At 44.7% G+C, this 72089-nt stretch overlaps 1 protein-coding gene, 1 non-coding gene and 4 pseudogenes across 2 annotated transcripts; 3 read left to right on the top strand and 3 right to left on the bottom strand.

The window, feature by feature from the left end:
- Positions 1 to 6327: 6327 nt before the first annotated feature.
- Positions 6328 to 7497, bottom strand: LOC121047239 (annotated as a pseudogene).
- Positions 7498 to 15090: 7593 nt separating this feature from the next.
- Trnak-uuu lies at positions 15091 to 15165 on the bottom strand. The gene has a single exon. It is a non-coding gene; the product is annotated as a tRNA-Lys (tRNA).
- Positions 15166 to 25505: 10340 nt separating this feature from the next.
- On the bottom strand, positions 25506 to 32239 carry LOC120843009 (annotated as a pseudogene).
- A 20177-nt stretch (positions 32240 to 52416) lies between these two features.
- Positions 52417 to 53206, top strand: LOC115314397 (annotated as a pseudogene).
- An 11298-nt stretch (positions 53207 to 64504) lies between these two features.
- Positions 64505 to 65725, top strand: LOC115325669. Its single transcript, XM_029986382.2, has one exon. It carries the CDS (start codon positions 64559 to 64561, stop codon positions 65723 to 65725), a length of 1167 nt encoding a protein of 388 aa, XP_029842242.2. The 5' UTR covers positions 64505 to 64558.
- A 3656-nt stretch (positions 65726 to 69381) lies between these two features.
- LOC120843008 lies at positions 69382 to 70976 on the top strand (annotated as a pseudogene).
- The last annotated feature ends 1113 nt before the right edge of the window (positions 70977 to 72089 follow it).

Here is a 72089-nt window from a genome sequence, read left to right as displayed (position 1 = left end):
AGCGACGGAAAAAACGGCGCATATTAGAAAGGGCTAGTGCGATGAGGCGCTGACGAACGGCGAGCGTAGAAAGGTCCCGGATGTACGCGGCGGCGCCGCGGTCGTATACCGGCTCGAGGTCCGAGCGTTCCGAAGGCTCTCGGCGCGGCCTTCGCTGGCGATTTTGCCATTTGGCGGTATGGCAGCGCGAAGGGGCTCCTGTTCTGAACTGATATTTACCTCGTGTTTGCTGCTGTTTGTGGCCAATGAAGTGTTATGCCGAATTAGTCTTTAATCGCGCAGCAAATGCAATGCGAGCCGCCCTGGCTGCCTGCTTCATACAGCCTATCCAACACGTGCTGTAGTGGCGCCCTCTCGAGTCGTCGACACGGAGTGCGGCAGCCGTGAACGCTCGATGAGCTCACTATTCCTCCTCTAGTTCACGGCCGCTCAAGCCAGGACCTACTACGTCATGAAGGAGATTATTTTTTGCTTGTTTTTGTAATCCTTATTTGCCTACAACTTTTAAACTAAAGCGAAATTTGAGAAAAGAAAAGTTTCATTAAGTTTCTACGTTCAGTGCGCTCAGGATCGGTGCAAATTAAAAATCAGTCAAAAAGTTGTTGCAGGGCTCCTTTAACAGCCCCTCCGGGGCCAGGGAAACCTCGAATGGCCGGTGGTACTATCGCTGGCCTGAAGAGGTGGGCTTGGAGTAGGCCTTGAGAAGATGCTGCAAGCACTAAGCAAACTCCCAAACCTCACAACGGAGGCATCAGCGGAAACGTCCCCCACAACACCACGCCACACCGCAGTCAAACGCTCGGAATCCGCCAGAGACCCGCCAGACTGGATTACGGATTACCAAAATTTGCCAAAACAATGCAATTTAAAACCTTAGGACAATTTCGGGTATCGAGACCCGCTGTCGCCAAAGCAAAACTCATTTTTCCAAAGAGGTCACTATGAACAAAATACAAAAAGACAAAACTTCGCAATTTGTGAGGTCATTTTGGGGTTTTAACGAAGTGTCCCCACTTTGATCCTCATTCCCGTGGATGACGAAAACCTCTGAGATCATATCCCTACTGTTTTTGGTGATATCAGAAAAATCTGCTCAACCCATCGGCATTGCCGTTCAATTTACCTTTCTTGTACATGACGCTGAAGTTATATTGCTAGAGAGTGAGACTCCATCGGAGCAAGCGGCCATTTTTGGGCGACATTTGGCGAAGCCACGTAAGGGGACAATGATCGGTCTCGAAGGTGAACTTCGCCCCATACTGGTAGCACGACAACTTCTGTGCCGCCCACACCAAACAAGCGCACTCCTTTTCAGAGGCGCAGTAAGCCTCCTCTCTCACGGTTAGTTTACGACTAGCGTACAAAATTGGATGTTCTTCCTGGTCATCTCCCAGCTGACTTAACACCACCCCCAGCCCTCTGTCACTAGCGTCACATTGCACTATGAACTCTTTGTCGTAATCTGGTGCACGAAGCACGGGACCGGAAATCAGCGCCCCCTTTAAACTTTGAAACGCGCTTTCCTTCGCCGCGTCCCAAACTACGTTACCCGGCTCTCCCTTTCGGAGTGCATCAGTCAAGGGGCTTGCTACCTGGGAATAGTTGGGTATGTAGCGCTGGTAATACCCGACGAGTCCCAGGAACGAGCGAATGTCAGTCTTTGTCCGGGGTGTCGGAAAGTCGGCAATCGGAGCAATCTTGAGCTCCGAAGGCCGCCTCGTTCCCTGGCCAACAACATGACCCAGGTAACTCACATGGGAACAACCAAGATTGCACTTTTTGGCCTTCATGGTTAGCCCCGCGTTACGCAACCTAGTGAACACGCTTCTTAGGTGGACGATATGCTCCTCCCACGTGTCGGAAAATATTGAGGAGTTTCAGCGAATATAGGGGGCGCTCCGATCGATCCAACATGGCGGTCAAGAGGGGGATAGATTTGCGACGCCCGTAGACCGGTAGCGTATAAATAAAACAAAGCGTGTCGTTCTCTGTTTGTTGCCGTGTGCGAGACGATCATCGTTTCAACCAAGACCTACCGTGATGCTACAGATGAAGTCTTCAAGCCAGTTGAAGGCAAGAAATCTTGCCAGAGTCAAGATATGTGTGCAAGTGTTCGACGTGAGCTCTCACTTCTGGTGCAGCTGTCATCAAGTTGAACCGAATGTACGCGGGTCCAAAGAAAGGTACTTACATATCAACAATGTTCGCGCGTTGAAACTATGACGCGTACTTTATCTCAGACTAAACTTATCGGTCTGCGGCTACAAACATTTTCGTTGACGTTGCTTAGATGATGTAACCATTCAGGCCTCGCATTAAAAGGTGTCGCGAACTCTTCGGTTGTTCTAGTTAATTGTGCTAAAAAGCGGTTGGATAGAAAGTATGACAACTACAGCATACAAGGGACGATTGAGGTCTTTATCCTGCGTTCTGTGTATCGAAACATCGGTATCCTTGGTGTTATCTTGCGATCAGCTGGTCGCCGATCGTCCCGTTTTTACGCGTAATGTAAACACGCCCCGGAAGCGCCAATCTCATTTCTATGTGCTTGTGCACCCCTACAAGCCTCGTTTTGGCTCTTGTGGAAAGCTTTAGTGTAATAGCAATAGTCTCATCGGTCATTCTAGTTGTATGTGCCACGGTGATATCTGCTGACAAAAAAGTCTGTATTAAATGCGAAAAGGAGAACAAAGGTAAAGCTTCTAAAACAAGACCAAACTAAGCTGATATTTGAGTGTGCTCAAGAATGAATGCCAAAGGTGCTTATGCTAAGTGGTAGATGTATGCAGTTGATTTTCTGTTTGCCTCTGCATTGTAAATGGGAAGATATGTATCAGCAGAAGACACATGTCTTTTTGAAAATGTCTTTTATTAGGGCAAAAATAGGTTTTCATACAGAACCGAAGAGTCGCAACACCATTTAATGCGAGGCCTAAATGGTTACATCATCTAAGCAACGTCAACGAAAATGTTTGTAGCCGCCGACCGATAAATTTAGGTTTAGATAACTATGCGTCATAGTTTCAGCCTCAAACACGCAACATTGTTGATATGCACCTTTCTTGATGACAACTGCATTGTGAGACAGCCCACGTTGTCGAACACTTGCACACATATCTTGACTATGGTATAACAAGATTTCTTGCTTGAAGTGAAGATCATCTCGCTACGACTAGCTACGACCACCCACCGTAGCGATGCAGGCGTCGAAGGGGCACAACGCAGTCAGTCGCCGTCGCCCGACGCTGCTCGTTTGGCATTCACGGCTTTTTGCCCAGGTGCTTCGTTCGTACTTGGCACCGAGTGTTAATTTCTGTGCTTGTGTGTGATCTGTAGCGAGATATGGGCCTCAAAAGCAGTTCTTCAGGCTCAATAGCGTTCACCGAAGAACCTCTGAAGAAAATGCCACCCAGGAAAAAAAGCACGAAGACACAACGCACCAGATTGGCGGACTATGCACTGGGCGCGGAAATCGGGCCCTGCGGATTATACACCAAATGCAAACTATCTAAACAAAACAGAAACATTTTTAGGCTCAAATTGGCTTCTGCGGACTATACGCCTGGACACTGGTGCCTGTTATTATGCATTGTATATTCACTGCTGTTTGTTGTGGCTTGAGACTGCCTTCCTGTAATGATGCAGAGGGGTCCACTGAACCTTGAAATAAAGATATTTAAGCACATCTAGATGCAATGCCCCTTGAAGCCAGATGGTCAGGGAAAAGGTGTGCCATTATCTAATTTGCCAACAGCACACCAATGGTCACAATCAAAACTCACCGAGTCAATGGGCAGTTTTTCACCACAATATTTATTGCCGTGTGATCACCAATTTGGTCCATTAAAAATCTTGAGGCTGTAGCCTATAGCACATCTATTCTGGATCTGCAAAGCTTATGCTGTAGACATGCATTATCACATGAGCATGTTTCTTATCAATCTTAAACGTGAAACGCTAGTTATGCAACGAAATTCCCATATCATCACATTTTTAGCAAATTGAATGGTCCCACCTGTCACACTGTTAGCTTTGGAAGTAAACCAATTCACAATACCACCTGTGGCATACATCGTGCCAAGCATTAGTGCCGCATGTAGCACAAAAATGTCCTAACTAGGGAAGCAAACTTGATCGTGTTGATTAAAGCACTTAAGTACGGGAGAAATTACCAATCAGAAGGTCACCCGAAAGGGAAGTTTTCTCGCTGAACGAATATGACTTTTTATTGGGCGTTCCGCAATGTAAGGCCGAAGACATTCACTCCGTGATCGGTACAGAAGAATTTGCTTAGCAGTCAAAAAGCAGACAAAAACAAAGGTGGATTAGAAACGCGATAGATTCGCCTTTGCACGGAGTACTTACACTCAAAATCGTGTCAACATAAGGCGACTATGGCCCACCTTGCTAGCAGCAATCTTAAAATTTATCCGTGTAGTCGTCACAGCCGTGCACCAACCGAAAGCGTTGCTGCAAGCCCTTCCGCCGTCAACTTTGAATCGCTGTTGAGTCTGAAGAACTGCTCTATGAGGTCCATATCCAGCCACTGAGCACATACACAAGCACAGGAAATAATACTCGGTTCCAAGTACAAGCGAAGAACCCGGAGCGGAAAGCCCTGAATGCCGAACGATCTGCGTCGGGCGACGGGGGCTGACTGCGTAGTTGCGCTCCTTCGACGCCTGCATCGCTGCGGCGGGTGGTCGTAGCTGGTCGTAGCAGATCGTGTCACCTCTTGCTCGTACCGAAACACTAGAGCCGCGTAATATTCTTGCTGCCGAAATTTATAAGCCTACGTTCGCGGCCAACGCATATACACAAACCCACCGCCCTGACCGCCCAGCGAACCTATCCCCCTCGTTCTCTTTCGGCGACCGGCCGCCAGGGCGGTGACACCGTCGCTGAAACTCCTCAATCGCGACATCATCTAAATAAGGAAGCGCAAAACCGTCCATACCTTTCAGGACTTTGTCCATCAATTTCGAGAAGCTGAATGGCGCGTTCTTGAGCCCGAAGCTCAGTACGAGAGGCCGGAAAGTCCCCACCGGAGAAATGAACGCGGCGTACCGGCTCGCACTTTCCGACATAGGAACCTGCCAATAACCGCGTACGAGATCGAGTGTCGAAATGTACCTCGCGGCGCTTACCCTTTCTAACCTCTCCTCAATGTTAGGAATAGGATATAGCTGGTCCTTTGTGATTGCGTTTAGCTTCCTGTAATCCACACACGGCCGGGGGTCTTTACCGGGAGCCTCGACGAGAATCAAGGGCGACGCGTAGTCGCTTTCGGCGGGCTCGATTACCCCAAGATCCAGCATGTGCTTTATCTCAGCCTCGATGATCTCCTTCTGACGAGGCGACACCCTGTACGCCTTGGACCTGACTGGCTCGGTTGAAATGAGCTCTATCTCATGAGTCATGAGGTCTGTCCTTCCCGGTCGATCACTGAAAGTGTCGCTAAACTCGTTTAAGAGTACTTTTAGATCATCTACCTGCGCTTGGTCAAGAAGCTCTGCGTTCACGCAACGTGCCATGATTTCATCCACACTGCTTTCAGCGCCTGGGCTGATTCCGTTCCATTCTGGAATTTCGGTAGGTAGCTCCTCGGGCATGTTTAACGTTAGGTTAACGACACCCTGTCTTTCAACGAACGGTTTCATCAGGTTGCAGTGATAGATTTTCACTTGTTTTCAATGTCCGGGCATTTTCAGCGCATAGTTAGTTTGCGACAGCTTGTCAATGACCTCTACGGGCCCCTCCCAGTGAACTTCAAGTTTGTTCTTTCGCGCCGTTCTAAGAATCATTACACGATCACCAACCTCAAAGGTTCGGAGTCGTGCGTTCCTGTCATAGTACACTTTAGCGGTTTCTTGAGCCGCTTTCATGTTTTTGTCCACTAGTTCACGCGTAACACTTAGCCGTTCCAGCAACTCCAACACATAGTCTACAACCGTTTGGTTTTCTCCCATCCCTTCCCACATTTCTCTCAGCATTCGAAGCGGAGAGCGAAGGGCTCTCCCGTAGACCAACTCGGCCGGCGTGAAACCAGTGGCTTCATGAGGCACAGTTCTCAGAGCGAACATAGTTGCTGGGAGACAGCTTTCCCAGTCCTCTTTGTGTTCGTGACACAACGCGCGTAACACTCTTGAGCACAGAGTGCCATTTCTCCACGCTGTTGGACTGAGGGTGATACACGGAACTGTGTATCAGCCTCACCCCACACCTCTGCAAAAACGTGGTCGTTAATGCGCTTGTGAAAACTGTGCCCTGGTCAGCCTGAATTTCCGCGGGAAATCCTATCCGCGCGAAAGCCGTCAACAAAGCGTCGACTATCTCCGACGAGCTGAGTTCCTTCAGAGGAATCGCTTCTGGAAATTTGGTTGCCGGGCAGATCATGGTGAGCAGGTACTTATAGCCTGACTTAGTTCTGGGCAATGGGCCAACTGTGTCGATCACAAGTCGACGAAATGGCTCCGAGATCAGCGGGACGAGTTTTAATGGAGCTTTCCATTTCTCTCCCGGTTTCCCGACTCGCTGGCATGCATCACACGACTCTACGTAGCGCTCTACGTCTTTGAAGCACCCCGGCCAGTAATACTCTCCCAGCCACCTTTCTTTCGTTTTGTTCACACCTAGATGACCTGACCAGCAATTTCCGTGGCAAAGACTCAGAAGGTCATCACGGTACTTTGTCGGAACAATCAACTGATCCAAGACCCTACCTTTGCGGTCCTTGTAGTGCCGATACAACAATCCGTCTTTTTCATGCACCGTTACATTGGCCCTAGCAATACCCTCCTTGGCTGTATCGTGCAATCTTGACAGGCTAGGGTCGCTCTTCTGCTCGGCTGTCAGAGACCCTCTGTCCACCCGCAACAGACGATCAAAATTACGTGAGGTCGGAGCTAAGAGAGACCCCTCAACGACCCCGTCTTCCTCCGCCTCCTGCGCCGACGGGTTGGGGCCTCGTACGCTTTCTGGTGCTACGAGGTCGGGCTGTTCTACAACCTGGTCCCCCTCATCCCGTTTCTCTGCCTCCAACTCTGGGAGTGCTTGCTCCCCGTTAGCTGCTTCTGGCTCTGGCTTACTGGACAACAAAGGGGCAAGCTGACGCGATTTGGACCTCGTCAACGCCTGAACCAGTCCTTCTCCCAGCTGTTGACCCCTTTCGCGCAGCAAGAAATCTGACCGGATAGAGAACAAATAGGGATACTCCGACGGGACTGTTTGCGAGACAGCCGCCTCTGTCACTAGTTCTCCGAACGGGCCAGTTATCTTTACTCTCGCCATAGGCAGACAGACACTGTGCTCTTCGAGCACCTGCTTGATCCAAGCTACCTCTCCAGTAAAGTCGGATGCAGTTACATACGACGGATGAACAACGTCCATCGTCGCTGCACTGTCCCTAAGCACCCTGCACGGCTTTCCGTTTACCTGGAGCTCGTGAAGATAGGGACGAAGAAGCTTCAGGTTCTCGTCGCTACCGTTCACGTACGAGAACACAACCCGCGGTTTGTTACATCTGGCCGCTATGTGCCCCGGCTCCTGACAGTTGTAGCACAGGAGCGGCTTCCTTGACTCGAACTGCTTTCTTTGGTTTTTCTGCGCCTCGTCTCCGTTCGAGTGATCTGCTTTCTTTTCGGGGACCTTTTTTTTCTGTTTCGGGCTTCTCGGACTTTTTATCTCGCGAGCCGTTTCCCTGTTGGTGTTGGAAGGGCTTACGTACAGCGCGATCGCTCCGGCCTGGTTCGCTTTCCTCTCCGCTCAGCTTTCTACGCGTCGCGTATACTCTTCGGCTAGCTCAGCGGCCCTTTCGACAGAGTCGACTCCCACCCTATCCTGCACCCAGAGCTTGACGGACTGCGGAATGCTACGAAAGAACTGTTCGAGGCACACACACTCGACTACCTTGTCGCGGCTTTCGTACACTTCCTCGCTCTTCAACCATTCTATCAAGTTGGTTTTAAGCGCGTACGCGAATTCCGAGTAGCCCTCGCTGCTCTTTTTGGATGCGTTTCTAAACCTTTGACGAAACGCCTCGGCAGAAAGGCGATACCGCTTCAAAAGGCTCGACTTCACCTTGTCGTAGTCGTCCGCGTCTATAGTACTAAGGCGCGCGACAACCTCTGCAGCCTCACAGGGCAACAAAGTCAAAAGCCGTTGCGGCCACGTTTCTGGGGCGAAGCTCAACTTCTTACATGTCCTCTCAAAGTTAACTAAGAATAGGCCCACGTCTTCCCCAACTTTAAACGGCTGCAGGAGCTTCTTCATTTGATACGACTCGGCCTCACTTGCTCGTACAGGAGCCCCAACTCTACTGTTCTGCGAGTTTAATTGCGGTTGTTCAATTTCGAGCTCTAGCCTTTTTAGCGCTCGTTCCTCTGCCGCTGCAGCCTGCGCTCGTTCCTCTTTCGCTGCAGCTTGCGCTCGTTCCTCTCTCGATGCAGTCTGCTCCTGCTCTCGTTTCTCTCTCGCCGCAGCTTCACTTTTAGCGTTCTGAAGTAATTCCCACGCAATTTTAATTTCCTCTGCTTCCGCGCTCTCTGAAATTGCTTTACTGATCTCAGATTTCTTCATCTTCTGCTCCACCTCCACACCCAATTCTTCACATAAACCGAGTAAATCTGTTCTCAGTAACCTCATTAGATCCATGATCGCTGCTTTTTAGCTTTGGCTTTGTTCTAAAACTTGTCGCGAGGTTGTACAAAAACCTAGCGCACGAGTCCAAACTAAGGATTCCCAGCAGTTCAAAATTAATTACCCATAATCTGAAACCTGGCGAATCTCAAAGCAAAGTCCAAACGCTCACCCACAGATGTAGCACGATGTCGCATGGTCCGATCCCAACCGCTGCCAACCAGTTGTTCGAGGCGGGGTTTAGGCCGCACGTCCGGAGGCTTCCTGTCTCGTAACGACGTTCATTCCCCGAAGTGAAGAACCCAGGGGTTCAGTGGAGGTGGGAGACTTGGTAACGTAACGAACGGTTTAATTACATGGTTGAGATACAGTCGTCAAATTCGAGAGAACAACGGAGCAGCCTCGCGCTCCGCCTTATATAGGGTCCGTTTCTCCCTCACTCCCCGCCAGGGCAGCCAGTGCGATGCAGCAACCCGTCGTCCAGTGTGACGTAGCAAAAGTTCTCAGCAGTTAGGCCATGCCTCTCTCCCTTTCCCGAGCGCACCAACCACCACGCACACACACACACGTCCCGCTAACGTCCCGGGCGCGTTGAGACTTGTTGCCGCAGGCCCCGTCACGCAGGCGACAGTCCCGGACTCGTCGGGACTCGTTTCGCGCAGGCCCCGACAAGCGGGCGACGGTCCCGACAAGCGGGCGACGGTCCCGGACTCGTCTTGACTTGTTTCCGCAGCGTTGAAACTCGCAAGAAGGTCGCCGAAGGTTCCATTCTTAACATCGGGCAACACATCCACAATGTCCGTAGTTGGTCGATTTATCTCCCAGACACCAAAAAGCATTATACAAAAAGAAACCTGTGAGCATATTTCAATTTGGTTAGGCTGTTGACAATATGATTCGATCCATGTATCTCGACATCGCATTAGTCCGTTTCCAAGTATGATTAATTGTAGCGGTGATTACGAGCTCTAGTAGTCAGTTTAGCGTCTCAAGTGACAACGCGTCACTGCGTCCCTCTCAAAGGTCACATGAGACTAACACGACATTAGACTGACTTGTGACTTGGATTGGATTGACTCGTAGCGTCGTATGTTGTCCATCGGAAAATAAAACCAACGTTGGATAAAACGGATCATATATGAACAGGAGACGGTCAGGAATCTCATGACCCAACTGATGGCGGCCTTAAAGGGGCGGTGCAACGATATTCAATTGGAATGTTTTTCACTTTACACGAGCTTACTGGCACTAGTGGGGCTCAAGGATACTCGAACGCAACGCCACTGACCAAGAAACTCCTTTGTTGCACTGTGATTTCGAGGACAAAACCGAGCGTTTTCATTCAATCTCTCCTTCGCAAAACCTGATGACGTAGCTGGGCGGTAGCAGTACCGCCCAGTGACGATATTTGAGTGCGGCTCATAGATTGGACCCGAACATTGCGTCGGCACTCGATTTGGGCTCGTGATAATTACTAGCTCGAGAAGCATTCGGGTAGTGTCCTGTGTCCAATCGCTGCAATGACGAAAACAGCCGAACCATAACAATGTCTGGAACTCAGCTCGTGTCCTGTGCTTTGCCAACCCCAGCGCGCGGCTATGATCAACATTGGCGGCATATAATCGGCTCCAGATCACGTGGCTGCTTGTTCTGGCTTCGAGTTGAGGGGGTGAACTCTGCTTGTTTTTCTTTATTTTTTTTTCTGCGACTTCGATTGCGTGTGGTGAAAAACGAATGGGTATTTCTCAGGTCATTAACGTCAGGGATCCGCTCTAAGCGGTATTTCCGCAAAATACAAAACTCGTTGCATCGCCCCTTTAACGAGGGTGAAACATTAGCAAGTTGCGTCTAAAAAAAAAGAAAAAAGGACGAAGAAGTGGAAAGCTAGGTAGCGTCATTGGACCAGCATTGATTCTTCGCGCAAGTGATGCCTCTGATGTTTGTAAAGCCACCGCACACCTGTTTACACCATGCAACTGTAGGCTGAACTCACCCAACACCATGGTGTTTGGTGATTTCGGAAGATAATAAAAAGTGGGTAAATGGTAGACATCTTTAATCCACTTGATGTTGTTCGTGTCATCGCCCATTTTATAGTATAAACAAATTTTTAAAAACAAATCAGATAAAAATATTTGGACAGAAAAAGTTGTAGATGATGAAGGGCTAGGTTGTGTCTTGCATTTACGTGTACCACCGGTGTCGTCGTGTTTGATAGCAAATAATTTAAGTAATAACAATAGACAATCTGAGAACAGAGTACCAGAAAGGTGTGTATAAACAAAAATAGCGTTGTCGCCAGAAAGCATGCGCCGAGCCAACTTCGTTTTGGACAGGCGCAAGCTGACTACGCTATTTCTTCGCACACGCACAAATATGGACACGTCATTCTAAAACTATTAATGAGAAGTGCATAATGTTTTAGACAAAATGTCTAGGTAAAGGTCAGTTGTCCGAAATAATATTGTTAATTACTGTCCTTATATTTTATATAGACAAATAAAAAAAAAACTTAAACATAGCAGTTTGAACGATTATCTGCAAACTTCCAAATATTCGCACGCAAACACCTGATGAATACCAAAAAACAAAATTTTCTGACAGGGGTTAAAAACATTTTCATTTTTAAAATTTCCGTCAATTATGTTACATTCTACGATCCTTTAAACCCATGCAACATATATAATTGAAGAAGGCGGTACACCTGCTCCATGGAGCTCCCTGTTTGAGCCTGAATAGAGCCTTCCGCTGTGTTGTGCATACAGGACCCAATGACCTAGCTTTCCACTTCTTTGTTCCTTTCTCTTTTTTCATATTTAGAAGGACAGCATACTGATGTCTAGAGATATGAATTTAATCATTTTGTCAACTAACTACCCATATTAAAATGCTACTCTGGGAAAGTAGCGCAGTGCAGCTCAATCGACTAAGCACGACACCCTAAGGACCGAATGAGCCGCAAAATTCAATTTTTATAATCAATATAAACAACATTATAAAAAAAAGTTTCTTTATTATTTATTCTAATGCTACATGGTGTTTGGAAGATAATGCGACCAACTACGTCCAGAGTGGATGCGGGGCTCGAGAACCTCTACTCGTCGAGACGAAAAGCCTCCAACGGTACTTGACTGCAACGTAGACCTAGAAAAACGATTATTTTCTTAATTTAGAACAATATAATACATCTTATTGCGTATTATGGATTATCCGTTCCTAAAAATTCAACAAATAAAAATGTAAAAAGTAGGATTTCTTTTTTTTTTTGGTTGCGGCAGCGCGCCACTAGTTTTGTCTGCATTGTTCCGCATTTCAATGCAGGCTTCACAAAGCATTGCTCGACGGTGGAAACGATCTTTGAAACATTCGTGTTGGCTGAACTGTCGAAAGGACGATCTATGCTTGGCATGTTGAGCACATAGCGCTCGAGGTGTAGCAAACAATCGAAAACTTTACAGAGTGACTTCTGACACAAAAAAAAAAGTATTTGAAATAAAGATTTACTTTAAGGTGTGTTGAGATAACGGCGGTCACAAGCGTCTCTTGCCTTTTTCTTTTCAAATATATTGTTGTGCGAGGTAGCAAAACAAGCACATACAACAAATAAACCATACTTTTGAAAAAAAAAAAACCTTTTTGTTTTTGTTAAAATATTGCGTCTGAGAGGACGTGGAACTACGATTTTCGGAATTGCTTGTTAGGCGCAACTTTGAGGTCCACAGGAATAAAAAGAATATTTTTAAAATTAAACATTTTTGTCTATCACTCGAACTGGTATAAGTTTACATTAAAAAAAAATAAAATGACACACTTGGCCTCTTGCGCGACTCTTCCATATTAAAGCATTTTTCAGCGTTTTTTAAACGCATTTGGAATAAGGTTTTAGGCTGAAACTTTTCTACAGAGTATTTCATGCTCTGTTCACTTTGAATAAAAAAGTTGGCGCTCAACTATTGTAAAGGTTCTTGCATTGAGCCCGGAAATTTGTGTGCGTCACTGATCTCTATTATAGGGGGCTGGATGGCGCATAGCCGCTCTCCGAGCAGGGCGCAAGTGACGCCACCGGAAGTCTGATACTTGTCCCGGAAGTCGGGCGTCTGCTGGGCTTCCTAGTGCATTCAGTCAATGTTTTAGTCCGTACTTTCCGGTGTCTTTGAGTGGTTTTTAATAATCATGCTCCGGATTAAATCCCGAAAATGAGGTATTTAGACTTGAGACTTGCTCAACTAGAATCTCAAAATATTTACATTTAATGGCTTTCCGTGATACTTCTGGGGTCCGCATGCGCTCTTACTGCGCAACAAGCAGGCTCTCTTGAGGTGACAAACGAAAATCCAGTGCCTTCGAAGCTTTTCAAACCAGCACTCGGAAGGGTTACAAAGCCTGCCAAGCGCTCACTTACGGGACAAGCCGCTTACTTCCGGTGGCTTCATACCTGTTTGTTCAATGCGCCATCCAGCCCCCTCTAGTGGAGATCAGTGGTGTGCGTCAATAAAAACATATCTATCCTCAATTTTTTTCCAAATTTTTCTAGATGAACCCTCGGAAACGAATAATTCAAAATCCGCAAATACATCCTGTATAATATTGAATTTTATATAAAAAGTGAGTGCTTTGAAAGCCGTCTTTTGCTGTCAATTGCCGTTGGGGGCTTCTTGTCTTAACGACTAGTGTGACTCATAGAGTTATTATAATGTACGCTAGAGGTTCAACTGGCGCTAGTGTCTATGCGACTTCCGTGACGCAAATTGAAGCAGACAGCAACCAGTCTACTTTTGCGGTGCTCCTGTGCATTCCTATGGTAAAACGCGCGTGCATTTTGTCTCTTTGCCGGAAAATAACATGGAACATTTTGGTTATTTCGGTCGTACCTAAAAGTATGTGTCTTAATTAACATTGTAAAAGTGTAATTGCTTTAGTTAGCGCATTTTTCTTCATGAGTGAGCGATGCTTAACTTCGCTGCATTTCAGTCCCAAACGTGTGTTCCGCAGCAGGTGTGTAAAAACAAGCGACGATTCAAAGCAAAATTACGATCGAAACGAATATAGAGTGTGTTCAAGGCTCGCCAGCATTCTGGTGACGCTTGTATATTGATAATATGCCAGTTCTGTCATTATATGAAAATGATCCCGTCGTGTTTGAGCGGATAAAAACCTTCAACGTAGAGAATAAAGTCCCTGGGATATGAAAGGTGTCTCTTCACATTGTTTTCTCTGCCGGGCAACTTTTATCGCGCACTTGTTCTCACAGATGTCCGGCGCGCGGGTGATATTTTGAACGTAGAACACGCAGCTTCGCTCAGGACAGAAAGAATAAAGCGGTACTCATTTATTTAAAATCGGAATAGATTACGTGGACTTCAATTTACTTTGATCGTACATGCACTGCGAGTTACTGATCCGGTGTTGCTGCGTAGTTCTTGCCGCCGCTCTTGATTTTCCAGATGTCCTTCGTTCGTTTTTTCATGTGCAGGGTGTCACAAAAGAAAATTTACACGGTCTTTTTTACCGCAAAAATAAACTAGGCGTCGCCGAACGCTCATTCTCCGCCAAAAGGTAGAGCTAGAGGTCACAACCAGATGCCAAAGTTTGAGCCCGATCCGATAACTTAATCAAAAGTTATAAGTGATTTTCTGAAAATTTCAATGGGAAAATGGCGGCCGACGGAGTTTTCAAACACATGGGGCTCTATGGAACCAGAAACCGAAAAAGGGAAAAAATGGGCCCCATTTTCCCATTGAAATTTTCAGAAAATCATTTATTACTTTTGATTAAATCATCGAATCGGGCTGAAACTTTGGCATCTGGTTGTGACCTTTTGCTCTACCTTCGGGCAGAGAATGAGCGTTCGGGGATGCCTAGTTTATTTTTGCGGTAAAAAAGACAGTGTAAATTTTCTTTTGTGACACCCTGTATAACCCCCATACTGGAAATCGCCGACGCCGCGTTCGCGCTCAGTGTCCGACAGTGCACATAAATACACGTACGAAGCCGTTTTAGCACCGTTTTTAGTGCGATGAATTCGAGAGAAAATCGCCGTAACTGACCAATTCTTTCGTCGGCCTGACTGAGAAATGTTCCAAACTACCTAGTACGTACGAATTATTTGGGATATTTGCTCTTATGATCGAGCGCAGGAAGAAAATGCACTCACTTTTTCCCATAGGAATGCATTACCGGAAGTCAATTTTGGACTGGTTGCTGTCTGCTTCAATTTGCGTCAGCACACTAGCGCCACTTGAACCTCCAGCGTACATTATAATAACTCTATGGTGTGACTCGAGCACCGTATCCATAGTGACCAAATAGTCAGTCGCATTATCCCAGACATCATAAAGCTTTACACAAAGCAATCTGACGAAAATAATCCCTGGAGAAGGAGCACAAGAGGGACAAAGGACAAACATAAATCTCCAAACACAGGTAGGTGACTGGTGAGCGACCAAAAAAATTCGCCTGGTCCGGGTATCGAACCCGGGACCTCTCCATTAAATGTGGAGCGCTCTACCAACTGAGCTAACCACTGGTTAGACGTCAGTAGAGCAAACGGTTTTTATCAGCTGCCACTAGTCTAACACCAACAAGGGTGAAGCTTGCAAATTTAAAGTTATAATTATAATGCAATTAAATGCAAAGGCGCAAGCGAGCTGGACAAGAGTGACGAAAATAATCCCTGGAGAAGGGGAACTAGAGGGACAAAGGACAAACATAAATCTCCAAATTCAACCTGTAATGGAGAGGTCCCGGGTTCGATACCCGGACCTGGCGGATTTTTTCGGTCGCTCACTAGTCATCTAGCTGTGTTTGGAGATTCATGTTTGTCCTTTGTCCTTCTTGTTCCCCTTCTCCAGGAATTATTTTCGTCACTCTTGTCCAGCTCGCTTGCACCTTTGAATTTAATTGCATTATAATTAAAACAATCTGTTTTTTTTTTAATTAGTGATGTTGATGCTGCCCATGAAAACCGAACTTTGCGGCGCATTCGGTTCTTAGGGTGTTGCGCTTGGTTGATTGCGTTTCACTGCGCTCCTTTCCCCATGTTGTATTTAGATGTGGGTAGCGGAGGTTACGAGCTACGTCAGCCAATGTAGCGTCTCAAGTGAAAACGCGTCACTGAGCCCCTCTCAAACGTCACGTGACACAAACTCGACATTGGATTGACTTGTGACTTGGATTGGATTGACTCGTAGAGTCGTCTGTGGTTCGTGGTAATTTAAAACGGAGCATATTAACAGGAGTTGTCAGGAATCGTATGCCCCAACCGATGACGGGCGGGGCGAGAGTGGAACAAGAGCAGATTGCACCTAAGAAAACGAAAAAATAACGAAGTGGAAAGCTACTTACATGAGTAATCTTGATACTATTGCATTTTGTATTAAATTTAGAAGAAAATGAACGACATACTTACCTAGAAAAGAGTCAAAGTACAGGCTAGCTGGTGGAAGTCAACCATTTCGTCGTTTACCCTGAGACTGGGTTTTTTTTTAAAGAGCAGAAGAAACAGAAAAACAGACAGGTCTCAAACTCAGCTACACGTTTATATACTTACCTGCCTTCATTTAAGATAACTTTGTAAATTCTCTTCGAACGCAAAAGTGCCGAATTAACCGATTTCAACCATTTCCACGCGAAAAAAAAAAGAAATATATATATATATATATATAAACTTATAATAAAACATTAGTTTTGAATTACTCAATATTACGGCACAGCTTAAAAGAAGCTGAGCCGCGCCGTCCTGCCGTTACGTCGCCATCGACGCCTGTTATCGATTGCTAAACCTTTGTTTAGGCACAGGCTCACCCCACGAAACGTTTAGTGTTCTCCGGGGTTTCTTGGCCTCATCAATTGTCATTCCTAACAATATCTTGAAACTTGATAACCTCCGAGGAATGAGGTATTATGTTTTGTGAGGTCTTATGACACCGCACCTTTTTTATTGCTCTGTGGAGGCTCACGTGTCGTCCTCGAATAACGAAAATAACAGGTGGCTAAAAAGATTATAACATCCTCCAGAATCTATGTTGGAATTTTGTTTATGGGATGGAGTTTTGTCAGGTATAAAAGGAGCGGCTGCTTAGACCATCAGTACTTTAATAGTTCAGAGCACAGCCCCAATCTCGAGAACTTGAAGCTGGTTCGCATAAGAAGGCTTGGGGTGAGAAAATTTTGCCCTTAAATATTTACACCGTTTTTAATAATTGTATGTATATTTCTACAGCCGGAAGTTAGTCTGCCTCAATGGGCGTCTGGTGTCTCATCTGCAGATGAGCAATTTAGCCACTGCAGTGCACACGCTAGCCTTAGGTCTTTAACGTGTATCACGCAGTGTGTAAACGACTGCACGTCGGTGCGATGCTCATCCAGATCGAAACGGGCAGGGGGTGGGACTAAAACCAGGATCCCCGAGCTCTGCAGCGCGAGCTTTCGCTCCATGTGATTCGGTGTGTGCGCGCTAGCCCACTTGGCCACCGATTCTTCTCAGTTTTTAACAGGTCTATTCAAAAGTCTCTGATAGATCTTTGTGGCAAAATTTGGTTTTTGTCCATTAATTTAGGGACTTTAAAGAGCTCGAAGCCAAGGTAGAGTCAAAGTTGACTTTCTTTGGCCAATGACTGGACTTCACAGCTGGTTGTTTGATTCATGGTGGCATCTCTGGCTCAACAAGTATGATATCTTTAACCATGAAGCGAGAAAAAAAAAAACAACATAGCAATGACAAAAAAAAGAAAACAAAAATAAAACACTCTGGCACTAGCTCATGCCTTGAAGCAAAACCGTATTAGGTTCAAGTTAGGCCCCTAGGATTGCCAAGCTTGTGTCAATTTAGGCGTTTCTCTGGCATTGCACCTGGGTTGTTGAATCTGGAAGTACCTGCATCAATAATGACACAGTATACTCCACACTCATTTAGAAAATATGCGTGCATTAAGAATCTGTGAAACAATTGGAAACATTACCATAACGATCACTACGTATTAAAGCGAGCTGCAATGTTCGATTAGAATCCCAGTTCTATAAAAACAGATAAACGTGAAAAACGAAAATATTTTTATTTAAATCGGTTATTTTTACTTGGCATCATAAACAAAAAACATTTTACTTGGATGCAAATCAAATTATGTAAAATTGCAAGCATAAATATTTGCTGATGACAGAAAGGCAGATAAAAATATCCACAACAAAGCAACTTCAAACTAGGACTCATAAACATGTTAAGTGGTAACTGTTAGATCAGATAATTCACATCATAAAAATAAATTAAAAAAATGCCTACATCATCTATGGAATTGTTTAACTTCTCAAACTCGACAGCTTTTATGCGTTGAAAATTTTGGAATGTACACATGTAATGAGGAACAAACAAATGCTGTTGCGCGAACTTGGTGGGCCTTCTTGTATAATGGCAACTGCTCTTTTATATTACTATTAGCGAAATCGGGATTTTAGGAGAGGATAGCAAAATAATGTGAAGTCAAAAGCAGCGCTGTGTCCTGTCGGTTACATTTTTCTACATCGTCGTCTTCGCACTGTTTTTGTTTTTATTATGTCAAATACCTCTTGCTAACTTTGTAAGGCAGACTTGCTAAAAGGCAACTCTGTGTTTGCAATTGTTTTTACAAGCAGAAGATTGGAGTAAACGTACACCACGTCGTTCATCCCCAAAGAAAATGCAGCTCAAAGTGTTCATTGCTGCCTTTGCCTTGCAGAGTTTTCATTCTGGTAACACCTAATCCTCTACAATTTGTTAGTGTCCGTGCCAGGTACCTCGAGCGTTATTTGGCAGATCACAAGTGCATCGCGGAAGAACGCACTTCCCCACACAACACGTGTAGTAAAGTGGGCAAGAACACACAGCACGCTACCAGAAATTTGCATGTTTAGACAGCGAAGCCAATGGTGTTCGCTTGTTTGACACAGGTAATTCAGTGCCGCAGGGGGCGTTCTATTCTCAAGGCCTAGCAGAAACATTGCCATCACTTTCGTAGCAATTTTTGACACACCAATAAAATTATAATTGTTTCGATAATTCTGATAAGGGAACACACTGCAATTCCTGCATCATACCTGCGTTGTAATTTATGTTAGGGTACGGAAGTTCTGGGTGATTTTCATGCGTTGCCAACGCGACGCACTCGCGTGCATTCTATGTGTATAAGAATGAGCAAGGTAACTTTAAATGTATTCAGGAGAGCAGTGCGTGAGTAGTGCGCTTTAATTAGAAGTTCCCATGGTTTTTGCTTCTTCCGAGGGCGTGTGTAGCGGCGCCTCATGTTTTTAGCCATCTTGGATTGCTAGGAGTCCGTTGCAGTAAATGAAGTAATCACGAGGAGAGGAGGTTTATCGCGCCCAATGCACTATCTGTTGGTTTTTGTGCAAAGTAGTGACGTCGTACGCTCGCTGCGCTATCTGTCGATGCGTTATGATCCACCCGTGACATCGTGAGATCACGTGGAGAGCTTTAGGCTTCGTTAATGAGGAGCCAGCTGCAGATACCAACGCTCGCCTGCCACCGCAAGCTCCTGCGAGTCTACTCAATAGGCAACTCTGGTCATTAGTTTTGAATTTGGGAGTACGACTGTTTTCAGTTGTCAGTGTCCCTGAATTACAAGTCATACTTTTTTTCTCGATACTGTTTGTAGCTTTTTAAATACCATGGCTCAAAGTTTGGTTTTGGGTCTCAAGGGCAAAAACGAAACAATCTGATAGAGAGGGATGGCAACACTGATGATCAGCTGTACGGCCGCAACGTGACATCACCGTGGTGCTGCGATACGCGGAACAACGTGTGGAATCATCCACAGCATCATCGTGACCTGGCGTCACGGGGACTCGTCGCTCAGTGTTACTTCATGATTTAAGACAACCTTGAGACAAGGGAAACAAGAAAAAACACGACGAAGTCATGTTTGTCCTTGTTTCTCCTGCCTCAGGGTTGTCTTAAATCGTGAACGTAAACCAACTCGTCTGCGCCTTATCACTCATTTCAGTGTTGCTTGACCGAAAGTTAACCCGCTTGCCACCCGCTAAAGAGAAGCTGGTCGCATCTTAAAAATCGGTTTAGGAGAGTAGTCGTCTTCTCTTTTATGTGATATTTCGGCTGCGAACATGTTTCGTGCCATTAGAATACCTGTTCCCGTCTAACCCGATTCAAGGTTAAAACTGACGTGTGGTTTTCGATTCGCCGACCTCTAACCAAAGATTTGAAGTGTATTCGAACCGAGTTGTCCTTTAGATTTGCTGCTCGCGCTCCCTTTTACCTCCCCCTCTTTTCGCTGAGCGAAGGCGTTGGGATGCAGCACACATAGTGGGACTTCAGCAGAGCCACTTCGTGAATCTCGCTTGTTAAGATTAAGTACATCCAAATATGATCACATTGAATAAATTATGAAGTATGCCTGTTTGGTTTTATGCTTGTGCGTTTCGTATTATCCTTGTGCAAAAAAAAGAAGCTAGAACCTTGAGATTACCATTAGCATTTTGTTTTTTCAGGCGTGTTATCTCAAGGTGATTCCACTGATCTCCAGACGATCCCCAAGACAGGGGGCTGCCTTTCCTTCATGAAGGAAGTTGGAGAACCTGTGTGCCAATCTCGTGGAGCAGGAGTGAGTTCCTATCTTCAGTGAACTGACTGAAATATATGTGCGAATCATAGGTGTCTTGATTCAAACGAAGAATCGCTGCCACAATGCACGGGGTAACCCATGTTGTCTTGAAATATTTAAAGTTGTCTCATTAATTCTGATAATCACGGAGAAAAAAGTGTGTCGTGTGTGCATTACGCGTGCTTTATGATTTGTTATGCTGGTTTACAGAAATCTTTGGGTGAGTTCTGATGCGTGTGCGCTGGGCACACGCTACCGATAAACCTCGAAAGTTAACTCCTGAGCTTGTTTTGACATAATCGCGGAAAACCAATAAACTCCGGATCGAAGTACTCCATAAAAAAACATGTTTATTGGGAAGAAACTTTTTGTCTACAGCTTTACTCTCTGCTGTCCCAGCACACAGCTCCCACTGAACTGTCCGCATGGCTTTTTCTTCCTTCGGGTTCACACATCTTGTTTCTTTTTTCTTATCGGTACGGGGGCTGTTTCTTTAAGTATTTGAGTCACGTGTGAGTTCCCTGAAGGTTGCGAGTTCCACGCCCGTGTCCCGTCTTTTTGACATGAGCACCAATAAACCCCATTTTTTTTTCCAACACCAAACAAATCAATACCGAAAAAGAAAACAAAAAAACGGATTTCGCTGAAGCAATAAACACCGAAAACACTGAACGTTCCCGTGACGTCGTCAGATCAAGTGGGGAGCTAACTGCACGTGCCGACCGTCACCTGCTACCTCAGGCTCTCGTGAGCATACATGATCCTGCTGTCTGCACTCCCTTTGAACTCTTCGTGGCGCCGAAGAAAGGTGTCGGGCTGCATATCGCACGGTCCGATATTCAATTCTCGCAGAGCCGTTTCGTGAATCTCGTTTGTCATAAACAATTACGCCCAATTATGATTGCGTTCACTAAATTATGATTAGGTAGGCCTCTTCGTTGTGTGCTTATGCATTGCCTGCTCTGGGCTGTGTATGCTTTTGGTGCCTTAGCTTGTGTGCAACGCGTCTTCGTCAGATTCGGGGGTGACGCTTTTCGTATGAGCTCATTTTGTGTGAAAACTCGCTCGCGGATCATCCAGAATGTAAGGAAAGTTTACAATGCTGCGGGGGGGGGGGGGGGGGGGGGGAGGGGAAGGTGGTAAAGCCGGAAGGCGTTGGTAATATCAGCGTACGTCTAGTGTAGCTAATACATACATTAATAACGCCGTACTCATTTTTGCTAGAAGTTGCATTTTGAAGTATTTGAACCACCTCTAATGCTTAACAATCGTCCTTTTTTATTCTTACATAAATTCATGTTAAAGAAAAGCTTGTTTCAGCGGCAACTCAGAAAACAAATTATTTTTTAATTAACGCGGGTAATTTTTGTGTTCCAGCATTTTTATAACCCTCGTCATAATCACATTATCAGACTATAACGTTTTATTATTAACGACAATAAAAGTTCGACGGATGACAAGACAAAGTCGACAAGAACTGCTCGACTGGACTTAAACCTTTTATCGAAAGACCTTCCAAATTGTGAATGAAACGTCGAATTAAAGTGTTAAAGTATATTGAGTTATAAAGTCGAGGTACTCTGTCATATTGTTATCATCCACAGGTTGACAAAATCTTAGTAGTAAAGCACAGGTGCATAAGCTTTAACCGTGATAATTCATTCGCCACTAAAGCCTTACCATATATTTTAGGGCTTTGGCCATTGGGCCCCTAATGACTGCGCTGTTCAATGCGAGCAATCTGATGTGAGGGTTCAACTACCCAGACATATGCACTGTCGAAGAGGAAGTTTTGTAAGTAACTACCCTTTCCTTCTTGTTGGTCAACTCAGTCACGCGCTGTTTTTGATATTAATCAAACAGCTTTCAGTTTCGTTTTCTCTTGCCTGGATATAATGATACCTTGAGTTCATAACATATTGCAGTACACTAGATTCTTGGTTGAAAAAGGCAGCCGCAGTCCGGTAATTCATATAAAATAAGACTTTCCTCTCAGTATTTTTGTGAAAGGTCGTTGTGAAGAGAAAACATATAAAATTGCTCGAGACTTTGCCACGACAAAAAAAGAAACATATAGATTAAAAGTTCGGTTGGATGGACTTTGGGAGAGCAAGTTCGACATTTTGCGATGCGTGGGCTTCGAAAGTTTAGAATTTTCAAAACCACTCTTAGGTATGACTACCACCAAGGTGAAGAGAAGTATGCTCTTACGATTCGGATCGTTTCAGCAGCGTCATAAACTTCGTAAATGTTCCTATAGTTCACAATCTTTGTCAATAATTTTGGGTTCAAGACAACGCCTTTTAAAGGCTTGCCCTGAAAGGGGTTTGGAGGAGCGGGGCGCCATAGGAGGGCAAAGAGTGTTCAGAATCCGCGGTGCACCGTCCACCACCGAGCCCAACAAGGGGTTAGGTAACGCACCATAACAAGAAGGGCTTGGCTGGAGACGTTACACTAACAGTGCTGCCGGGAAACTATAACCAAGTGTGGGACAAGACAGAGGTCCATCGCCACCCTAGGTTAGCCACTGCCGCCAAAGAAGGTGAAAAAAGAAGGAAGAGAAGGAGAAGAAAGATAAAGAAAGGAGAGGTGAAGAAAGGCGACTGGCTGAACCACTCTTGTCGGACCAAGCCAGGACACCCGTTTACGAGAAGTAGGGGCCGAAGTGGCATATTGCCTCGCCCGGGGGGCCCCGAAGGGTCCAAACGTACCCCAAGCTCAGCTCAACCGCCAGGATTCCCTTTTCCCCGGACACAGGTTAAGGCGTGGGTGGGCGAACCCACATTGCTCGGGGTTAGCAGTGGCGTCACTCACGAAGCACCTACCAAAGTAGGTGCTTCCAGGGTGCGGGTATGGCGGCCTACCTGGTTGGGGTCCGTGGTGACGCTACTCACCAAGCAGCTAGCACCAAAGGTGCAGGTGCCCCCGGCGGGGCTCGGGGTTCGTATGGACGCCACTCTCCAAACACCTGCTTTCACAGGTGCCCCCGGCGGAGTCGATCTAAACCGAAACCATGCCACCCCGCTCCGTCGCCAACTGTTCCAAAAATTGCATGCAAAATGTAACTGTCCAGCATAGAACAAAAAAAAAGCAATCCAGCGGTGCGTGTTTGCCAGGCCGGCAGGCGAGGTACAAGAAAAAAAAAGAACCTGAGCGCAACGATGCAAGACATCGTGAGCCAGGGTCAGAAAATTTCTTGGACCGCTTTGTGCAACGACTGAACTCGAGACAAACAAGCCCTGCGTGTGGGTTCAGCGTGCAGACATTGCCTTCTTTGCTTTAGATCACTTCTTTTTACCAACTTTCTTTCGCGGCAGATTTTTCACGGACCCGGGTCCCTCTCAAAAGAAAGCCCACCGAGAGGAACCCAGGTGATCAATACTTCAGCACAGCAGTCTTTCAGTTAAAGAGAAATTTTCGTAGAATTGTATGATTTAAACAGGAACAGGAATGTTGATGACTTTGCGGTGGTCCTTACGTTTCAATTCGAAAAGCTCCATTTCTGCATCGGCGTGGGGACGGCAACACCCGACGACATTCGACCACGGTGACTGGTAGGCAGGGACCAAATATAGTTTTTCCACGTCCGTTGCTTTCAAGAGCGAGTGTTTCAGCTCACAAAGTAACTTCCGCCGCGCAAAAACGTGGTTTCGTTTCCCCGCCCTCTCCTCAGGCATTCCAGCGCGACGCGTTTGCAGCCTCGGAAAGTAGGCGAATCGCGCGCATTTCAGCACGCTCGGACACTGGAAATGGCGCCGGCCAGAACCTCGACTTGCGCCCGTGCGAAGACAGCACTCAGCGCGAGCTCGTAAATTGACTACTGCAACGGCGAGCGTGCTCTCGCAATACTCGATGTTCTTGCAGCCACGTGTTCGCACTTTTTTTCACGCGGTCGCGTCTTCTGCGAGAGATATTCGAGCTAAATAAGTAAATAGGGGCAACAAAGAACGCCAAAGTTTTAAAGTTCAGTCAGAAATATCGGCCCACCAACGTCGCTAATTTACGTAAAAAAATCTCGCTTATTAGAGTTGCAGTATAAGCGAGCATCAGCGCAATCAAAATATAAATATAATTACTTGCATTACGCGGACGATTTGAAATCGGTGAACCGGCGCTCTCGGCCTTCTGGAAACATAGGCTGCAACGGCTGAAACAGGCGCGCCCATGCCGCCGACCTGTACGTTCATTATCAAACAGGCTCCGGAGAGCCGTTTTATTAAACCGGTACAGTTTGCAGGTGTCCGGTCACCCGACTGTGCAACATAGTCACTGGTTTGAGCAAACATGCGACAACTTTGTCCGAACAAGTGGCCCATCTGTCCAGACGAGTGATTCGTTTGCCAAAGTAGTGACTTGCTTGCCCAAATGGGTGATTGTTATGGCTCATGCGGGGGACCCCTTTGAGCCATGCGGGCGACCGCTTTGACAAACAAGTGACCGGTAGGCTAAACTGTTACCGGTATGAACACGTTTACTTTCATATAGGTGCGAAATGTTTTTTTCAGTACACAGTAAACTTTTTTACACCCTTAAGGGTGTTTGTGAGTGTCTATAACTCACACCCCTACACCCCCACAAAAAGGTGTGTTGGACTCTCGAGCACCTTTTTGATGGGTTTTCTTGTCACCATTACACCCTTGCACCCCCAGAAACGTGAGTAAGGGTGTAAGGGTGTAACATGCACATCACAGGCACCACACATGCATGCACTGAGAAAAAAAGTCAGATTAACTTGGCTGTATACAGCCAAGTTAGTCTGGCTTTTTTCTCAGTGCATGTGCGCTGTTCATGATGTGCATGGGCTGTATACAGCCAAGTTAATCTGACTACATGTTCATACTTTTAGATACATTCCTTAACATCCAATGTCTGGCCGTATGATGTTTATGTTACTTGTAATGTTTACAGTGTCACAATTAAAACATGTTTGTGCTGCTGAAAACCTTCGAAAGCACTTCATGTATTCTTGCTTAACTAAGTGGTTGCCTCATGCATGCATCCACTAAGGAATAAAGACAAAAAAAGTGTATATGAAAGTTGAATACTCTTTTAATTTGAGCGTCTTGCATATACAACCTTTCAGTATGCTAAAACTCCCAGCGTCGAGTGTTTGTAGCTTACCACGCGTAGCTTCCTCGGCGTATACAAGCACGAGCTCATTCAATGTCCATGCTCCCTATAGAGCGTGGTGTTCGCACTCGCGCAAGAGGGACAATTAATGAATAATTAATAGTTAATTAGTTATATGTCATGAAGTACCGCACTAATTAGTAAGTATCGCATATTTTCTGACGTCTGCCACCAAGAGTAATGCTGTCCCGAGGAAATTACACTTTTACCTTGATTACACTAATTTTAGGAATTTTTGTCAGTCTTTGCTGAAACACCCGCTATATGTATCGCTCACCCAATCTTTAAAGAAAGATCTGCTCAAATTAAAATGAAACATCCTGAAACAGAGTTAGGCAGTTAACGACGACTTGTTTTTCGCAATAAAGCGTTGGGCGATGCTCCTCGGCCTTGAAATCGGAACCCCTTAAAATAGGTGTTCCCAAACACAAGAAATATTAAACGATTTTCTGTTGTACCTTAAACATCCACTGGGCTTTCATGATTGCTGTGGTCCCTTTCACTGCATCTGTGACGCGCAACAGTCGACTTTTCTCGATGTAGAGGAAGAGTGCTTCGGCCTCTGAAACTCGGGCCCGCAAATACGATGCAAGGGGTAAGTGGCTTTTCTGCCTCCTAAAAAAGAAATGAAACACAGAATTTTAGATATACAGTTCGCAGTCGCATGGTGTAGACCTGTATATCTATTTAAAAAGGCAGAATTTTCTGGCTGACTCAAGTTCGTTTGTGATGTGAACACAAGTTGGCCACATAAAGGAGCTTTGACTAGTACTCAATACTTAAATATCGGCTGTTATTTCTGTTGAGATGAGTGAATGCTTTTTGTTTTCTTTCATAGGTATGTCTGTTGAAAAATAATTGCAGTTGTAGTATGATGAAGTATCTATGCTGAAATCCCAATTATGAAAATATATTCGCATTTTAAAATATTATTTTGGCTCACTGTAAAGGACTGTTAGACATCTGATTTCCTGTTAGAAATATTTCATTATAAGCCTGTAGGTTTTTTTTTTGCTGCAAAAACTTTGTGAGATATTCTTGAGGATGGTAAAAATGGCCTTTGCATGGGGTGCCGCTAGACCTAACAATGTCAAAAAGGATTTTCAGTAGTTACACCACAATCAAGCAACATTAGAGTCTGTTCATTTTCTTTTTTTTCCTTTTTTATGTGACCATGGGAAACTGGAAACTGCATGGGGGCCTTACACATACTTACAATTTCGTTCTAATGACCGAAGTATATTACCCCTTATATATCATTTTGTGCAACACATACAATGTTCTAAAATGACGGCTTTTAAGTAAAAGCTTACCGAAGGCAAAAACATCATGTGAGTTGCACTAGGTTGCTTAAGTACTCTTGCCAGGAGTTCCACAGCACGTACGGCCTGAACGTCTGCAACAGAAACGCATAATAAAACTAAGCCATATGTCATTCGTGCTAAATTGGAAACAAATACATTGCACGTCCAAAACACGATAATAAAGGAGAGCAAGGTTTTAAAAAGCCCATGGCATGCAAGTGAAACCGACGCATTCATCAATATTGTAAGAGTGCATTTTTTAATGAATGACCTTAAAAATAAGATTTCTTTTCCTCAAACCTTCCGAAAGACGATTGCAGGCGTGGCATCCAGCTGGTGCCCCATGAGTGCAAGCGCATCCAGGGTGTGAGCGAAGGTAACTTAGACAGGCATCTAATTGCAAAACCTGCTCACATGTGCAGACATGGTGGTGACTAAGTGCCTTGCTTGCAACTATTTATGGGGAATCAGTTTCTTCGCTTTGACTAATGTAAATAAGGCTGAGAAAGGTACAAAATCTTACGTCTGCTCTAAAAGATAAACAAATGTGTTGGACGAAGACAGGCACTGCTGTCCTTCAGAAATGACAATCTGTAAAACATTGAGCAAGCGTCCATTTAATATTCGGTGATTTTCTTGAAAAACGGGAGGATATGCATTTGTTAGTACATGACATGGCGGTCTTCAACCACTTTGCAGCGACGTGTTTGGAGAAGCTGATAACACAAAGGAGCGTCTCATGTACTTAGCTTCGAAACATTTCAGATGTAGCTGGTGGGCGCTTATTGTGAAATGAATGCATGCTTGGTGCTCCATGGTACGTTTAAGATTCAAGAACTTAACAAGCTGACTTTGATATTATACATTTTTGTAAGCAAAATATATCTTCCAGGTACGCTTCGTCCAAACACTTATATGCTGCATAAATTATTGTGCCCAAATATGGAATATTTTTAAATTAAGGGAACTCTTCTTTCTGTCCTCGGAGCTTTCTCTTTTTTTTTTAAACTGAAGTACACACATTTACACTTAGCTTGCACCATTCGAGAAATGCATGTGCAGCAGCACCTGTGATGTAGCTCAATGCACATTACTCGCATACTGTTACAAAACCTTGCTTGGTCTTACTTACTTTGAAGGAGCACTGAAATTAAATGGATACATAGAAACCAGAACAAGCATGTGAAATGACTATAACAGAAGAGGTACCTTCATTCCAAACTTTCTCTTCGAATAAATTTAAGCCCTGAATCCAGGAAAGCATTTCCCGTGACAGAAATATCCTGCACTATTCACAAATCTTTAAACACCTGCCTGCTCTTTGCACACAACACTCCTATTTTATGAAAATAAAAAAAAAATGCTTCGCACTTCCATCTGTGTCTAAGGGAACGATTAGTCCGCAATGCACATAAAAAAGTTATATTAAATACAACCATTCGTACCGTAGCACTGCTGTGTTTTGTTTGACTATTCAGATTAAATTGATGGCACACTATTTAATTTAAACAATTAATATGTAAATTAAGCTGCATCCATTTAATTTGCACAGTAATTTACACTATACAAGCTAACAGTAAAATAGGCAACATTTTAAAAGAAGTGCACAATAAAAACTGATGAGAAAAACGGTGTGTTGAAAATAGTATCCCAACAGATGGTGCGTTCTACAAAAACACACATCGATTAACCTTAATAGCAAAGATATCCAATAGAGAAGGCACATCATGTCAACACTAATCTGAATATCTGCGCATTTTTAAACATACACGGTAACATACCATCCTTCTGTTGGTATATGTTATGCTCAAAGCGGTATAGTACTGCTTTGAGCAGATCATAGGTATGCCCTTTATTCCTATACACGAATCATCACTTACGTTTCTTGCGTCTTGCACCGGTTCCTGGCGGGTCAACTTCAAGTAAAGGCTTCAGGTCTTTTTTTGTAGCCTCTTGGTCTCCTCTTAGAGCAAGTTTCACAATCTTATTAAACGCCGCCTCGACCGCTTGATTCCCATCTTCCTTCAGAAGTTGCTTGAAATCCTCAAGGAACTGAAACATTATGAGCGTTTGAATAAAACACATGCATCTGTAAGGACAGTGAAATTCTTAATGTTTTTTTCACCTCGTTATTAAATGTCTTTTATTAGCCCACTAACACATTTGAAGCATTCTGTTGTGTAGCACAACTACCATAGAGTTCTTTACTTCGTGCCCTCAATTTGTTTTACAAATGTGATGACAGACATAATCATGACCGCTAACCTATGAGTATAAAAATTGGAATTTGAAAATTAGACTGAAGACATGCATGTACCTTCAAATTACGCAAATTATTGGCTTCGTGAATATTTCGGCAATATGGAACTTGCGGACGTTAAAGGGATACTACAACGAAATTTCGGCGCTTATTTTATGGTCTATATGTGTTCATAGGAGCAGTATCACATCAAACACACCAATATCTCGTTAAAAAAGTCACGAAAAGGAATTTTAAAACGAATGAAACGATTTGCATAGAGTCCCTGGTGGATGTCGCTAACGCATCGTTTGTAATGCCCGTCCAGGAACCTTCACAGCTAGTAACGGTGAGTGTCTCGCCTCCGGCCACGACGAGAGAAGAGGTGAAGGAAGAACTCACGTCTTTCCGGGAATTCCTTTTGTGTGTTCCAGATGTACCTTTTGTCCCCTACAAGATTACAGAAGATTAACCCGTCACTCAAAATTCGTACAAAAGCAGCCGCTTCGGTGGCGGGGATGACTAGGCCATCCCCTCGACGTCAGCCTCGCCGCAGCTTTGATCGTCCCAAGACGACCTACGTCACGATTCCATCGGACGTCACGTGCTCGAAGCTGAGCCTTCTCCGAGCGTTTGCTAGAGTGGGGCATTTATAACAAAAAATACAGCCACCGGGCTCAAAATACAATTGTGCAATTGTCATTTACGGATATTAAGGATCGTATTCAACCTATTTTTGAACACGACGGATATATTTCAGATTTCGTTGAAGTATCTCTTTAAAGGTTGCACTGTACTACTGAAGTAGATTGTTAATAGATATAGTGCAGCTCCGAAATGTAAAACAATGATCAACCTTGGTTCAGGCTAGTTACTTTCGGTATTATTAAAGACAGAAACGTCATAATTAAAATGGTGTTTGACTGAACAAATTATGCAAAACATTAATTCTGAGGAGTAATTTCGTAGTATGTCAGAAACCGTTAAGCGACAGCTTGTGCCAATATTAACCTAAAAGAAATTTGCTGAAGCACTTTGTGCCCCTGATTTAAAGTTTTCACAAATGTTTTATGAACAAAGACATAGGACACAAACTAGCTGGTGACGGATGAACATATTTTAGGACAAAACTGAGAGACTGGGGAAAAAAGAAGGACGACACAACACAGCCCTTGAGTATTGTCATCCTTGTTTTTTTTTCAGTTTTGGGGTTAAATTATCTTATGTATGTTAAATTGTTTCAGTGAAAAAAAAATGTCTATGGTTTTCAGAGAACACGTTCGTAAAATTGCAGCTTACAAAAAGAGCAGCTTTGTCTAAGCTGGTTCTTCTAAGTACAGCCCTTCTACAAATTGCGTACAAAAGAAACTACTCACCCATTCAATGTCCCTGAGATAGGGATACTTGTCTATAGCTCCAGCAATTTTTAACTTGCACAAGCTTGACCCTTGCGGAATGCGACAACTCAAGCCAGCAGCACATTTGCTGTCTGTCGGGGTTCGGTTTGGTCCACTTCGTGACTAACAAGGCCTCATGCTATGTGAGACTGTATTCGTCTTCTCCGCTGAGAGCCAAGCCTTGGGATTGCATATGGATTAAACAAGGACGATTATTGTAATTTTATTAAAAAAACACATGTGCGTTACACTGAGCTTTGAATCACCGACCAGTGTTGCGCCAACTTTGCCCCGCTATAACTCCATTGATGCGGCGTCGACTGCCGCCCTTGCTTGTTTCCCACCGCTGCCGAACCTTGGTCGGTTTGCGCCCACACGGTCAGTCTCCAGCTTCCGTCTCTCATTTTTGAACTTTTGGCGGATCAGCATGACCCATGAATTCTGGAGTATTAAGATTTATTTATTTATTTATTTAAAATATCTGAAAGGCCTGTCCGGCATTAAATCATCCATACACTTTTCAATGCAGGTAATACTGTAATAAAAAAAAAACTCAAAAAGTGCCAAATAACAAATGATTTTTCATTCGAATTGTGAAGTTTACTTTCATCAACATTAACAATAGCCCAGTGCAGCGGCTATAGCACCTTCTTCTGATTTTTTTTTTAATTCCAATAACATTTGCATATAATGAATAATAAAAATTTCGCATACAGCAATCAACACACTAAATGAATTTACAAGACTTAATGCCCGTTAGTCAGCCATTTGAGCTTTCGAACAATCCTAACAGCCACGTTTACAGCAGATAGACTCGGTCCATAGCAAAACGAAAAAGATTCAAGATCAGCTATATTCAGTGCAAAACATTGGATATAGCTGATCACTGAATATAGCTGATCCGAAAACTATTCGGTTTTTGTAACACATGCATGCCTTTACTTGGGTTAGTGCTCTAAACTGGTCTAGATCTTCTAAGTAATACTTTATATTTCATAGCTATCACAGTAGCAAAAGAAAGGCCCAGGTACTTGTTCGATTTTTTTATTTGTTTTCCAATTATGTAACATGATAAGAGCTGAAAACACGAGACTGGCGTATAATCACGACTCCGCGAAAAATTACGAAGTATGTACAGTTCGCCATACCTACTGCAGGGTAACATTTGCCCCGCACATCAAACCAAAAAACACCGTGCCGAGAAACACATATCATACCAAGAAACACATGTCAAGAAACACAAAATCTCATGTTCAAAATAAAATTATAGAAATTATAGGGCTTGGAGCGAAGGGCTAATAATTGCGCTAGTCAGTAATTCATGACCTCATCGGATGAGGTCGAGAGGGACACAAACACTTCGCCGTGCCTCTGTCCCACTCTTGTCCTCGTTTTTGCGCCGAATTTGTTGTCAAGCAAAGACAATTTAAGAACTGGTGCTGAGAACATTAACTAATAGTTAAACAGCGACGACGCGAAAGCGATACACAGATTCGGATGGATGCTTAAACTTATGACGCAGAAAATAAAAAAAAAGACACCTCCGCTTCAGCTTCCCACCGATGAAGCGATCATGTTTCCAGACTGTTTAGTTTCGACAGTTCGTGAGAAAAGAGGCGACGGCGTAAATGCGAAAAAGAAAACAGGAGCACTTTCGTCACTCCAAGGTAGTTTTAGCGGTTATGGCTCAAAGGAGAAAACCGAAGCCAGCCAGCCGGTACATAACACTCGCTACCACCGCATTTAAGCGTTAAACAAGTCGAATACTGTGTAAGCGGTATCAATAGTCACTTACTGAACACCTGGACACATCAAGAATGTTCTACAAGCATGCTGCATAAATATTCTCACCTTTAATTGCGTCCACACGAGGAAGCGTCTCCGGTAGCAGTTCCGGCGGTTCCAGCAATAACCGAAAGCAGCCATCTTTAATGAGAACGGGGATTGGCCATCCGAATGCAGCTCCGGAGTTCCCGGTTGGGCCGATAGGGGCGCCGCGTCGCTGGCTTCTCTCTTGTACGTCCATCCAAAGAGCAGATTCGTAAGTCTACCCAGCCGACTCCGACCAAACTGTTATGCTCATATTCGCCGCTATGATTTTCAGCGCAGGCGACGTGTATATGATCTTCGCTACCGAAAGCGAAGCACTCTGGGCTCTTCCGACCAATCAGTAAGAGCGAAGGGAAACGACCGTTTTTGTCTTTTTTGTTTTGTTTGCGCTCGCTCGTCACTCCGAGCTTTCAAACCGTTCCGCGCGTGCTAAAATCGAAAGTGTGGTGCGACGCTGCTGCGCGCTTATAATAATTAGAGATGTACGTCTCTAATTTGACAGAGATTCTGCCGAGTGTTTTGCGTGCCTCATGACGGCGTATTACGGAGTCTACAGCGCGGCGAAGTAACCTCGGAGTGCTCATTCTTCCGCTTTCCAACAGACGACAGGTGAACTTCTATATCAATTTTTTTTTTTTGTCAGCGTTCGAAACTCGACTTTTCCATCAGAGCATCGAAATGGATTGCGTATGCAAATCGCCAGGACTTTGGAAGCCTGCCCGGCTTGCCGACGAGCAAGCTGCGCCAGCGTTGTTTGTGCAGCGAGCACTTCGGTGCTACCGTGTTTGCAAGTTGGGAAGATTCGTTTGTGAAAAAACGCGTGCCCCACCGTTCTTGTTACGAATCCGTTGCTGCAAGGACTTCCTCTGGGTGAGTTGCTGTCAGAGCAATCTTCAGTTAATTTGACAGCTTCGTGTTTATATGTTAGGATAGAGTACCGATAAAGCACCTACAGTCAGAGATGTAGACACTCCAAAACAGTAGTTCTTTCTTTCTTAATTGCATTGCCTATTAGCGAGTTTGTTTATGGTTTATTCATCGTTTATTCTTATGCAGCTCACCTGCAAGCCTTTTCCTTTATTTCGGTGTTGATTTGTTTGTTTGGGTATTCAGAAGTTTAGTTTGTGCGAGTTGTTTATAGAGTCATTTAGATAATTGGATGATAAGTGCTTTTCTCTTAGTTTGTACATTAAAGTAATTAATTTCGTTTTACATGTTTGACAACTTTACTGTGTTTACTGCCTACTACAGTTCTTGGTTCCCCTTTGAGGGCGGTGGACTGCCAACGGAGTTTGTAGATGCGTGTTTGAAGTACCGCAACTCATTTGAATGGGGTTCAATAAAAAAATACATTTCAATGAACGTGCTGTTTCTGTTTGATTGCACTGGTAATATCACGCGAAGCGCAGTTGTTGTGAAGTATATCGCGCGCGGCTCGTCTGCTAGACCGGTGCCGTGCTGGCCGCTCACAGCGGTCGGCGCGGCACCAGCCTAGCAAACAAACCAGAGAAAAAAAAAAAAAAAAGAACCCGGGGGGGGGGGGGGGGGGGGGGGGGGAGGAGAGGAGGAGGACGGAGGGCGCACGCCAACGGCAGTGGTGGCGCCATCTGGCAGCCTTTCGAGACCGATTTTAATCTCCGACCAGACGTATGTTCGCCTTTCTGCCACTAGCGCCTCGTGGCGCTAGTTTTTCCTTACCATGGTGGAAGCTACAGCTGCACTCGGCTGGATTGGCTACGACTTACGCCTGCCCTTTCTAAAAAGATTTGCTGTAGTTTCGGTTTCGATATCTTGGGTGGGGGCTCGTTTGCATTTTTCTTGATTCGCGTTTCAACAAATTTGTTTTTAATATATTGTTTTAGGTTAAAACTTAGTTAAAGTTAAAGCGAAAGCTAAAAGAAAGGAGTGTCTGTATGGGTATTCCACTTAAACTTTTAGTTTAAGAGAGGTTTTCGTGTTTTTTTTTTTTTGTTTAAATGCTGCATTTTCATTGTTTAATTCGGGTAACACTCGTAGGCTAAACCGACGGCTTGCATTGAGGTTTTTTTTTACGCTTTCGCCTGCGTTGTTTAATAACCAAGTTCATGTAAGGGATTGTACCAGTCTATATTCAATAATCCAAACGATTTTTATTTTCTGCGCTAAAAACGATTTCACAGTGTTGGCAAGTGCCTCAAATCGCTTTGTTTAGTATAAAAAAAATCATAATAAACAGAGAACCCCAAATTTTTGTGATCTATCTGTTCTCTAAAATATAATAGAGAGATGCTTCGAAATATTATTTAGATCCTATTATCTCTCCGACACTTTCCGATATAAGTACACCGAAGAACGCATCACAAAGTTACACGCCTGAACATATAAGCCACGCCCTTGGTTTCAGAAGCTGTGAGTGCTTTCACAAGGTTCATGTGCACTACCCAAATAGATACATATTTGTGTTATTTTATTGAACCATATTTTTGTTTCTTTAATATATTTAATCGTATTCATTGCTTTAGTTGTGTGTTTTTTTGTTTGTTTGTTTTTTTTTGCTTTTTTTTTGTCCTAAAACAGCACGCCGTAGAAAAGTTACCTCGAAATATTTGCTCCCAATCATACTGAAATGTTCGCTGTTTCTTTACGTAAATCAGATTTTAGTTAATGTTGTAATATACAAATTAGTTTTCGGAAAAAGACAATTATTTTTACAAATTAATATTCCATTGTTCGGTTTTAGGAGTCGCGCTAAAATTTAAAATTTGTAAATATGAATCTGCATTTCTTATCAGACCAAAAAAAGCGAGGCTTTTTTTTTTTTTTTAATCTCAGAAACAAGGAACAGGACATTTCAGCAATGGGAATCTATACCAAATCCTATAAGCACGCATCGTAACTAAGTGAACTTGCATTACTCATTTATTTTATTTATTACTCAAGCTGTATATGTATATACACAATCCGGCGGTTCTGGCGTCACGCCGCTGCGGCGGCGGTGCTGACCACAGAGCGGATAAGCGGAAAATTTACCTTGAGCGAAGATTGTTTTTGCGAATGCGCAGTGACCTCACCTGGTGTGAGCAAACGCGGGCATGTTTGTAAAGAGGCGTGTTGGCTCACATAGTACATTTACATGTGTGTCATCCTGACTAGCTCTTATGCCCGTGAAATGCAGCATACACGTAACATTGGCATTTCAGGTTTCGAGTATGTCTATACTTATGTCAATATTAAGTACGACCACAGCCACCTGTGAGGTTAACTTGGGCCGAGTAGACCCGGAAGGAATGCAACCTCTCCAGTTGGCCACAAGTGCCCGCACGGAAAAACAGAGCGGCGCCACCGAGTTCTTGAGACTTGGTCTCGCCGCCCTCGCCTTGTGGCGTTTCCTGCCGAACGACCGGACCTTGGAGTCCAAAGGTATACAGCGGCGTAGCGGGACTACGGAGAGAACGCGTGGGAAGGGTGAGAGCTAACCATTGAGGCCTTCGCTTTCTGGGGATGTAAGAGAAAAGAGGTACAGTCGGGTACCGAAGAGGATGCGGATGTATCGAATACGCGAAACCCCCGAAAGGAATAATGGCAGTCAAGAACACGGAAAGGAGACCGGCTGGGGACACCTGCTGACACCTGCGAGTCAGCAGCCAACGACGGGACCACTCATCGCTTGCCCATCCTTCGAGGCAACGAATGCAATCGTGAGCGAGCACACCGACGAACATATGAATATAATATAATGTTCAAAACAGCAGCCTGGTCTGTGTGCTCCGAATTCCTAAACTCAGGGTGAACCCACAGAACCAGTTATCTGTTACACAACGCCACGATCCCACTGAGTCAATCAAGCAGAACCAAAGGTGCATCGTCATGGCACTCGTCGCCTTCGTGCATTTGCTCCTGCCGGCTAGACCAATCAAGCACAGAAAGGATCACTGTGCCTGATTGGTCTAGCCGGTGATTGCAAACTCACAAAGACGACGAGCGCCATGACAGTACTGTTATTTATTGGCTTCATCGAATCGTAGTTTTTCAGATTAATGCCGCAGTCGGCATTAATCTGAAACTGCTCGGCATTGTTTTCAATGATCAAACTCCAAACACCCTTACACCCCTGGCGGCATCATGGGGTGTACCTTCATTACTTAATCCCTTTCTTGCACCCTCCTAACACCCTTCTTACCCCCTTTCATTATTTAAAGGTGTAAGAAGGGTGTTTCAGTAGTGTGGATACCCTTCTAACACCCTTCACGTTAAAAATCAGGGTGTTAAAAGGGTGTTTTGAGTACCACTACACCTTTAAGGGTGTAAAAAAGTTTACAGTGTAGGGGGACAATCTGGATTACAAAATTCTGGATTAGTATTTTGCTTTATTTGAAAAACCTGTGCCCTATTTAGCCGCGTTTTGTAGCTATTTCTTACATGCTCCTGCTGTAACTTTTCATATTGAATAATTTGGTATCATCCGTGAACTGGCAAAGAGCTAATATATCGTACTAAATAAAACAGCGCAAAAAGGACGAGGGAAAGTGGAAGACACACGAACAAAGCGCTGTCGGATAGTGGTAATAGAATATTGGTTATAACAAAGATTACGGCTTTAGAAGGCCGAGTTAGTCTTACGGCTATACATGTTTCGTAACTTTGTGAATGTTCAGTTTATTTTCACTTTTATGGCATTCTTTTAAATAATATTTGATTCAAACTTGGAAATATGTGATTTTAATTGAAGCATCTTTAGGCCAAATATCTACCCTGCCACTAATCCTGCTGTCTACTTGCAGTCATGTGAAGATAATAGGCAAGCTTTGCTGAAATGGAAACAAGAAAACGAAGAGGCTATCGAGAGAATTAACAGGACACTGTGTCCACAAGCAAGAGAAAGTGACTAATAACACTCTTTTTTTGGACAATGATGTTGCAGCATGAACCGCAGCTTGAGTTGCCCTTTAGTTTCGCTTCTCGCGCTCCCTTTTACCTCCCCATCCTGGCGCTGGGCGATGGCGTCGGGATGCTGCCCGCACAATGCGACTACCGCAGAGCCGCTTCGTGAATATCGCCTGATACAATTAATTATACGTAGATGGGATCGCATTTGATAATTTATGAATTTTCGTTTTTTGCCTGTGTATTGAGTGCTAAGGGCTGGGCATGCTTTATGTTGTCTTTGCCTGCCTGTAACGCTTTTTCGTCACACACCAGCGTATCGCTTTTGCATGAAATCCAACCGATAAACATATCCTGTGTTAATACAAAACTGGTCCGGTTGTGAGTGAACGAAGGAGCTATCCGGAAAGCCGGGTGTATCTCGAAACAACCCATTCTTATTTGAACCCTTCTCGTTTGAACCCATTCGCAAAACTCCCTTCTCGTTTTAACCTTTCGCGTTTCGACCCTTTCTTATTTATACCCGTCTCATTTGTACCCATTCTCATTTGAACCCTTCTCGTCTGAACCCATTCGCAAAACTGCTTTCGCGTTTTAACCTTTCGCGTTTCGACCCTTTCTCATTTGAACCCGTTGTCATTTGAACACCGTAGTGAGGTATGGAAAGAAGGAAAAACAGTTGAGGATGAAGGTTGAAGATGAAGCGAAGCGCCACCATCTCTTGCATAGCACATGAAACAATTTTCCTTATGCCTGCGTGCCACCCGGAGTCTGTTGACGTAGCTACGTGGTCACATGGTGACGTGGTTTCAAAAGTGCTGGCGCAGATTCGGTACTTCATTTCTCTTCTGTCGCTGTATGTCGTTAAGATGTCGTCGTGTGGAGCAGATGGATCATTGTGTAGTCGTGTGTTTTTGCTTGTAATGGCCGATTCGGGTGGTCATTTTCCCTTAAAAAAATGTGTTCCCATATATATATATCTTCGGCAATGGCGTTCGCGTGGTCAAAGGCTGGCGGCTGCAAGTTTTTCGGGTTGCGCTTCTCAGGCGTGTACCGGCAATTTACCAGCAGAAGTTTTCCCGAACTCCAAGAGGTCGGGCAGCTAGTATGCCAGACTGTATCCGGTATCGTCACATCCGAATCGGGATAGGGAACCAAACGAAACAATGCTCGCTGAGGCGGCAAATAGCGGGTTCGAGTGGCAAACGAAGCCATCGAGACAGGCACCCTTTTGTGCTCTGAGACAAGACAGCAAAAACAACGAAGAGAAAGATAATTTATGTTTAAAGGAAAGTCAACATTTTTGGAAGAATTTATCCAGCCTGAGCAAGGTATGTTTGCTCTGAGACACGGGCTGCATCATACATCACTTTATTTTACAACTCTGTAATAACAAGTTATTACACCGCTGTAAAAAAGTATTCATAGTGATGCAGTTTGAAACTTGAATACGCATTACAATTTCAAGGAGGGTGGGTGCAATGAGAAGACAGAGGATTCCAAGAAAGGTACTAGAGAGTTTTAGTAGATCGTTCCGATACCCCCGATATCCCCGATGACGATACTATGCATGCGCAAGGGAGGCGGTGGCGGAGTATCGGGTATCGTTATCGGAGTCATGGGAACGATCTACTAAAACTCTCTGCTAACAGTAAACAGAATATGGAAAGCTACGCTGGCAAGCCTCCGTGGCCACAGTTAATCGAAAATCCAAACGAAGTTTATTGAAATTTGACGCGCGTGCGGGCAGCACCACACTGATTTATACATCTGCCCTTTCATTGATTTTATATTTTAATATTCTGTCAGCTGTACGGACTACGGTAATGCCAATATTTTGAAAAGTTTTGTGAAGCCGCTTCTGTTTACACACATCTCAAAGAGTCGTAATTTATGTTGTTGGCGTATGCACCATGCTCATAGTACCATAGAATGATTGAAGAAGCTAACAGAGCTCGCTCGCGGCTCAGTCAAATAAAAACGCCAGTTCATTGTGCTTTCCATTCGGGTGGAGAGGGTCACGTGATGCGCCGCTGGCGCGTTTTTGGTCGCCGGTGGCACAGGCAAGGGCTCGAAGGCAATTAATTACCCGAATTCGCCATAAACACCGCAGAAAGATTGCGAGATCATGATGTTGGATTAATTTGGGTTCGAAATGAGAGAGGTTAAAATGAGAAAAGTCTTTCTGACAATGGTCAAAAGCAGAAAGTATGTTATGAGAAAATTTGAAATGAGAAAGGTTAAAATGAGAAAAGTCGCTTTGAGAAGGGTTTAAATGAGAAAGTTTGTTTTGAGAACGGTTTAAATGAGAAAGGGAGAAACGCGAAAGTTGTTTTGCGCTGGGTTGAAATGAGAAGGTAAAAACGAGAAGGTAGAGATGCGAACGGGTTCAAATGAGAACCACCCCTTGAGGGTGGTGGGTTCCAGGTGGTTCCTAAGTTCATGCTACCATTTGCGGCAATTTTTGTGTTCGGTTCGAACACATATTAAATCTCTGGTAAGCGCTCTCACCCCCCCCCCCCCCCCCCCCCCCCGGCCCTTCCTCACAGACTCAAGGACCACACGGCATCAAGTTCAGCATGTTTTCTTTCCGGGCACCCCCCTCAAGTCGTCGCAGTCAACTCTTTCTTTAAGACTCCGGCACTTGAAATCCTTGAATAAGCTACATATTTAATTTAAGCGAAACGACGGCACAACTCTGAGTCTTCTGGGGTGTTCCACATCGAAGCAGGCATATGTTAAACACTGAAGTTTGTCGTTGCGAAACTTGTCTTCTTTGTTCGTTCAAAAATTGCAGGAAGAAATATATATCTATATATATATATATATATATATATATATATATACGTGTTGAAATAAAAAAAAATACAAGCTTTGATATTACCCTTAACGTTTTGTTGTTTCAGGCCTGTTATCTAAAGGTGATTCTTCAGATGTCTTAACGACCCCTAAGGCAAGAAGAGGCTGCTTAAGCTCGATGAAGGAAGCTGCAGATCCTGCGTGCCGATCTCGTGGATTCGAAGTGAGTTCTTATTTGCAGTGAACTGACTGAAATTTATGTTCGAATCATAGATGTCTTGACAAAAAGAAGAATCGGTGTCACTATGCACGGGGTAATCCATATTTTCTTGAAATGTTTAAAGTTGCTTCGATAATTATGATAATACCGGAGAGAAGAGTGCGTCGTCCGTACATTACACGTCCTTTATGATTTGTTATGCTAGTTTAAGAGAAGCTTAGAGTGACTTCTGATGCGTGCGCACTGGGCAAGCTTGTGTGCTCCAAAAGTTTATCAGAATGATGAAGGCAACTTTAAATGGACTCAGGAAGGGAACGTGTAGGGGTATGTTTTAATAGGAAGTTTATGTGCCTTTGCTTTATATACAAGGGCGTATGCAGTGCTTTCGGTTTTTTGCTCTTCGATTGCGAGGATGAAGTAATCGCGAGGGTACAAGGTTTAGCGCAATCGCTACGCTATCAATAGGTAACTGTGCGAAGTCGTGACCTCACACATTTTATTCATTGGGAGTGGTGGAGAAAAGCTCACCGGTAAAAAGCTCAGCGGAGAAAAGTTCATCGGAGAAAAGCTCACCACAAAACTGTCCTATGCGGAGAAAAGCTCACCTACGAATCTAAGAATCAAGTGCTCACTCAAGTTAAATAGGTTCACTCAACTGAAGCATGCCGGGATGCCTTATGCGCATGCGGGCATTCTGTACTTCGCTATAGTCAGTTACAGGTTAAGAAAAGTTTGAAAGGGAAAGGAATGATGAGGAGGAGCAAGACGACTTAACGATGAAGAGAGGAGGAGGTTTCCTTCTCTTTTCTCCAGGATTCTGTCTGCTTCCTCCTCTTAACCTTCCTTTCCCTCAAAAACTTTTCTTACCCTGTAACGGACTATAGCAGAAATTATTAATAAATATGCAAAACGTTTAAAATATAAAAATAAAGACACGTCAAGCGTTGCCCGACGAAAATAAAATAAATAATTCAAATAGAATGCTAATTAAATACTAACGGGCGAACTATTGGCGACGAGATGTTTTGGTGGCGCAACCTCGCGGGCGCTCTCCTGTAACGGAGCGGGTAAGATGCGAACAGACGACGGGCTCTTTAGTAGCGCGAAGTGGCTATGTTAGTTCGCATCTATGTCGGCCGTAGTTCGCCCAAGGCCCTTGATGGTGCAGGGTCGGCCTTGTCTGGGAGGTAAGGTGGAGAAGCCGGAATGCGTCGGTAGTCGTACGTCTAGTTTAGCTAATACATACATTTATAACGTCATACTAATTTTTCTAGAGGTTGTAATTTGAGGTGTGAAAATTTTGGCATCTACCACCTAGAGTCCTAGACCTTCTAAAAGTCGTTCGTGTTATTCCCGCCTAAATTGATGTTTTGTAAGGCTTGTTTCAGAAGAGGCTAAGACAAAAAGATTTTTGGATAAACGCGGGGTATTTCTGGTGCTTCAGCGTTTATTTATAACCCCTGTCATAATAACATTATAAGTAGGGTTCCGCGTTTTCGGTTTCTATTATTTCAAAATTCGGCGTACTTTTTTCGGTGTTTATTTTAAAATTCAATTTTCGGTTTTTTTCGGTGTATATTTATGCCCAAAAAAGTTTATCGGCTTCTTTCGGTGAATTAAAATAAACACTAACGGACACCGGATCAGACGATCCTTGTAGCTTTGATATTTGTGATCACTCAAAGAATAACTGCACAGATATATTGAAAAAGATATCCACACTTTATTTGGCAAATGTGTGCAACTGTAAAAGAAACAACAAAAAAAAGACGGACGTACAAACAAGTCAGATATGAACCCTATGCTCAATACACATGGAACTTTACCTTCTGTGCATCGGGATTACGTGCTCTTATTATAGTACACACACATGTACTTTCCCAGGTTTGCTTCGTTGATCCGCACTTTTTTTTTTTTTTTTTGTTAATATGACCCTGAGCTTCGAGAATTCCCTCTCAACGCTAACACTGGGCACTGGCGGGCTGAGGGGATGAAGCGCTGCCTGAGCAAAAATCGGCCAATCAACCAGTTGTGACCGCCAAAAGAGACACGGTGCGACGTTTTGAAGCACAACACAACATGCAGAGCTTGCATCCAGTCTTCCTTACAACAAGTTTGAAAACAGGCCCGTACATGGGAAAGTCATGGGGCATTTCGGACTTCAAGTTCCGATCGATGATGCGCACATTAAACCATAACGTCATGATGGCATTCGTGTATCCCATACATTCGGACACGTTTTGGTCGGCACTGTCGTTCCACTTTTTGGCCACGGCTCTGCGGTACGACTGGAAGGCCAAAGTGACCTTTTCCGGTTAAAACTGAATTTTAGAAAATGAAATCGACGTACTTTTATCGCTTTTTATTGGTTTAAGTCGAAAATGGCGAACCTACAAACTGACCTTTTTCGGTTAAAACCGAATTTCTGAAAATAGATTCGGCGTACTTTTATCGGTTTTTATCGGTTTAAACCGAAAACTCCGAACCCTAATTATAAGACTGGAAGGTTTTGTTTTTCACAATCAAAGTTTGGCGGATCACTGGGCAAAGTCGACAACAACTGCTTAACTGGACCTAAACCTTTTGTCAAAAGACCTTTCAAGTTGCGAATAAAACATCGCTTTAAAGTGTTTATATTGAGTTATGAAGTCGAGGTACTCCGTTATATTGTTACTGCACGCAGGTTGATATATATTAGTAAAGCAAAGGTGCGATAGCTTTTACCTTGATTGATAATTTAAGTGTTGTCACCAGTGCCTAACATATGCGTAACAACGTTGATTCCGGGAGTAAAACTTACCCAAATATTTTTAGGGCTTTGAACAGTGGGCCCCTAATGACTGCTCTGTTCAATGCAAGTCCTCTGAAGTCATGATTTCATTACCCAGATACATATCCTGTAAAAAGGGAACATTTGTAAGTATAGACGCAAAATAGTTAACCTCTCTCTCTTGTTGTTCAACTCAGTCACCTTCTCTGTTTCGTATTGATCTAAAGGTCCTCAATTTCGCTTTCTCTTACCTTGATATAATGATCCTTCGAGTTCATAATATATTGCGTCACAATATATTTTTAATTGAAAAAAAGAACCGTAGTCTCGCAATTCCTTAGAAATAAGATTTTCCTCACAGTATTTTAGTGAAAGCTCGTTCTGAAGATAAAAATATGAAATAATGCCGCGCGCGCAGCTGGCCAAGTAGGCAGCGCGCGCGTGGCCTAACGGTTATCGCGCTTGCCTTACACGCAGAAGGCCAGGGTTCGATTCCTGGGCGCGGCTACACATTTTTGTTGACACTGTAATGTGATGTTCTGGTGAATTCGAGAACCGTCTTACTGATTCGAGGTTAGAATGTTCTACGCGCCGAACCTTCTACGCCGAACGATCCAGAAACCCATAAGGGTACATAAGGGATTCCGCAAGGCGAGCGGACTCAGTTTCGCCCCAGCATTTGACTCTGCTGCTACGCCGACTTCGACGCCCGCGACGCTCTGTTATTATCTTTTGTACCCTTTTATTGTTGGCACAAGTTCGCCACATTAGCTGGATCGTTTCTGAATCGTTCGGCGTAGAAGGTTCGGCGCGTAGAACATTCTAACCTCGAATCAGTAAGACGGTTCTCGAATTCACCAGAACATCACAGTACAGTGTCAACAAAAAGCCGCGCCCAGGAATCGAACCCTGGCCTTCTGCGTGTAAGGCAAGCGCGATAACCGTTAGGCCACGCGCGCGCTGCCTACTGGGCCAGCTGCGCGCGCAGCAATATTCAAGATCTTGTTAAGACAAAAAAAAAAAGACTAAATGAAGAAATAGACGGACAACAAAACTTTTTTTTTTTTTTTTTTGTAATTTTTAAAGCCATTCTTGGGTGTGCCTACCACCAAGGTGAAGAGAAGTATACTGTTAAGATTCGGAGCGTTTCTGCAGCGTCATGAGTACGTTCATACCAAAATTATTTCTATAGAATATTCACTGCTGTTAGACGAGCATTCTAAGTTGACGTTAATGCGTATTTATTAGACACATAGATTGTTTCACATATATACTGATACTTGTTTTGAAGACCAATAGTCGACAGAACATCCCTCATAGCACTTCCCTCAGACTCCTTCATAGGATAAGAGAGGTGGCCAATTTTATCGTATTCATACAAACATATATAAGGGCAGTTTTGTTTTGGGATCTTTGTTTACATAAACCGGCGAGGCCATGTGGAGGACAAATTCGTGTGCTTCTTTCTCAATGTCCTCCTCAATATAGGAACTGTGCGGATCTAATTCAAGCCCCGACCAGGGCGCCCCTAGCGGCAAACAGGTCCGTTGCATCGGGCATCTTCTGCCAGTCGCTGCGTTGGTTGTGCGTTGTAGTGGGTTTGCGATGTAATTTCTGAGATGGCTATTCCGCGATTCCGCACCAAGAAAGCCGCAACAATTGCTGCGTGGTCGGCAAGATCGCGCACGGCACGAAGTACTACATCATTCCTTCGAAGCCGTACGAGGCGGAGTACTGCGCGACCTGGGTACGACATGTGCGTCCATACAGGTTAGTGGTGTTTCTTACCTTCCAGTTCGCGCTTTGTTTAAGCTGCTGACGAATAATACAATTAACTTTTTTCTCTTCTAGCGACGATGGAACAGCATCGACACCGACGGCAAACTCTAAAGTATACAGCAAATACTTCACCGGAATCGAGAAGCGGAATGCGGTCGCCCTCCTAAGCCTACCGTTGGATGTTTCCATCAGCCTACAGGAAGACAGTAAAGAGAATCGCGGAACGGCGCGAAAAAAAAAATCTTCCAGTTATTGTCAAGCTGATTCAGAAATAAACGTACATAATTACCGCGGTCCACTCAACGCCAACAAAATTTTTTTGCGGGCGCGCTTAATTTTGTTTGCAGAGTACAGCGCTCCGTGACATCCACTTGTCCGTCGAAACGGACCTCCTTCACGTCGCACACGCGGCCAGATTCATGAAACAGTTTTCTCTTCGTCATATTGGCACCACGGAAGAAGCTTTCTGGATTCGTAACCGCCTTAACCCCGTCGTAATCACTCCGGGAATACTGTCCGCTGTGCTGCTAATCGCCACTACTTCCCCCCGATGATTCTGCACCGGCTACCGAAGAAGCTTTCCGGATTCTTAGTCGCCCACTGTCCTCTGTGCTGTTCGTTGCTATTACTCCGCGATGATTCTGAGCCGGCGGCACCGGCTTCCGAAGGAAATTTCCGAACTCGTAACTGCCTTAAATTCCGTCGTAATCACGACGGGGACACTTTCCGCCGTGCTTGTCGTCGTCATTGCTGCCCGATGCTCCTGCGGCGGCTACCGCCAGGTGGCGGCGAACAATAGGCGACCGCCGCGACACGGCCGGCTTGCTCGCTTCCTATAGGCGTCTAGCATTGAGGTCTACCCACTATTCTTTCAAACAAAGCCACTTACAGCTCGGCGTCGATCTGACATCACCGTAACTCCTGCGCAAGAAGCAGACGACTTGCTCTCCGCATATTGTTTTCTCTAGTCTGCTATCACTCTAATAGGTGCTGTTTTCGTCGTCCACACACTCGTCCAGCGCAACCCGTTTTTTTTCCGCGTGACTGCGGCTGATGCGGCTAAGCTGAACGTGTAGGAGTTCCCACTGACTCCACCTGCTCTTTCTATTTGGATGTCTCTTGCCTAATGCGTCATTTTAGTGAACCCGGGGTGACGTGGCGGCTTGGCATAGATCGACGTCACAGCGTCATTAGCTGTTGCTCTGGGAATCACCACGCGACGAAGTTTTTATCACTCATGTCTCGCCTGCTTAACGCTGGCAAAGCTACTTGCGTGAGCACGTCCCTTTGTTTAATTCTCCTTTTACACTTGAGCACGTACTCTCGGAGCTCCGGCACTCGTGCAGAAAAGTGTAGGGCAGTGTACTTCCGGTATGTGCATTGAGATACGACCGGAAGCACACCGCCCTACAATTTACTGCACCGGTGCAGGAGATGCAGGTGAATCGAACGAAGCTACTGTGAACGCTACGCTAACCATGCCAACGTAGAAGAAAATAGCTACAACAGACTACCTTTATAGGTACACTGTCCATAATTGGTCCCCACAAAGCCAGTCATGTGATCAGGAAATCCTTTTGCGGCTATTCTAGCCCCCGGAAAAGATACCAGTGCTCACCAGCAAACCGACCCTGTGAAGAGTGCGCTCTTAGAGCCTCGGTTCTCACCTCCAACATAGTTGGCACGATCCTTATGCTGCGAAAGACTAGAAAATCAGGTTTGGGAATGGTTATATGGAGACTCGGTGACCGTATTCACCGAATAGCCATGTTTAAGACTACATAGATATCAGTGGTGAAACCGACGTCACCACTTACCATTGATCAACACTCTACCGCATGTACATTAACGCTTCGAACCAACTGGGTTCGTAAAACTCGGTTGTTCGTTGTACCGCGCTGTTATTTACCACAGATGCGGGGTTAGATGGTAGACGTTTTGAGTGAAAATATCGAAGGGTGAACTCGTTTTGTTGAAAAATCAGAAGAGCTGCCGTAGATTCCCTGTTTCGGGCAATATACGGCAGCATTTGCAGACGGTGATATAACAGTGTTTGACTACTTGCACGTGCTGCCAATAGGTAATGCAACGTGAAGTACGAAAGGATAGCGAAAGGATGCGGGGTCTCGTTGGATCATGTCCGTAGAAGAAATGTGTGTGTGTGTGTGAGGGGGGTATTTAAATACCGCTTTTCGTATTTAGTTTATTCAAAGAAACTATCGCACTTCGAAAAGTGTATTCTAGAGAAACACGCGCCGCCCTGATGAAGTGTCAAAACTTTCAAAAGATCGGCTGCTAAGTTCGGCGGCGGGGCGTTTTGGGGCCCTAATCTACCTGGTGGGACCAAGCGAGACCAGGACATTGCCGCCTGCTGCGAGTTGTAAGCGGCGTGAAGCTGGCCAGTCGCAGCAGGCGGCGATACACCGGTCCCTTGGTAACCCCGTATAAATTAGGGCCCCTTGACGCTTCCGACATACGTCGGCGGCTTTGAGCAGACGAGACGCGCCATCTGCGAGTGCCGCCGTAGACTGCCCAAGATAGGGCTATTATTCTTCTGAACAAAAAAATATCTACCCTGCAACTAATCCCATTGTCTCGTTGCAGTCATGTAAAAATAATAGGCGAGCACTGCAGAAATGGAAACAAGAAAACGAAGAGGCTATCAAGAGAATTAAGAAGGCACTGTGTCCACAAGCAGAAGAAAGTGACTGATAACACTCGCTCTTCGGACCCACCAAGAATAAAACGCCTTGTGCCGTGCACTTCGGCTCTTTTTGTCTGTGTGTGTACTAAAATGTGGCGCGGTTTTAATTATTAAAAAAATATATATATGGAACTTGTGTTTGTTGAGCGAGGCGAAGGATGTGACACAGTTGACACCCCACGCGGTCGAAAGCAAACAACCAGGTCGTCAACTTTTGACTAAGTGCGCCGTTTGCTCCATACACCTATCGAGATGAGGCGCCAGAAGAACAATCGTTGTGAATTCAGTCATCTGCGTTGGCGTTCGCCGTTGGCCTAGGCAGGTCTGTTGCTCTCACGCTTCAGAGGAAGGGAGAGAGAGAAAGACAATCAAAGTCTTTCTTGAAGAGTTGTCCTTAGTCCGGGCACTCTTGACTCGCAATGCTAGCCCTTCAGGTTGAGGAGCTCTTGGGTTTTCCTGATGTTTTGAAGCTGGGATTCTGGATAGACGGACTGTAGTTCTGGTGGGAGAGCGAGCCATCCCTTCCAGGAAGATGGATTGGGCTGGGCTGCTGGGCAGGCTCGTACAGAAGACTAAAAAAGTGAGGAATTACACTTACAATTACCAAAGGCGAAATTGTAGGTAATTAGGGTTAAAATTACTTTTCTATAAAGTAAGTGACCGTTACGTCAAAAAAAAATAATTCGTTACATTCACGGCGTTACTCTACGATTACGTCCTAGGTAAACAAAAAAAAATAGAATTTCAAGATACAGTCCAAAACGTATGTAGCATGGGTCGGCCGTACCCAAGCTGAACGGTATTTAGCTAGATGTCGGGGGAGGCAACGGCACCGTAGAGTCGCTCCAGTGCGACAGCCAACGACAGTAAAACTGGGAATCTAGTATTTCGCATTGTTATAAAAAATTTGAAAAAAGTTGATGTCAGGTTTTATATTTTTATTATTAGTTTGTTTAAGACGAATAAAACAACGCAACAGATCCCTAGTGAAAATACGCATTCCACCGACGACGCGTTCGAATATTGTAGAAACACAAGAACTAAAACAAAACATATCCATATTTTTGTTTCTGAGCAGCATGCAAGGTATTGTCACATCGTTTTCAGTCGATTTCCGTGTTGGAACTTTATTTTTGCGGAAGACGGAGCGTTCTCTCCTGTTGTGACATTATACTATCGTAGTAACTATAACCGAATCAAGCATTGTTACTTGTCTCGAGCTTTTGGAAAGCGCGGAATCGTTTGGTGTCCTGTGTTTTGGGGAGCATAGAGGGATTGAAGAAAGAAAAAGAGCAGGCGCGCACAGATCCGGTATACCAACTCGCATGTACCTCTTGATTTGTTTCTTTTTTTTTTTTTAATTAGTGAACATTTTGATTTTGGGAGTTTGACCCAAGTCCAACTCTTTATATCAGTGTGCTTCCCCTTTCGTTGTGGGCGAGCAAGTTGCAATTTGCAAACAACCAAGCAAAAAATCATGAATCGAGGTGTTAGGCATCGTGAAGGAGAGCTTTGAGAATCTACCGACAGTCCCAGCGTTTTGTAAGTGCAAGTAAAAATGTGATTCTGGTAAAGCACATCTTACCAAAAAACTTCCTAATGAATAAAAGGGCTTTTAAAGAGGAGCTATGTTGTTGAACTAATATGACTTTGTAGCACAGAACGATGTCCACTGCATGATCTTACTGCTACTAGATGTTACCAAATGTGTTGTCTTGCCATACTTGCCGCCGTACACTTTCATGGCTTCTTTGGTTAGCGCGATATTTGATGGCAGTTTAAAGCTTCAGTCATCAAATTCAAATGTTTTCCAAAAAGTTCCAAACTCATGTAGAGGTACAGTCTCCGGCAATATGAAAGACCCACTGGGAGCGCGTGGCCGAGGCGGTGGCTGGCGGGGCGCTGCGAGCGCTCCGGGCAATTCCATTCTGCTTCGAGGGGAGGACGCTCACTCGGGGTCAGCACAATCTGGTAAGCGCGTTTCGCTTTAGCTGAGCCCGAGGGAGCGTCCTTTCCTCGAAGCAGAATGGAATTGCCCGGAGCGCTCGCAGCGCCCCCGCCAGCCACCGCCTCGGCCACGCGCTCCCAGTGGGTCTTTCATATTGCCGGAGACTGTACATACGGCTCGTCTCAACGTCACCTGGAGCTTGCAGTAATCAGTCTGGAAGTTTAGAACCCTACAAAGCCCCCGCGTTTTCTGAATTATTCTGCGTAGTTCACTGAACCTATTTCCTCTGTCAGGCTAACATTATAGTCTAACATTATAAGACCAGAATGTTTTAATATTAACGACAATAAAAGTTCGCCAAATGACAAGACAAATTCGACAACAACTGATCGACTGGACCTAATCCTTTTATGGAAAGAACGTCCGAACTGTCAATGAAACATCGGATTAAACTGTTTACAGCATAGTGAGTTCTAAAGTCGAGGTACTCTGTCATATTGTAATCGTCCACAGGTTGACAGAATCTTTAGTAGTAAAGCAAAGGTTTATAAGCTCTAACCTTGAAAATTCTGGTATTCTCACCACGCCTTTTAAAATGCAAAATGTGATTAACAGATATGTAACCATGTTGATAACGTTGGTTTCGCCAGTAAAGCCTTACCACATATTTATAGGGTATTGACCAGTGGGCCCCAAATGACTGCTCTGTTCAATGCGAGCAATCTAATGTGAGGGTTCCACTACCCAGAAATATACCCTGTCGAAGTGGACGTTTTGTAAGTAGATGCAACATATTTAATTCCTACCCTTCCCTTCTTGTTGGTAAACTCAGTCACTCGCTGTTCTTGATATTAATCAAACAGCTCTCAGTTTCGTTTTCTCTTACCTGGATATAATGATCTTCCTAGTTCATAACATATTGCAGTACAATACATTCCTGGTTGAAAAGGGCAACCGTAGTCCGGTGATTTCTAAGAAATACGATTGTCCTCTCAGTATTTCTGTGAAAGATCGTTCTAAAGAGAAATATATAAAATTGTTCAAGATTTTGCCACAAAAAAAAAAATGAATTTTCGGTTAGATGGACTTTTGGAGAGCAAGTTTGACATTTGGCGATGCGTGGGCTGCGAAAGTTTAGAATTTTTAAAACCACTCTTAGGTATGAGTGCCACCAATGTGAAGAGTAGTTTAGGACTCAAATTGGTTTCGGCAGCGTCATGAGTAATTTCATACTAAAAATTAGGGCTGGGCAATTGATCGATTAACCTCCCGATTAATCGATTAATGCTTTAATCGCGATCAATTTTTTTAACCAGTTAATCGGTTAAAATGAGGCGAACAAAAGTAAATAAATATACGTTTTTTTTCCTTTCTCCTGGTGCCGTTCCCTCTAAAACGAACATACAAACTTGCTCCTTGTTCACCTCGTACGTAACACCCAACAAACAAATCATTCGTCGTGAGTCACGCGGGATTGGAAGAAAAAAGCGAAAACAGAAGCAGAATGAAAGCAGGCTTTACGGAAGTCCCGTGACCTCGGTCATGAATTTGGACGTTATAGCTACGCGCTCTTTTTAAACACACGCAGCAGCTTTTTTTTTTTTTTTTTTTTTTTTTTTTTTTGAAGGCACGCAAGCATGTTGGCTTGCGGGTTTGCAGCGACGAGCATAACCCATTGTGGGTTATGCTCCGTCCTTGCGGTCGCTCCAACGTGACCTCGCTCGTCTCTCCGCTCGTTCAGCGTGGTGCAAAGCCGGCCGTGGTCGTGGCTTGCTTCAGTATTCGACCCTGTGTTTTATATGCGTGGTTGGAATTTCTCTCTCGGCGTCGCTTTTGCCTCTTGACGCAACGACCTTGGCGGACCTGCACTGCCCGTGGCAAAGTGCTTCCAGATGTTCCCCCGTTCTCTCGTCGTCTTTGACGAGTTGGCGCCGCGCTCAGCCGGATGGGCTCGTTTCCCTTTTCCCCGTAAAAAGGGGCCTTTCCTTCGCCGGGGATTTTCTGTTTGTTGAAAGCTTCAAGGACGTCGTGAAATTAGAGCGTGCGGGTAAAGTTACATGAACGACGAAGATGTTTCATCCTGTTTTTGTCCTTCATGTACTACTCCTATAACACCTTCAGGGACGTCCTCGACGGATCAACGCTCCCCAATTATCCCCGTCTCCCTTGCCCCCGTCTTTCCTCTTCCCTTCATGTCGCGCCGCAGTCACTTGTTTGAGAAGTATCTCATCACAACACCCTGCGCAGGCACGGACGAATACAGGAGTATGAAGGGCAACCTTTCAGGGAAATTCGGGTTTAAAGTAAACTCCGCGGGCGAAGTTTTTGACTTAAAGAAAGTTCACTGCCTCATCTGCGAAAAAGCTTTCGCATATAGCGGAAGTGTAAGCTCGCTTCAATACCATCTCAGAGCTAAGCACCCAAGCATCTCGCTGCGACAAGAATCATCTGCAAAAAAGCAGACGACTATCGACGTTTTCTCTTCGAGGCCGGTTTCTCTGAAGAAAGAAGAAACTATTGCACAAGCCCTTACATCTTGGCTTGTTTCTTCTAGCCGGCCTCTCAACATTGTGGAAGATCACGGACTAGCGAAAGTTCTTCAGATTGCCTTGGATTCTCCGTCTTACCAGCCGCCGTCCCGTCGTGCAGTGAGTGCCAAGGTGGATGCCCTGTATACCTCGAGACGGGAGCGTCTTCAAGCAGAACTCTCGGCAGCCAGCTTCATCAGCTTAACAGCGGACTTCTGGACCTCCATCGCCAATGACGCCTACCTCGGGATAACGGCGCATTGGATCGACGACGACTGGATGCTTCGATCGGCAACATTGCAGGTGAGAAACGTACCTGAGCGCCATACAGCGGAACAATGTGCCAGTGAGGTATTGGAGACTGCTACAGATTGGGGAATTGTTGAAAAGGTAAAAGCTGTCTGTACCGATAACGCCCGCAACATCTGTCTTGGGGTGGAGAGAGCAAACTTTCAGAGTCTGAAGTGCGCAGCTCACACGCTTCAGCTGTGCGTCCACAAGGCGCTCAGCGTGACGGGTGTGGAGCGACTGCTAGCCGCCTGTCGTCGTACTGTGGGTCACTTTAAGCACAGTTCGAACAACCAGGCCGTCCTTTCAAAACATGCCGCTGAACTCGGAGCACCTAAGAAGAAGCTTCAGCAGGACATCGCAACAAGGTGGAACAGCACGTACATAATGATAACCAGCCTGCTTGAACTGAAGGAGCCTTTGCGCCGCTCCATGGAGGACAGCAGTACCATTAAATCGTCGATTCCCCACCTCACAGACGTCGATTGGGACATGTTGGAGTAGCTTCGGGAAGTTTTGAAGCCCCTGCTCGACATTACTGAGCTCCTTGGAGGGGACAAGTACGTTACTCGGTCTGTACTTATTCCAGCCTTAAAACTGCTAAAGAATAAAATGAAGACGAATGACTGTGACCCTGCCCTCATCTGCCGCTTCAAGGCCATGCTGGTGGACTCTATCGATGAGAGGCTTCGCGCGTGGCCGCAATACAACGACTATGAACTGGCAACGTGTCTCGATTCTCGTTTCAAGAGCCTCGCATGCATCGAAAAAGATCGCCGCGAACTTGTGTGGGAAAGGCTTTCCCAGCTAACACATGCGTCTTCGGACGATTCTACTGATCTAACGCCCAAGAAAAAAAGAAAATACGTTTTCTCGGAGGAAAATGAAGAACCCACCATCTCCTGCCATGTGTCGCTTTATCGATCGATGGCCGAGGTGACGGACGATGAACTGGACCCACTACAGTGGTGGCGAGCTCAGGGCTCCCTGTTTCCTCAAATTGTGCCAATTGTGAAGAGTGTGATGTGTGTCCCAGTCACCTCAACGCCCTGCGAGCGTCTGTTCAGCGCAGCAGGGATGATCGTCAACAAACAAAGAAACTCGCTCCTGCCGGAAAATGTCAACAAACTTCTTTGCCTCCGCAGCTGGGGTTGTGATCTTTGAGAGCGTTACATCAACGTTTATTCTCAATTAAGTTTGTATATATGCGCCGTTTATCATACAATAAAACAAATTGTAAGGACAAAATGTCTACTTTTGCTTTTTACTAAAGTCAACCGATTAATCGATTAATTAATCGATTAAAGGGTAGCGATTAATCGGGTTATAATTTTTAATCGACGCCCAGCCCTACTAAAAATATTTCTTCCCAAATGTTCGCTGCTGTTAAATGAGCACCTAAAGTTGTCGTTAACGAGTATATATTAAAAAAAAAAATCCTGGTCTACATATCTACAGATATTTGTTGTGAAGACCAATAGACTACAAAACACCCCTCAAACCACTACACTAAGACTCTTTATTGGCTCAGGGAAGCGGTAACTGCATCGTATTTATTGAAGCATAAGGGCAGTTTTATTTTAGGATCTTTGTTTCCATAAACCGGCGAGGCTATGCGGGGGACAAGTTCGGCTGCTTCTTGCACAGGGGTTGGGGTGACGTTGGAACGAAGAGCGCTTGTTGGCTCATAAAAAAACCAAGAAGATTGTGGGTACACTTCAATGTAGGCGTCTAGCATTGAAGTCTACCAACTATTTCAATGAAAGCCAATCACAGCTCGGCGTCGATCTGACTTCACAGCAACTCCTGCGCAAGAAGAAGAAGACTTGCTCTCCGCATATTGTATTATAAATCTAGTCTGCTATCACTCCAATAGGTGTTGCCTTCGTCGTCAACAGAGTCGTCCAGCGCAACCCGTTTTTTTCCGCGTGACTGTGCTGACGCGGCTAAGCTGAACATGTAGGAGTTCCCACTGACTCCACTTGCTCCGTCCATTTGGATGGTTCTTGCATAATGCGTCATTTCAGTGAACCTAGAACGCCATTTTGGGGTGAAGCTGCTGGTTATCCATGGGATGTGGCAGCAGGTGCTCACTGCAAAGCACTTGGCTCTTATTGTTGCGGCTCGCTCGACGCACCACAAACACCACAGTGGGGCTATTTGCCGATCAATGTGGGTATCTTTTTCGGCCGCTAAAATAGCCCCAAGAGGAATCTTCTGGTCACCTGAACGACTCAGAGGGCAGGAAATACCTAGCTTTGCAGCCGATTCCGAGCAAAAAACGTAAGCCTTGCCTGTAATTTTTTTTTTTTTTTTTTTCATATATCGCCTAACAGGACATCTCCCGGAAATACCTTTGGGTGCCGCTCCTCAAATACCCAAATTCTTTTTTTTTTCACTTGCATTTTAAGCCTGCTCACCATTGTTTATACGTGAGGAATCAAATTTAAAAATGGTGACGAAGACGGAGCTACTGAAGTCCTTTCCCTGTCGCCTGTCTCTGTGTCAACAATATTATGTGCTTCGTAATCAAGGCTGACGTAGCTTCCACGTCACTCTAACGCTGACAAAGCTACTTGCGCGTCACTTCGTGTCGTGTTCCTTTCGTATCAGAGCACGTGCGAAAGAAACGCAAGGTGAAGCGTTGCAACGCTAGCGTCGTTCGATTCACCTTCACTCGTGCAGAAATGTGTAGGGAAGTCTACTTTCGGTACGTGTATTGAGATACGACCAGAAGTACGCCTCCCTACATATTACTACATTGGCGCAGGTGAATCGAACAAAGCTACTGTGAATACTACGCTAACCCTAACAAAAAAGAAAATAGTTGAAGCAGGCTACCTTTATGCGAAGCGCAAGTTCGTCTGCTTCGTGGACAGGGGTTGAGATGATGCCAGAACCCAAAGCTCTTATTGGCTGACGGGAAAAAGTAGACCTTGAGGCACTTAGCAATCATGTCTACCCACGATCCTTCCAATCAAGGCCAACCAGAACTCGGCGTCGCTGTGACATCACCGCTACCCCTGCGCTAGAAGTAGACGACTGGCTCTCCGCTTAGGCACCTTGTCCCTACGTGGTCCCTACAAAGCAAGTAGTGTGATAAAAAAAATCCTCTTGCGGCTATTTTAGCCGCCGAGAAAGATACCAGCATTCACCAGCAAACCGACCCTGTCAAGATGCTCTGCGTTCTTAGAGCCCCCGTTTACGCCTCCAGCATAAGGGGGCGATCCTTATGCTGGGAAAGACTAGAAAATGAGGTTTGGGAACAGTAATATAGGAACTCGGTGACCATATTTACCGAATAGCCGTCTTTAAGATAGCATAGCTATCATTGGTGCAACCGACGTCACGCCTTAGCATTGATCAACACTCTACAGCATGTACATTAACACTTCGAACCCACATGGTCCGTTAAATTCTGTAGCTCGTCGTATCGCGCCCTTGTTTACCACAGATGTGCGGTTACACAGTAAAAGTTCTGAATGAAAATATCAGGGATTGAACTCACCTCGTTTAAAAATTAGAAAAGAAGTCAAATTTGGGGGTTTTACGTGCTAAACCAACGACGGGCATCTGGCACGCCCCAGCGGAGGACTGAGGATTAATTTCGACCACCTGGGGATCTTTTGACGTGCAACCGAAAGTTCGGTTACACGGCGCCTTCTCCGCAATAAGCCTCCGTCAGATTGCGGGCACCTCGGCCGGGATTCGAAACCCGCCACATGGGGATCCGTAGGCCAGCGCTCTCGCCTTTCAGCCACCGAGGCGGCTCAATTAGAAAAGAAGAACCTGTTACGGGCAATCTACGGCAGCATTTGCAGAGGGTCCCATAACGGTGGTCGCCTACTTCTAAGTGCTGCCGATAGATGACGTAACGTGAAGTACGAACGGATAGCGAAATGATGCGGGGCCTTGTTCGATGATCTGCGTGCAAGAAATGTGTGTGTGTTTGTGTGCGCGTGTCTGTATGAGGGGGGGGGGGGGGGGCATTAAGGTATTTAAATACCGATTTTCGTATTTGGTTTACAAAACAAAAAATTTGGCACTTCAAAAATTGTGTTTTAGAGAGACACGCGCCGCGCTGAGGTAGTGTCAAAACTTTCAGAAGTTTGTCTGCTAAGTTGGGTGGCGGGGCATCCTACGGCCCAAATCTACCCGGCGGGACCAAATGAGACCGGGACATTGCCGCCTGGTGCGAGTGGTCAGCGGCGAGTTCATCCGTAGATGTTTTCACACTAAGGTTTCACACTAAGGTTTTCACACTAAGGCTAAGTGAATTGCAGCACAATACGTTAAGAATCCGATATTTCCGGTTCGTCTAAGGTGGGTTCAAAGCGCCAGCATACGTGCTAGAGTGTGACATATTTCCTCTCAAATAATTCCTCGTATGAAAAAAATGGCCGCATTGGGTTTAATTATTATTGTGCAGCACATCAGTTAAATATATAGTCGGTGAGAGGAACGTCTATAATCTATGGCAGACAGGTTAAGAGTAAATCGAACGCTGGAGGGGAGGCGATATCTTTTTCAGCATTCAGAGTTCGATCTGCTCATTTGGAAAGAGGTGAGAGGAGCTTCCATTTTACTCTTAACCTGTCTGTCACAGACTATGGACACCCCGGATTAAAAAAAATTCTAAAGTTTGTATCTCGCTTTATTTGAAAAAATGAGTATCCTATTTGGCCGCGCTTTGTAGCTCTTTCTTGCACGCTCCTGCTCTAACTTTTTCTACTGAAGATTTGCGAACGTCTGTGAACTGACAAAAAGCTCATATTTTGTATTAAATAAAACAGCGCAAAAAGGACGGGAAAGTGGAAAACACACTAACAAAGCGCTGTTGGATCGTGCTAATATAATATTGTTTACAGCTGTAAAGATTACAGCTTTAGAAGGCCAAGTTCTACTTACGGCTGCATGTTTCGTAACTTTGTGCATGTTCAGTTTCTTTTCACTGTTATGACATTCTGATACATTATTTGACGCAGACTTGGAAATAAGGGATTTGAATTGAAGGATCTTCGGGCCAAATATCTACCCTACAACTAATCCTTCTGTCTACTTGCAGTCGTGCGAAGATAATAAGCAAGCTTTGATGAAATGGAAACAAGAAAATGAAGATGCTATCCAGAGAATTAACACGACACTGTGTCCACAAGCAGGAGAAGGTGACTGATAACATTCGTTCTTTGGATGTTGATTCTGCAGCATGAACCGCAGCATGAGTTGCCCTTTAGTGTTGCTTCTCTCGCTCCCTTTTTTCCTCTCCATCCTGGCGGTGATTGATGGCGTCGGGATGCGGCCCGCACAGTGCGACTTCCGCAGAGCCGCTTCGTGAATCTCGCTTGTTACGATTAATGATACCTACATGTGATCACATTCGATAAATTATGAAGTATACCTTTTCGTTTTATGCTTATGCATTGCTTGCTGCGGGTTGGGCATGCTTTATGTTGCCTTGGCCTGGGTGTAACGCGTTTTCGTCACAAACGAGCGTATCGCTCTTCGTACGAAATTGAACCCATAAACATATTCTATGCCAGGGGTGGCCGCATGCGGCTCTTCGCGTGTTAAAGTGCGGCTCGCGGCTCCTTCCCCTAACCCCCCCCCGCCCACACACACACATACACACACCCCCGTTTCCCTCCCGGTCACACGAGCACTTCCCCGAGAAGATAAATGAAATGCGTTTTAAATTGAAAGATAGGTTGCGCTTTGGTAGTCGTGTGCTACTGCTGCCTTACGTACAGCTGAACTGCTTTTGACTCGGATAGATTAAAAGAAGTTCAAGTTTCGTTCATTGCGCAGGACAAAAGTTTGCCCCCCCCCCCCCCCCCCCCCCCCCCCCGCGGCTCTTGGAAATTTCGTGGTCTTGCTCGCGGGTCTTAGTCCGGGTCAGCCTGGCCACCCCTGTTCTATGCTAATACAGAATGAAACCGGTTGTGAGTGGACGAAGGAGCTATTCGGAAAGCCAACCTGGTGAACTTAATCCCGTGTGGTCCTTGAGTCTGTGAGGAAGAACCAAGAAGGGGGGGGGGGGGGGGGGGGGGGGGACTTCCAGAGATTTTGAATAAGTTGTATCGAACATGAAAATTGCCGCAAGTGATAGCAAGAACTTAGGAACCATCTGGAACCCTCAGATCGCCGCAGTCAACTCTTCCTCTAAGACTGCGGCACTTGAGATCCCTGAATAAGCTACATATTTCATTTAAGCGAAACGACCACCACAACACTAAGGCCCATCAAAGCAGGCATATGTTAAACACTGAGGTGTGTCGTTGCGAAACTCGTCTTCTTTGTTCGCTAAGAATTGCAGGAGTCCTTCCTAACAAAAATATACCCGTTGGAATAGAAAGAAAAAAAAAACACGAAAACTTTCATTTCACCTTTAGCGTTTGGTTGTTTCAGGCGTGTTATCTCAAGGTGATTCCACTGATCTCCAGACGATCCCCAAGGCAGGGGGCTGCCTTTCCTTCATGAAGGAAGTTGGAGAACCTGTGTGCAAATCTCGTGGAGCAGGAGTGAGTTCCTATCTTCAGTGAACTGACTGAAATATATGTTTCAATCATAGATGTCTTGACTAAAAGAAGAATCGCTGCCCCAATGCACGGGGTAACCCATGTTTTCTTGAAATATTTAAAGTTGCCTCTACAATTCTGATAATCCCGGAGGGAAGACTTTGTCGTACGTGCATTACACGTCCTTTATGGTTTGTTATACCAGTTTACGGGGAGCTTTGAGTGGCTTCTGATGCGTTGCATACAGGGCACGCTCGTGTGCTCCCCGAATTCATCAGAATGATGAAGGCAACTTTAAATCGACTCAGGAAGGGAACGTGTAGGGGTATGTTTTAATAAGAAGTTCTTGTGGCTTTGCTCCTTTCCGAGGGCGTATGTAGTGCTTTGGGTCCTTTATGCTCTTGGATTGCGAGGATGAAGTAATCGCAAGAGGAGGAGGTTTATTGCACCCCCTATGCTATCAATAGGTAAATGTGCGAAGTCATGACCTCATACGTCCGCTACTCTATCCGTTGGGCGCGGTGGAGAAAAGCTCACCAGAGGAAAGCTCACCAGCGTGGTCACTGATGAGGCCAATGACGTTAGTTGAATTTACATATTCAGCATTAGATATCAAGTACAAATCTAAAGTTGCGAGGTCCCGTGTTGGAATGCTCACCATCTGTGTTACTTCAAAAGCTTATAACAAACAAACAAACTCGTTGTAGTGGCTCCGATGCGCAGAGTTTGAGAATGGCTCCCAGTCTATTCCTGGATAATTAAAGTAACCAGCAAGTATCAGAATATCGTTTCGGTAAGCAGTCTTTACTGCGTTAAGGCAGGCGCGCAAGCTTTCGTTAAAGTCACCAGGGATAGTGCTCGGTGGACGGTAACAGGCACCAATCAAAGCGTGGCGAAAGTTCAACCCTACCCGGATACAGATTATTTCCAGGGTAGAATCGCACTTTCCGAGGAAACATTGAATATCATTTTTAACTGCAATGAGTACGCCCCCTCCCCTCATAGGAATTCGATCCTTTCTGAAAAGTTTGCAGTTTTTACTTAAGATTAGTGCAGAGTTCTTGACACTGGATGTCCACCAAGTTCCTGTACCGAGAATAATATCTGGGTCGCATGACGGAGTAATGCACTCGAAATCATCTTGTTTGAAAACTAAGCTGCAAAAATTCGCTAAAAAGAAAAAAAAAAAAAAGATAACCTTGGTACATTTCTAGGGCAAGATACCGCTCCAGATATTTCGTTTCGAGTGAGTCACTCGGCCGGACGTGGACTTGCACGTGGTGAGACAAGCAATTAGATGACAGCAGCGCTTTCATTATCGTACACATACATTTGGTTTCCAACACGTAGCTTGTCGAAAGATAGCTTTTATCTAATATCCTGGTCTTAAAATTGGAACGCGAAGTCCCACGACTTTTGCTTAGCGAATTCCACGTTGAGTAAAAATCCGCAAAGATCCAAACTTTCGGAGACAACACATTTCTTAGTTTGTGAGCATTTCGTAGGATCTCATCTTTGCTCATAAAGCTTAGAAGCTTGACATTGACCGGCCGGGTCGAACCGGTTTACCTTTGATTAAGCCGATGAGCTCTTTCTCAGTGATGTTTTCTTTTATGAAGTTCGGAACCAACGACTCTGTGTCACTCCACGACTCGTTTTCACCTTCGGACAAGCCCTTCTGAATAAAGTTGTTTCTCCGCATTCGGTATCTCATGTCGTCAAGACCTTCAGTAAGCAAAGTCCTGTGATCATGCACAATCGCAGGCTCATGCAGAACATCAGCCAGCGTTTTGGTAAGGGTAGCAACATTTTTTTTTACGCTGGTGATTTCGTTGACCTTTGCCTCCAAGGCAGAGGTCAACGAACCCGTAACCCAAAATTGGCAATCCCGCCATTGATTGCGTCTAGCTTCTGCGAGCTTTCTTGTTGGGATTCAGCAGAAGTCGTTTGTTAAGGCCTCGATAGCACCTTGCAACTTATTCATTTTTTCTTCGGAAGTCAGAGGGCCAGGGTTTGTCTCAATTTTCCCGGGTGTGGAAAGCAACGCCAGCATAACGGTTGCCACAGTAAACAACTTAAGCAACCAAACGAGCAAAAACAGGAAATATTTAAACATCCTGGTGGTACGTGGCGCAACCTTTGTTTCGATTTATTTGAAAATCGACCAATGCGCACTCGGTGCATTTGGACATCAACGCCCATAATGTTCACACCCTAAAAAATTTGCAACCGAAAAAAAAAAAATCTTACAGCGTAAAACCTACCTAGAAGAGGTTCACGACAGGTTTAGCTACGGTGACAACTTAGCTGCAAATCCCGCAGTTTGAATGGCGACGACCCCTTTTGTAGGCGGCTGGACTGCGGGAGACCGGATGACGTAAGAACCAGTTGGTTGAAGCAGATTTCTTATCGATAGTGTAGAAGCAGTTTGTGGACACACGTAGAGGGCTGTAACAGCACTGTCAGCGTTGACCGTGGGCGAAGCGGATGCAGTTCCGAGTCCTGGCAGCAGCAGAACGGCCACGAGGGCAGCAAAAAATCCTGGAAGGGGTTCACGACATGTTTAGCTACGGTGACAACTTAGCTGCCAATCCCGCAGTTTGAATGGCGACGACCCCTTTTGTAGGCGGCTGGACTCCGGGAGACCGGATGACGTAAGAACCAGTTGGTTGAAGCAGATTTCTTATCGATAGTGTAGAAGCAGTTCGTGGACTCACGTAGAGGGCTGTAACAGCACTGTCAGCGTTGATCGTGGGCGAAGCGGATGCAGTTCCGAGTCCTGGCAGCAGCAGAACGGCCACGAGGGCAGCAAAAAATCCTGGAAGGGGTTCACGACATGTTTAGCTACGGTGACAACTTAGCTGCAAATCCCGCAGTTTGAATGGCGACGACCCCTTTTGTAGGCGGCTGGACTCCGGGAGACCGGATGACGTAAGAACCAGTTGGTTGAAGCAGATTTCTCATCGATAGTGTAGAAGCAGTTCGTGGACACACGTAGAGGGCTGTAACAGCACTGTCAGCGTTGATCGTGGGCGAAGCGGATGCAGTTCCGAGTCCTGGCAGCAGCAGAACGGCCACGAGGGCAGCAAAAAATCCTGGAAGGGGTTCACGACATGTTTAGCTACGGTGACAACTTAGCTGCAAATCCCGCAGTTTGAATGGCGACGACCCCTTTTGTAGGCGGCTGGACTCCGGGAGACCGGATGACGTAAGAACCAGTTGGTTGAAGCAGATTTCTTATCGATAGTGTAGAAGCAGTTCGTGGACACACGTAGAGGGCTGTAACAGCACTGTCAGCGTTGATCGTGAGCGAAGCGGATGCAGTTCCGAGTCCTGGCAGCAGCAGAACGGCCACGAGGGCAGCAAAAAATCCTGGAAGGGGTTCACGACATGTTTAGCTACGGTGACAACTTAGCTGCAAATCCCGCAGTTTGAATGGCGACGACCCCTTTTGTAGGCGGCTGGACTCCGGGAGACCGGATGACGTAAGAACCAGTTGGTTGAAGCAGATTTCTTATCGATAGTGTAGAAGCAGTTCGTGGACACACGTAGGGGGCTGTAACAGCACTGTCAGCGTTGATCGTGGGCGAAGCGGATGCAGTTCCGAGTCCTGGCAGCAGCAGAACGGCCACGAGGGCAGCAAAAAATCCTGGAAGGGGTTCACGACATGTTTAGCTACGGTGACAACTTGGCTGCAAATCCCGCAGTTTGAATGGCGACGACCCCTTTTGTAGGCGGCTGGACTCCGGGAGACCGGATGACGTAAGAACCAGTTGGTTGAAGCAGATTTCTTATCGATAGTGTAGAAGCAGTTTGTGGACACACGTAGAGGGCTGTAACAGCACTGTCAGCGTTGATCGTGGGCGAAGCGGATGCAGTTCCGAGTCCTGGCAGCAGCAGAACGGCCACGAGGGCAGCAAAAAATCCTGGAAGGGGTTCACGACATGTTTAGCTACGGTGACAACTTAGCTGCAAATCCCGCAGTTTGAATGGCGACGACCCCTTTTGTAGGCGGCTGGACTCCGGGAGACCGGATGACGTAAGAACCAGTTGGTTGAAGCAGATTTCTTATCGATAAAGCAGTTCGTGTACACGCGTAAAGGGCTCTAGCTGCACTGTCAGCGTTGATCGTGGGCGAAGTGGATGCAGTTCCGAGTCCCAGCAGCAGCAGAACGGCCACGAGTACAAAAAAAAAATCCCGGAAGAAGTTCAAGACAGGTTTAGCTACGGTGACAACTTGGCTGCAAATCCCTTTACGCGAAATCGGTTGACATAAAAGGAGAACGAGGGCTACAGCCAGGGTGAAGAATAAAAATATCGAGGTGATTAAATCGCGATATTCAATCAGACCGGTGATGCTTTTAATGCGCATATGTTCTGCACTTAAATCAAAAGAATCATCACATAAGAAATATTTATATCAGACTGAAAACGGATCCAAAGGCAGTCTTTGGAGCAAATCGATGCATTGAGTGTTATTTCTACCTTCTACTTCGTTTTTTTCGCAATCAAATCAGAACGCAAAAGATAGAAACGAAAACTCAGAAAGTAACGTCCTATTGCAAGAAAATTAGATCGCGAAAGAGAAAAGTTTCGTTAACAAAAAAACTAACGTGTTTTTGTTCTAGTAATGCGGGGTTTTCATTAAGAAAAATTTCCTAAAATTGCAGTAATTCATATCTCCGCATTTGTTTCACTGATCGCAAGAATTTATCAAACAATCTGCCGTGTTTTAAAAATACATAGTGTGATAAATGATCAATATTCTCTAGCTACAGTGATTTCAATTAATACACGATTTTAATATATATATATTTAAATCTGATTTATTCCATTTTTATAAAGATTTTTTTTCTTCGGCTACAGCAGAGCGACCCAATGTGAGGTGTGTGCACTGCGTGACACTGTCAACATAAACAAGCGATGCACTTTTTTTTTTCTTTCGTCCTTAAGAAAAACTTAAAAATATATTTATATCGCCGAAATAACATCTTTCTGGCGTGAACGTGGTTTATGCGTTTGAACGAGTTGCGAGACTTCAATCGCTGTAAACATCGTCCAAATGACATCTACTTGCGCTGTCTGGCACGGCAGAACTTAAAGGTCATTTGAAAACCCTAAAGGCCTTTGGCGTAAAGGTCCTTTTAGGGGCCCGTCTGACAGAGGTATAGTGTGGCAAAGCCGGAATGCGTCAGTAGAATTAGTGTACGTCTAGTTAAGCTAATACATACCTTAATAACGTCACAGTAATTTTGCCAAAGGTTGCAATTTGAGGCGTGAGATTTTGACATCTACCACCTCGACGTTTTCACAATCAGCCTCTTCATTCGCACCTAAATCTATGTTTTCTAAAACATGTTTCACCGGCGGCTCAGAAAAATTTTTTTTTGTGAATTAACGCGGGTATGTTTGTACTTCATTGGTTTTTTTTATTTTTTTTTTTTTCATAACCCTCGTTATAATAATATTACAAGACTGCAATGTTCTATTATTAAGGACAATAAAGGTTTGGCGGATGACGAGAAAAGGCCGACAGATGCTCGACTGGACCCAAACCTTATATCGAAAAATCTCCCAAGTTGCGGACAAAACGTCGCTTTAAAGTGTTTAAATTATAAAGTCGAGGTGCTCCGTTATATTGTTATTATACGCAGGTTGATAACATGTTTATTAGTAAAGCATAGGTTGCATAAAGTCGAGTGGGCATGGAAGCTCTGCAGCCATGAAGTTGCTCATGTTTTTCGTCCTCCCGCAGTTCCTGAGCGTGCCGGCGCGTGGGTCCCCAACTAACTGGAGTCACGATGACGGCGCGGTTTTCTTCCGGCATCCGGACGGCAATCTTCAACCTGCCAATCACTCGTCGACAGCACCGTCCTGTCCTGGTATCAAGTTCATCGAGAACCTCGTTCACACCACGTCATCAGCAGGGACATCGACAGCGGCAGCTATAAAGGAGCTCCCCTTGCGACAGCGCGCCAGTGGGCATGGAAGCTCTGCAGCCATGAAGTTGCTCATGCTTTTCGTTCTCCCGCAGTTCCTGAGCGTGCCGGCGCGTGGGTCCCCAACTAACTGGAGTCACGATGACGGCGCGGTTTTCTTCCGGCATCCGGACGGCAATCTTCAACCTGCCAATCACTCGTCGACAGCACCGTCCTGTCCTGGTATCAAGTTCATCGAGAACCTCGTTCACACCACGTCATCAGCAGGGACATCGACAGCGGCAGCTATAAAGGAGCTCCCCTTGCGACAGCGCGCCAGTGGGCATGGAAGCTCTGCAGCCATGAAGTTGCTCATGTTTTTCGTCCTCCCGCAGGTTAGTAAACAAAAACCTTGCCATTGTTTTAAATCAGACAATGTTTGCCTTGTTATGCTTCCATGCCCCGAAGCTTGTATTGAGTCTTTTAGAGTTCTGCTGCTGTTGTTGTCTGGTGATGTTGAGCGGAACCCAGGTCCCATGTCAAAACCCCAAGAAGAACAATTACTTAGCTTACAAGAAACAGTCGATAAACTTAAAAACAGTCATGCTATACTTCAACAAGAAGTAAACCTTTTAAAAGAAAAACAAAAACAAAGTGAACAGACAGTTTCAACACTTGAAGAGCGACTTAACAAACTCGCGAGTGAACTCGACGCACTAAAGCAGAAGGATACTAGTAGCGCCGCGACTACTGAACCCCAGCTTACTGCTGCCTTAAACGAACTATCTCAGCTAAAAACACGTTGCGATGATGCAGAGGGCAGATCCCGTCGCTGTAATCTTTTATTTTTTGGCATCACCGACGCAGACAAGGAAACGTGGGCTCAGTCAGAGTGCTTGGTCACTAGCTTGTGCTCCGAAAAACTAAACGTGCAAGTTGAATCATCTAGGATTGAAAGGGCGCATCGCCTAGGAGCATTCGACCCTCAGAAATGTCGCCCAATAATAGTAAAGTTTTCTTCGTTTAAAGATAAAGATAGCGTTCTTTCATCAGCCCACAAGCTTAAAGGAACTCGCGTAGCCATCAGCGAAGACTTCCCAATTTCTGTCCGGCTCGCACGCCGTCATCTTCTTGATTTTGCAAGGCCAAAAGGCACCCCCTACAGACTGCGTCATGATAAACTTTTTATAAATGATAAGTGCTATGTATTCGATGCCGCTCTCGGCGCCGTTAAAGAAAAAGACACATAGCCACGCCAGCGCTTCTTCTCGTCGCCCTCTAGGAGTCGACCGGCAAAGCACCATGTTATCACTAACAAATCTTCAAGTCATTCTATCCTATTTACTAACATTAGAAGCCTAATACCAAAGAGAGACGAAATAATTTCAGTAATCGAAGCGTGTAATGCCGCTTTTGTTGTACTTACAGAGACGTGGCTAAGCCCTGATATATCTGACGTTGAGCTATTTCCCTCGCAACTAAACTTTCGAGTGTATAGGTCTGACAGAAAAACTAGAAAAGGAGGGGGCGTACTTTTGGCCATAAAAGACCATATACCATCACGGCTAATACCGCTTACCACTGACCTAGAAGTTGTTTGGGTGTATCTTTGCACAACGCCTTCCGTAATAATGGGTGTGTATTACAGGCCGCCGGATAATAAAAGAGATTTTGTTATTGAGCTGTATAAATGCCTTTCTGAACTCGCATGTAAATATCCTAACGCTTTAGTTACCCTTTTTGGTGATTTCAATTACCCAAATATTGACTGGTCTACTATTTGTTCTAGCTGTGCATTTTCTCAAGAGTTTATTGACCTTTGTTTAGATTTTAACCTATCTAATGTTATCACTCAACCCACTAGAATTACCAATCGCTGCAGCAACGTACTCGACCTATGTTTAAGCAATGACCTTTCTCTCTTCAGCAACGTCACATACTTACCCAGCATTAGCGACCACCTCGTCATTGAGCTAACATTCTCCATCACTACTCCTAAGAAATCACGTTATTGCAAATTCATTCACGATTATGCGAGAGCCGACTACGCATCTATCAACACCAACCTCGAAGAATTTTATCACATATTCTCAGTAAACTTCGCAGAAAGGACGGTCAATGAAAACTGGATTCTTTTCAAAGATAGACTAACATCCCTAATCAAACGTTTCGTTCCACTCACTCGAATTATATCCGATAACACTAACCCTTGGTACGATAAAACAGTTCATTGTCACTCCAACAGGAAAAAAAGAGCTTATACGAGGGCAAAGGCTCATAACACTAACGCATCTTGGAATGCCTATCACGAATGCGCTAGGGCCTACAAATCCGCGATTCATGATGCCAAATCCAAATTTTATACTCATGACCTCCCCAACATTTTAACCAATAAACCTAAAAAGTTTTGGAAAGTAATTAACCCAGCACTCTCTCTTCCATTACAATTCGTTGACGAGTACGGCCTTCCACTTTCTGACGAACATAGTGCTCTTGAAACTAACAACTTTTTTAGCTCGATCTTTACCAATGAAGACTTGTCAAGTATGCCCAACTTGTGCCAACCCCTTCATCCTCCTATGAATCCTATCATGATCGACCGCTCTGGTGTACTGAAGGCCATTGATCAGCTGAAGGTGTCTTCTAGCTCTGGCGACGACCAAATAAACTCGAAAATATTAATAAATACTAAACACGTCTCTTCAACTTTCCTCTGCGACATTTTCTCGCAGTCTCTTCAACTTTCTGAAATTCCATGCGATTGGAAAATCGCTAACGTCATCCCCGTTTACAAAGCAGGTGATCGCCAACTAATCAACAACTATCGCCCGATCTCGCTCACCAGTGTGTCGTCTAAACTCTTAGAGCATATACTCTATTCTAACATAATAAACTTTCTAGACTCCCACAGCCTTCTTTTCGAGCATCAGCACGGCTTTCGCAAGTCATACTCATGCGAAACACAACTAACAGCTTTTCTTACTGACGTTTACTCAAACTTTGATTCTAATAAGCAAACTGACGCCATATTTATTGATTTCTCCAAGGCATTTGACAGGGTCCCTCATCAACGTCTCTTACTGAAACTTAGAAATATTAATATCCATCCCTCAGTCGTCAAATGGATCTCCGAATTCCTCACAAATCGCACCCAGTACTCATCTATTAACAACACCAAATCTACCACCTGCACTGTAACCTCCGGCGTCCCCCAGGGAACCGTTCTTGGCCCCCTTCTATTTTTAATATACATTAATGATCTCTACCTCAATATCTCCTCTTCAATACGTCTCTTCGCCGACGACTGTGTAATTTATAGACCTATTAATTCAAACCACGATAATCAAATTTTGCAGAATGACCTCGCACTTATAACTCAGTGGTGCCACAAGTGGCAAATGACTTTAAACTTTAATAAATGTAAATCTCTATCATTCACCCGCAGTTCACATGTTTCATCCTTTTCTTATCACCTTTCCACTATCCCAGTAGCTACCTGTTCCTCATATAAATACCTAGGCGTTCACCTGACCTCTGATCTGTCATGGACTACTCACATAAATGCTGTCACTGCCGATGCTAACCGTACTCTCGGATTTCTTCGCCGTAACCTCAGACTAGCTACACCTTCAGTAAAACTACTAGCTTATACGACCTTGGTCAGATCAAAACTTGAATTTGCTTCATCCATATGGTCACCATGGCAATCATATCTAACTAACAACCTTGAATCCGTTCAAAACAGAGGTCTTCGTTTTATTTACTCTGACTACTCCCCATACACTAGCATATCAGGATTACGCAAATCAGCTAACCTTGACTTACTTTCTTTACGTCGAAGGGTGTCACGTCTCACTCTTCTTCACAAAATCTTTTACCACAACAACCATCTAAAAGATTCTCTACTATCACCTCCCTACCGTATTTTCCCTCGTTTTGACCACTCATGTAAACTGCGCTCAATTACTTCGTCATCTGTCTCCTATAAAATGTCGACTTTACCATCTGCTATTGACGATTGGAACTCATTACCTGACCTCATTGTAAACATGACTGATACTAACAAGTTTGCTGCAGCCGTTAACCTCTTTCTTTCTGAAATACAAGTATAGATTACAGCGTGTTTTTATTAACTATTTTTGTTGATGTTTTTAGTGTGTTCACTCCCTTGTATAATGCCCCCTGGGGCCCTCAAGGAAAATAAATGATGATGATGATGATGATAACCTTTACTTTGATTGATAAGTTAAGTATTGTCCTCCTTTTAAAGCGATACTTAACCGAAATTTGGATTTCTCAAAATAACGCCGCTGAAGCGGTAAACGGGACGCAATGAACTCTAGAACGCCACTCATACATCGATATCTCAAACGGATGGCTGTATTTTTGGAAAAGGGCGCGATCAAGCGAGGGCTATTACATCATGGTCCTCCTGGAACATTTGAGAATGAGGGGAAACTGCCTCGCTTCACTCCTCCTCGCTTCGGTTCACCAGCTCGACAGGAATCAAGACGTAGCGAAAATTAAAGGGAATGAGAATCGTGACGTGACTTGTCTCGCCGGTCTTGTCGGCCGTGTTCAATCCCGCAAGCTTCCAAAACATACGGCGATCCGTAAGAGATATTGCTGTATGAGTGATGTTGGGTTTTGCAGCGTCACGCCTATCTGTCCAGCCTTGTTTTGTGAGCTCAAAATTTAGGTTCAGTAACCCTTTATCACGCAGAATGTGACTAACAAATGCGTAACGACGTTGATAACGTTGGTTTCTACAGTAAAACTTACCCAAATATTTTTAGGGCTTTGGTCAGTACGCCATTTATGACTGCTCTGTTCAATGCAAGTCATCCAGTGTGATGATTCCATTACCCAGAGACATACCCTGTGAAAGGGGAAGATTTGTAAGTACATGCAAAATATTTATTATCTCTCTCTCTCTCTCTCTCTCTCTCTTGTTGTTCGATTCGGTCACTCTCTCTGTTTGATATTTATCTAAAGCTTTTAAATTTCATTTTCTCTTACCTAGATTTGATCCTCCAAGTTCATAATATATTGCGTTACAATCAGGGTTGTAAAGTACCTAGGTACAAGTAACTGTAAATCGGTATCTAGGTACTTTTGTTGTACCTGAGGTACAAACCTAGGTACTTTCATTTCTCAGTATCTGTATTTGTATCTTAGGTACATTTTCCAGTAACTTGTAACTAAGTGAAGTTACTTTTTACAGGTACTTTTCTATTCACTTCGTCAAAATCGTAGAAAATACAATATAACATATAACTGAAAATATATTATAATTACAGTCGTAAAGCAATTTAACATCACGTAGTGTTTCCACGCAATAAATCGAACACCAATTGTGCACTTTACAAAACTGCAAATGTTTATGAAGAAAAAAAAAACTGGGAGGACGATTAACCTTCGCCTTTAAGAGTTGAACGCGATAGGGTTATCGGGCCCCACTATGGCCTTCTCATTCGCTTCTCGTGCTTTTGAGTCACACAACGACCTAGTTCTTATGATACGACACTCCTGGCGCGATCGAGAAGCTTTTGCCAGTGCTTTGATGCCATTTTACCCCGCAAGGTTTATTTATGTGTTTGCTTGGCACGCGCTAACAACACTCGATGCGATAATGCCTTTACGCTGACACAGACATCGAGGCGCTCTAATGATGGCAGGATCGCAGTGCCATTTCCAAGCCCTCCGTTGCCTAGTCAGTAGCGTGTCTGCTCGCAATTGAATGGTCGTGGGTGCGATCCTGCGTAAATTCTTTAAAAAAAAATTTTTTTTTTTTTTTTTAAGGCGAATGAATTAGTTTGTCTAGTGGAAGTTTGGAGGAGGTTTGCGAGAATTTTAAAATTCCGCGATTCACGAAGTCAGACATTGACTTTATTGACGAGTATGTTCAGGTGTTTACACCTCTCGCACAAGCTATAACTCTTCTCCAGCGCGAAAACAGTATGTTCACGGCATATCTTATGCCTACAGTGGCTTCACTTCGAAAAAAAAATGTTCGCGTTGCTGTTTGAGAACTTGAGGTACTGCCGCCCGGTGGTCGAGAGCTTAATCGCGGCGATCAATAAGAGGTTTGCCGGTATGGAGGAAGAAAAACATTTGATAATATCTGCCGTATGCCATCCAAAATTTAAGGTTGCATGGATAGACAGCGAAGTGGAATGGAAGCGGGCCTGGGATTATCTAAAGAGCGAACTTATCCGAACATCAACTATAGAAAAAGCGTCGTCAGGCGAACAAAGTGGTGGGGATGAAGAGGACTGTGAGCACTTCTTTAACTACGAAACATCGTCCTCATCTGCTACATGGGAGCAGGAGTTTGTACAGTACACCGAACTTGCTCCCACAAGAAGTCTGGACTGTCCCAAGCACATGTCGCTGCTGAAAAGCGCGTTCTTAAAATTCAACACAGGGCTTCCAAGCAGTGTGGCGTTGGAGCGCGTTTTTAGCATAGGAGGAACAATTGCTACCAAACTGCGATCTTAGATGTCGGATGAACATTTCAAAGAGGTCCTGATTCTGAGGTCAAATCGAGCACTCAAGTGAAAAAGAAAGTCTTCGAATGCTCTGGTGAGAGCGTTTTGCTTTATTTCTTCCATTGACACCAATAAAGCACGTTTATCAAACCTGTTTTTGTGTACATCCCAGTATACAAAGGATTTAAAGATACTTGACGTGAAAATAAAAAGTACCTTTGAAGGAACTGTACCTGTACCTAGGTACATTTTTAAGCGAGTAGCTAGATACGCACCTAGGTACATTTTCGTATGAGTAACTGTAACTGTATCTTAGGTACATTTTTGAAGTAACTTTTACAACCCTGGTTACAATACATTTTTGGTAGAGAAAAAAAACTGTAGCCCAGTAATTCCTAAGAAATACGATTATGCTCCCAATTTCAGTGAAAGCTCGTCTTGAAGAAAAAGAAATATATTAAGGTATTTAAATAGCGCTTTTTGTCTTTGGTTTAATCAAAAAAACCTGTCGTACTTCGAAAGTCACATTTAAGAGGTACAAGCGCCGGACTAAACAAGTGTCAAATCTTTCGGAAGATTGTCTGCTAAGTTCGGCGGCGGGGCATCCTGGGGCCCTAACCTACCCGGCGTGAGCACGCGGGACCGGGACATTGCCGCCTACTGCGAGTGGTCACTGGCGTGGAGCTGGCCAATTGCAGCAGGCGGCGATGCACCGGTCCCTTGGTCTTGCCCTATAGATTAGGGCCCCTGGACGCTTCCGACATACGCCTTTCAGCAGACAATACGCGTTGTCTGCGAATGCCGCCATAGACTGCCCGAAATAGGGCCATCGTTTTTAGGGGCGAAGCTCCTTAGGGGCTATACTCCGTTTCGCCTTATGTTGTATTGCAGCGAAGGCTAGAAACGCAAGCTCATAGCGTTGGGAGCTGCCCTTGGTGCACGAGAGCTTGTTTGATTGATTGATTGATTGATTGGGGTTTTTTGGCGCATCAGCAACTAAGGCTATATTGCGCCAAGCTTATACTATTGCAATTCGGGTTTAAGAAGAGGAAAGAGCTATAGTAGCGAAATGTATGATAAAACCATGAACACGAATGTGTATAAGTGTAAACAATATCACAAT

This window comes from Ixodes scapularis, unplaced genomic scaffold (genome assembly GCF_016920785.2).
Source record: "Ixodes scapularis isolate PalLabHiFi unplaced genomic scaffold, ASM1692078v2 ptg000324l_1___fragment_2___debris__unscaffolded, whole genome shotgun sequence".
NCBI lineage: Eukaryota > Metazoa > Arthropoda > Arachnida > Ixodida > Ixodidae > Ixodes > Ixodes scapularis.
The sequence above is the reverse complement of the archived record's forward strand: the minus strand, read 5'-3'. Positions and strand labels throughout refer to the sequence as shown.

Coding starts and splice junctions, on each gene's coding strand:
- LOC115325669 (XM_029986382.2), top strand. CDS start 64,559: ATGAAGTTGCTCATGCTTTTCGTTCTCCCGCAGTTCCTGAGCGTGCCG.